Here is a 65,431-nt window from a genome sequence, read left to right as displayed (position 1 = left end):
CAGGAGTGTTGGACAAAGTATATATTGGGCCTCGCCCTGCGCTGGCAACCTTTAGGGCCGCCGATGCGGGCCCCTTTTTTAGCCGGCAACCCCAAAGTCTTTTCGGGGTTCCTTTTCGGGGCTGCCGGTGGAGATGTCCTTACGTACGTACGTGTTGCACTAGTTAGCCAGGCCCAGGGGTGGCAAGAGCATGGTGGAGTCGTCAGACAGGGAGGGGAGGAGGAGGCAGGCCGATGACCTACCATTTGGAAATTAAAATATTTGTCAACATTTCCAACTTATATCAAATATAATATTTAGGAAATGCAGTGTATCAAAGTTCATAAATAAGAGGCATTTGACACCGCCCATTAACATATAGTTTCTTTATTTTGTATTTTTTAAACTCTAAACCATCTAGTAAAATCACTTTAGTGATGAAAACAATATAGACACATGCATGTAAAGTTTTTAGCTCAAGATTTTTTTAAATCTTTTTATTAGTGTAGTATACAGAAACATTTATGTATTTTAAAACATTTATCTTTTTTTTCTCAGATAAGACCAGGTCTTTCAATATTTTGCAGGTTTATTTGGCAACTCATTGGATCCACATGTGGTCCTTTCCAGGCGTACATCAGCTGGTCGCAAGTCATACTTGTTCACTTCCACTTGGTTTACTTTGGTCAGAACTGTAAACCGAATTGAAATTTCGGTCACCCTAACTATTGGTTCCTGTAAATTAGCGGGACAATTTGTTCATCAATTCAGTTAGTGGAAAAACCGAACACCTTTCCCTCCCTTGGAGCATCCCATCCAACCTATAACAACCTCACCCATGAGCATTACTTGCATGACAACACAGAAGCCCAAAAACATAAACATATGCACTAGCATTATGCTACTACAACTGTTTTCTGTCATAAAAAAAAGTACTTGCATGCAATATACTCCATGGAAATTGAAGAGAGGCCTTTTCTGGGCAGATCCGTGGTAATGCGGCCCAGTCGGCCCATTGTCTACCCATCTGTTTGATCCATTTAAGATCAGAAGAAAGGGGGCAAGACCTCCCAGCCGCCGTCGCCGCAGTAACCGATTCGATTCGTCGAGGCCTCCCCTGCTGCAGGGCTAGGTATTGCTGCTCCCAAAACTTAATCTTTCCTGATCGATTTTTCTCCTTCTGTTTGGTTTGTCTCTAGAGATCTTGTTTGTCTCTTACAATGTCAGAAGAAGAAAAAAAAATCTCATCTTTCGGTGACAGGGCAGGTAAATGAGGGCGGCGCGGCAGTTCGTGAACGTGGTGATGCGCACAGGCACCACCTACTCGGTGAGCCGCATCAAGCCTGAGGAGAAGCTCTTCTACGCATCCGTAGAGGAAGCGCGAGCCGCGGCGGCGCCCAAGAAGAAGATTCCGGCCCTGTCGAGGATGCCCGCGCCCAAGCTCAGGCTCGAGGCGTACCGCCTGGACGACATGCGGCTCGATTTCCTGCCCTTGTACGGGCGGGGCGGCGGCGGCGGCGACAGCAGCAGCGAGATCCTCTCCGTCGACTCGGCAGGCCACACCATCCTCTGCGACGCGAGCTCGGGCTGCGTCCAGCCTGCCCCCAGCCTCGGCGAGCCCAAGGGGGACAGCCCCATCTCGTTCACCATCGCTCGCGCCGGCGGCCCCGACCCCCGCGTCGCCGTGGCTCTGTACGTCATGGACAGGTTCCCCACCGGCCGCAGCTCCTGCAGCTTCGAGTCCCTCGCCTACGGCGAGAACAGCTGCTGGGAGTGGAGCCGGCTCCCGCCGCCGCCCTACGTCAACGACCCGGCCTACGACTGCACCGCTATCCACTCCTACACGCTGCTCAATGCAGGCTCCACCATCTGCGTATCCTCCTCCGGGCGCAGCCCCGTCGGGACCTACTGCTTCGACACGGCTAGCCGCCAGTGGAGGAAGGCCGCCCGCTGGGCGCTGCCCTTCTGCGGCAGGGCCGAGCATGTCCCCGAGCTTGGCGACCTCTGGTTCGGCATGGCTGACAGCAGCCCCAACAACCTGTGCGCGTCGCACCTCTCCAGCCTCGACGGCGGGGCTCCCAGGATGCTACGCGAGTGGCAAGTCCTCGACCCGCCTCGGGGCTGGGTGCAAATAAGGGGCTGCCTGCTCTACCTCGGAGCCGGCAGGTTTTGCATCAACAAAGTTTTCGACATTGGGGACGAGGGCAGGACCAAGAGTGACAAGCAGGCTGCTGTCATTACCGGTGTGGAGGTGGTGCATGATGAAACAGCCCAACTCCAGATGATCAAGCACAAGTCCTGTGTCAGCTATGCAGGCATCCAGTGTATCCTTTAGATCAATAGTGCTCCTCCCATATGAGTTGTTTTCTTCTTTCTCTAACCATGTTCTTAGACTGCAGCAGTTCACAGCACCATGTATATTAATTGTGCTCAGTTCCTTCTTATATGTATGATACAGTTTGCTGTTCCAACTTCATATGACTGTAATCTTTAACTTTTACATGCCAACCCCTAAATTCGTGCTTATGCGTCCTAGAGAGACTCGTGGAGCCTGAAGGCCCATTGTCAGCAATGTTGGCAGGATATTCACAGCTTCTCCAGGTGTGCAAGGCATACCATCCTTGACCACTCTTTCCTTCACGATTTTGTAGCAAAGGTTCATCAACAACAGTGGGGTTTGCAGCCCACTTGTGTTATCACCTGTACACTATAGCCAACCATGTTAGACATGAACATTCGAGGGATACTACGTAGTATAGGAGTAAACGGAAAAACATGTGTGTCGAATTACCATTTGTCGATATGTTTGTTACATAAGGGGCAGGGTCAACAGACCCTAGCAAAGAAGATGCTGGTGGTTCATTGACATTAACAGTCAGAGCTGCTGCAGATTTCTTTTGGTGTCGGGATACGCCAGCTTTCTTCTCATCTGATATTCGGGCATACCATCCTTCTTTACCGGTCCCATCGTGAGCAATGTTTGTTAGGTCTTTAAATGGGGAACGTTCCTCCATCGTTAAAAGCCAATTATTTTGCTTGCTGTGGTATATGCAAGGTAGATAGTCCAATACACATTAATAACATGATAGCATGGATTAGCTCAACATAGAGGAGAGAGAGAAAAATACAGCACAAGTGTCAATTTAAAATTAGAGATAAACAAATACCTTTATGTCTGGAAATTCTGTTGTGTGAATATCAGCGCTATTTGAAGAGTCCCTAGCAGCTGGCAGCTTTATCAATGTTCAGCCATACTAGGTTTATTCAATCTCAAATCAACCATGTTTTGAGGGTAAGTATCTCATATTTTCATCACTTCCTTTTCTTGTCCAAGTTTACCATGCATCTGCCAGCTTTAGGTTCTGATGTATGAATGCTTGGCAGCATATTACATTTTTTTTCCTGATAAAGGCACCATATTACAAACGTTGGTACAAATGCCTACTGTTGGTATTATTAATGTTGGTACAAATGCCTACCGTGTTTTGTAACAACTGTTTTATTCAATGGCATGAGAAGCAGCACAACAAGACACTTGTTTAGGCATACTTGTACTGTTTGTATAAAAGCCTACAGTTTTTCGTAACAAATATTTTTCAATGGCATGAGAAGCAGCACACCAAGCCCCTTGGTTGTGCAATTCACCATTAATATCTTTCTTGTCTCAAGTTAATGCCAGTTGCTACTTCACATATTTTTTGATGGTGCAGAGCTGGTTCGAGTAACCTAGCAGCGCTAGCGATGGAGCACTTCCAATTGGAATCCAAGTATGGATGGCTATTCTTCATAGGTTTGTTTTTGTTTGTCGCTATGGTGCAGTACTTGTTATTTGCTGGCATACAGAAATGTTGATTTATCTTTTTAGGCATCGATCTGTAGGCCCCAAGCAGAAACTGAAAGCAGAATCAAGGTGGGGCGCGAGTGTGGAGGCGGAGGACCCCTGACAGTTGCATTGTGCGAGGAGCTCGATATGGATGTGAGTGTTTTTCTTTTTCTTTTCGAGCTTTTTGTTTAGATGGATTGGGTGGGTAAGTTGGGTTGTGCGGGATTTGAATGCATATAGATGGGTAGATCTCAGATGACTTCTGTTTCCAGTCCAATTGAAGCGAGAATTTCAGCTCGTTGGATCAGCTGCTGTTACTCTGTACAAGTTGTTCAAGTGAACTAGTTGTAATAATAATAATACAGGCTATACATCATACGTGTGTAAGTTGCTCGTTATCAATTTTGGGATTGATGAACGCCTTCCTGTAGTTGGAGCAGTAGGAAAAATCCACAGGTTTGAACAAGAGCGGTATTCTGGAAAAAACTGAGTATGCAGCAAACTGGGAGTGAGATGAAAAATGAAAGTCAGAGTGTTATGGATGTATGGTGAAAACTTGGTATTTCTGCTTAATCCCTGTCGTTTTCGATATTTGAATTTTCCAGGTAGCTGGTATGCGTTTTGAGCTCCTCAATTCGAGAAAATCAACTTCAGGATTGTTGATTTTTCCGAACTATATTATTCAGGCTGACAAGGAACAGAAGACGAGGCTCCCTACACATGTTGAGCGGATGCAGGCCAAGGCTTTACATTTTCCACACTAACAAATGTGTCAACATAATTAGCTATAAGACTAAGGAGCTGTTCGGTGATCCACTAGCTCCACCAAATTTGAGGATCTGCATCTCTTCTCCCTTCTTCTCTCTTCTCTTTCTCTTTTTGCATCTGTAGTTTAGTGTAGGGTTTAGTGTAGGACTTGCAAGTACTCCCCTTGTGCCTTCCATTCCCTTCTCTTCTCTGAATGCACTCCCCTCTCCACAAATGGAGTACTTATCACCACAAATGGAGTATCTCACAGCTAAGCTCATTACTGAAGGAGCCTAAACTAAGATAATTATGTCCCGTAAGTACCCCATTATTATCTGAAGAAAAAGATGATCTCACTGTTCTTGGTGATTCATTGACTAGTAGCACTCCAACCATGTTTAAGTTTCAGTGTAGTTCAGCAGCTGTGTGCTTTGTTTTTGCGTTGTGTTGTGTGAGCCCATGGTTACTGAACCTGATTGATATTCAATGTTGATATGGCTAGCAAATTATTCATGCGTCCACTCACTACTATGGGGTTGTAATCTTGTAGCTGCGGTCTGTGTGCTGCTGGGTCCTAACTGATTCCATGTCCATGTCAGTTTTTGCCAAAATGACCATTAGGTAAAATGCAAAAGCAAAATATTCTGCACTTAACCGCGTCTTGACGGTCAATTTCTCACCCACTGCTACACTTTGCATTCATCATTTCTATTGGCTTGTTTTGCAGGTGTTCTTCATGTTGTGATGTGAAACAAATTCGGAATCAACACTATAGTAGTAGCAGGTATCTTCTTGGCTTGTATGGAAGCTTGTGTTATTGCTTACTAAGGTACTGAACTGATCAGAACTTCAGAACAGTGAGGTTTACATACTAATTTCAGTGTGCAGAGGCGTGGCAGAGGACTCACCTACAGCAGCAGCGAGGAGTAGAAGAGTAGCGAGGAGCAGCAGCAGCAGCAGAGATACTCCAACAGCAGCAGCCACCTGGTCGGAGAGTCCCCAGCGACAAGTATTTAGGAACAGAGGGAGTATGAGGTACATTTGGGGCAGCAAACGGAGCAGGAGGAAATTTACATTACAACCAAATCAAATCGCACACAAGTGCTGCTGTACAAGAAACTAGTCAATCCTCACATCACATAGCACTCGTCTAGAAATTGTTTGCTCCCGTGCTAGTACTTGGCATTGGTCTAGAGGATACACTCGATCTCAGCCCTGGTAAACTTGTAGAACTTGGACTTGTGCTTGACCATCACGAGTTTGGATGGCTCGCCGCGGCGCACCACCTCCAAGCCAGAGATGACAGCGCCCATCCCCAACCGGTCATCGCCGACGCGGAACTCAAAGATTTTGGCGACGCAGAACCTGCCGCCGCCCAGGTACACCATGCTGCAGTCCATCATCACCCAGTCGTCCGGCAGGCTAAGGTCTCCCCAGCTGTACGCCAGCCCCGGAGCCTCGGCGCCGGCGCCGGCGCGGAGGGAGTAGAGGTCCATCGCGCACAGGTCGTAGGGCCAGCCGGCGCCGATGCCAAACCAGAGGTTGTCGAGCTCGCTGACGCGCTCGGCGCGGCCGACGAACGGCAGCGTCCAGCGTCCGGCCTTGAACCACCTGTTGGTGGAGGTGTTGAAGCAGTGGGTGCCAACGCCGCTCGTCTTGGCGGACGAGACGACGAGGACGGGGTCGCCTTCGTCGTGGATGAGCGCGTAGCACCTGACGGCGGAGGCGGCGGCGGGAGCTGATGCCACCGCCAGCCTTTGCTGCCGCTGGAGGGGCCGCAGTACATGAGGGCCTCGAAGTCAAAGTAGTCGCAGCACCTGCCCATGACGTACAAGGCGTCCGCCCGCCCGGGGTCCCGGGGCTCCCTGTCCAGGATGGAGAAGGAGACAGGGTTGGGCCCCTTGGGGGTGCCGAGGCAGGGCATCGAGTGGAGGAGGCCGGCGTCGGTGTCGTACAGGACGGTGCGTCGACGCAGAGGATCTTGCTGTGCCCGCCGCTGCCGCTGCCGCGCTCGTAGAAAGGCAGGAAATCCAGCCTCTTGTCCTCCCTGGAGACGGGGAGCTCCAGCCTCAGGCTGGGCGCGGGCATCCTGGAGATGGAGATGGCCTCCATCTCCCCCGTGCCGGATGCTTGCGCCTCCTTGGTACTCCCTCCGTTCCAAATTACTCGTCACAGAAATGGATGTATCTAAAAGTAAAATACATCTAGATACATCTATACATGCGACAAGTAATTCGGAACCGCATCACCACATTCACCAGCTGCCGCGCCCTCATCTGTCCGAACTTGCTCCTCCTCTTCTCTCTTCCGGATCCGGACGAACTATAGACAAAAAGACGGAAAATCAATCAGAACGTGCCACTTGGTTCCCCAAGAACGAGCAACTCCAGGAAACTGGACGAATCGAACGGGAAAGATTAAGCAGCGGGACTCGACGAACCGAAGCAGGCGCTGCGGCGGCGGCGAGACGCTCCGTTCTTCTCGTCTTATATGGTAAACCATGGGCCGATTGGGCCATATTACCAAGCATCAGCCCACGCCAAGCCTTGTCTTCCCTGGACTCTTTTGGGTATGTGTTTTGAGTATATATAGAGGAGTGTTGGGGAGTGCAGCAGTTTATGGTTCAGTTGTTCGAGAGACTTTAGACCTTTTTTTTTGCGAGGAAGAGAGACTTTAGACCACTCCAGTTTATTTATTACTACCTATCTTTATCTTTATTTTTATCTTTATCTTTACCTAATATTAACGGAAATGTTAACGCCCACACATCTCGACCACACGCATCCATCACCGTCCAGTAATTTCTGCACGAATCTTAGCACGAATTAGCTGATTTTGTATGCCACATAGGACAACTCGTGTGTGTGGTGTGTGAGAGAGGTCGCCCACACATCCGTTTTACCACACGGAGGGGCCGGTGTGTGGGCGTTTAGCAGTTCGCCCACACACCAGTTTTCAGTCACGCGCAAGGGCTGGTGTGTGGGCGTTTGCCATCTCGCCCACACGCCCGCCTCCTCTCCCACACCCAAGCTGCCAGTTGCCATGCGTTTTGCAGTGTACATGGCAACTGCCCTAGTGTGATTGCAAGCAGATGGCAACTCTCTTTTTTTTTATTCGAACATGTCAGTTGCCATATGTTTTGCATGGTGCATGGCAAACTGCCCTAGCGTGCACGTAAGCATATGACAACTCTTTCTTTTTAAATGGCAACTACCCTAGCGTGCTTGTGAGCACATGTCAACTCTCTCTTTTACCTGAACATGTTTTTTGCCATGCCTTTTTTGTAGCGCTACATGGCAACTGCCTAGTGTTAGTAGGTGGCAACTCCTAAAGTTTTGAAATTATGGCAACTGCAGTAGACCAGACCACACATGGCAACAGCTGTAGTTGTCCAAAAATGGCAATTTGGAACTTTGACCTGAGATGGCAACTGCAGTTGAGCAAACATGGCAATTGTAGTTGTCCGACATGGCAATCGTAGTTCAACGACATGGAAACTGCACTTAAACGAACATGGACGAGGGTTCGGCCCATGGCAACTGCGGGGCGCGCGGTAAAGTGTCACGTGAGGTGTGCGGGACCATGAGGTACGAGGCCTGACGTACCGGGCGTGTGGGCGTTATCTATTTTGTCCACACACACGCGTGTAAGAGGGACCAAGAGGGAGAAAAAGAGGCGTGTGGGCGCTAGTTGTTTTGCCCACACACAGACATGTGGGCGGGTCCTCTTAGGCACCATACAGAACGTGTGGGCAGATTTCTTAACGCCCACACGTGTGGCAGTTATCGGCGTCCAATATTAAAGGAAGGATTGTTTCTCCAGTTTTTTTGGTTTAGAGTGGGACCTAGATAATTTTCATACGTCAAAAAGCAAATCACAGGACGCACAGGCCGCAATGGGCCGGCCCATTGGCGTACGAACAGAAACAAAAATTCCAAAAAAAATAATACCGCAATGCTAGGAATCGAACACAGCAGCTCACGCTGGAGCGTTTAGAATGCTATACCACTAGACTAAAAAGACTTGGTGATTAATTGGCCGCACGAAAATTTAAATTAAACTCACACTCATGCCTGTTACTAAGAGAAAAAGTTGTTTTTAAGTGAATATATTTTATAACGTGAATTTTTACAAAGTTTGTAACAATTTTTTTAAAAATCGAACATTTTTATAAAAATGAACAATATTTTTATTTATTTTTTCGAAACCTGAAACTAGGAGGTACTGTTCTGATTATTTTTCAAATTGGCAAACATTTTAAAAGATATTTTATTTAAATTTAAAAAGGAAAATATTTTTTAAAACATGATTTTTTTAATCTAACTTATTAGTAAGACTTGGGGAATTTTTGAAATGTGTCCACCTGATGCATTGTTTTAGACTAGGATATGAAAGGAATCTTTTTATCTGTTGCGTCTTCATGTACGACCAGTCTCAGTCGGCCCAGTGACTCCCGTCAAAATGCATGAGGAGTCCAGCTAGGTTTCATGGTCTATCTAACACAAACTACTCAATTTTCATGATGACAATGACATATATTATGTGTGCTTTTTCCTATTATATTAGCCAGATTATTAAAAAAATGTTGTTCAACGCTCTTGATCTTTGCCAGACACGAAGGCGGCTCAACAATCCAGCTGTTGGACCTGGCCAACCTTGGTTAGTGACAACTGATACTGCGACCACATGCGACGAGGATAGCAAAGATGACAAGCGGAAAACATGTGTCTCATGTTATATTGAAATGGAGGATGTGGACTTGAGGATGAGGTACTAGTCATGTTTATTATGTTATGGGCATGAGAGTAAGGTCTTTAGCCATATTCAGCGGGTAAGGACGTGTGAGGACTGTTTTCTCCCATTGCAACGCACGGGCATGTTGGCTAGTGTATCATAATACTCCCTCCGCTTTTGTTTTGAACCCGTGTAATCAGTTAGTCTGAACAACAGGAAAAATAACATTTAGTCAGATATGCACCCCTAAATCATGTGCCAAAAGAAGAAGGAAAAAAGTCCTAATACATGTTTGTGAGAAAACAAAAAAAAACAAATGCACATAGTGTTGGGGCCTGCAACGAGCGGATGATGCATGGTACTGTAGGCGACATCGTCTGAGAGCAACGAGTGGATGGAGTCAGGCGGGGTGGTGGCACGTTGGGCAGGAGGAGCGGTGGGGTGTCCGCTCGGTTTTGGAGCACGGGCGGACACGGTGGACATCACATGAGCCCAGACAATGGGCCTGGCTGCCTCTAATTATTTATCAAACCGGCTAACCCTCTTTGTGTGTTTTGTTCAACAGATCACCCCAAATAGTGGTGTTTTGTCGTCTAAAAAAATAGTGGTGTTTTGTGAAGAAAAAAACAATTTGTACTTTTACACGAAGAAATGAGTGGCAATAAGATTCGATCCACATGTGTGGGTACATATATACACCCATATTCAAATAGCAGTGTCCATAGTTTATAGACGACTCAATGAACCGTAGCGTTGGATTAGATAACTACTGCAACCTTAACAATTGCTAAGGTTGGAACAAGGGAGAATTCCTGGGATTCTTGTTGGGGTTAAGTTGAAAGGATTGATGGTACTCAAAGTTGTCGCTACCTCACCCTTATTATAAAACTTTTTCGTGGTCGGTTTACATCTGTTTAAAGCAATTGTAGCTAGATAAAATTACCTTTCTTCCACACAAAAAAGCCATGTTGATACCCGATGCATTCTTGAGTTCAACAGCACTGCACGAATGTAGCAAAGATATCATCGGACCACATAAATACACAGACATCAAGCATAAAGCATACATGTCACAAATATAATCAAAGAAACGCAAACTGCCTAGAGGCATATGATAGGAGGTTAGCTTGAATTAAAATAGTGAGTTTTCTGAGGGTCTTGGGAGGGTCATAAACAATTTGCAGTTAGGGTACCTGCAACACCGACTCCACGGAATCGAATGCAACATATAAATAAATACATAACTAAAATATTTATAATTTTAGAAAATTCTGAAACCAGCACCAATGGATAGCAATCTCCAAATAATGAATTAAAAACTTATAATTACTCAATTTGGAGCTAAAGATGATTCAAGCTCAGTAGCAGTAAAGATGATTCAAGCCGACGACGTTGATAGGTCGATGTATTCTTCCTTGGTGAAGAAGATAAAGTATCTTGTGAGTCTTTGTAGAACTAGTATTACTCATATTAGTCGGTCTCAGAATAAAGTTAGTAATTCGTTGGCGAACTTTGCTCGTTTAGAAGGTAGGACTATGACCTGGCTAGGGTGCGGGCCACCTGAAGCTATTGAGCTGAACAACATTGATTGTAATTTTCTGTGATGTGAGTAGTACAAGTTTTACCCGCAAAACAAAAAAGCATCATCACCAAGTTGTTCATGTGCGACCGTTAGTTATCGTCCGCTCACCCGCAGGATAGATATCTCGGCTCGCGCTGAACTGGCGATGATAGCGTACTCCACCGAATACGCCTTCGCCCATGGTCACGTCGGCAGCGTTGGACAGACGGCCTCCGGCGACGGTTCCGGACGACTGGGACCTCCATTTGCGCCTCCGAGAACGCGTACGTGCTCCGGAGAGCGGCGCGAATCTCTGGGTATACCCCTCGGTGGCCGGTTGAAGGCGGAGCTCCGGCGAGCTTCTTCCTGGTGGTCGAGCAACGGCGAGCTCCTCAGCCTGGGTTCGACAACGTATCCCGCGTAAGATTTGGAGATTTGGATGTCGGGCTCTAAGTAGCAGAGGGCGTTGCCGTACGTGGTTAGTTCGGCAGATTATTGTGGCGAACTAGGGCACCAAGAACAGCTGCGAGAAGGCCGACGGCGAGGCAGGGCTGAGCTGATTCATGCTCTGGCCATGCGAGACACGCACAAAGCCATGCCGCTCGCATTCCCGCTGACCCAGAGCTCCCAATGCTCGCCACCGGGGGCGTCTTTTAGTAAAACCAGCTACATGGTGGGTGTAGGGAACTGATGGCCGGCGTGTGTGTGCGCTCCGGTCGATGGCGTCTGCCTTCGTGTGCTTTGTTCCTTGTTGCATGTTGGTGCGTCGGCTCCATGGACATCTACTCCCTCCATTCCCAAATATTTGTCTTTGTAGACATTTTACATGAACTACAACATACGAACGTATGTAGACATATTTTAGAGTGTAGATTCACTCACTTTGCTTTGTATGTACTAGTCACTTGTTGAAATCTTTAGAAAGACAGATACCGTACTATTTAGGAACAGGGGGGTAGCAGATAAGACTTGTCATTGGAATCCCTTCAAATCTTCACCTGCAAATAAGTACTAAAGGAGCGTCCATGGGCACCCGGAGTAACACAAAAGAGCTGTAGCCAAACTTATCAAACCACATGGACCAGCCACCCGGAGTAACCACAAGAGAGCTGTAGCCACACTCATCAAACCACCTGGAGCAGGTTGCGCACAACTCAGCAGAGTCTCATAGACACAAGAATGATGACCCTAGACAACAGTCTCCAAGAAACCTGACAAAATGGAGCACCACCGCACTTTGTGCTCCTCGCCTTCCTGTTACAATAGGTCGAAGATACAACGCAACAGATAACATCTCAACTCCAGTAAGATACCACACAAAGACACAACGCAGCAACCACAATGTGCCCCGGTTATCAGAGAACTCAGAGGAACACATGCAGGTAACCAGCCCACAAACAGCTACAGCAGGAGCACTACAACGACAACAAAGTGGCACTATCCCAAACATTTCGATGACAAAGCAAACCAGCAGTATGACATTCCAGCCACTTGCGACAGGAGACCCATTCATTTGCCTGATTAGCCGCTTTGGGTGTTGATGCCTATGTCAGCAGCACCAAATTCTTCTCTTTTAGTTCCCGCACTGCCTGAATATCCTTCTCGAGTGCTTCAATGGCAGTCCTCCAGGTCTCTGGGGTCTCGAAGAATATCCCTTCGATGCTGAGGAGCTCCCGCAGCTCATTATACTCGTCGCACAGATCAATGTATGTCTGGTCCAGCTCATCAAACTCCACATGTAGCAGCTGCGATATGTTTTGTGCAGTGAGCATAAATCGTTTGATCTCTTTGAGGTGTTTCGCCTTGGTCTTTGTCCCATGTGTCAAACCGTCGCGGTTGACACAGACCAGCCATCTCCCCAAGTCTCTTTTCCTGGCCTTCTCAGTGCTCAAATAGTTAGGACCAGTAACCCTATTTTGTGCATCCTTCCTTGACTCAGCGGGCGTAGCACGGATGAATTCCTCATTTACTGACAGCCATTTCAGCGAGCCCTCCTCCTCCACTCCTCCTTGATAAGGTAGCTCTCCAAAGAACTTTTGCATCTTATGCTTCATGTCTCTGGAGAGGGATTCGAAGTCTTCTCGGGACATCTGATTAACATAGACTCTTAGCCAATAGCGGGCTTCTGGGGATAAAAACAATGAATTGTACAGAAGACGCCAAAGTTTAGGTTCCGCTGACCGCATATTGTTGATGTATTTCTCAAGGTCCTTGGGGTAAGGGGTACCCACACCCAAAACTCTCCTAGCAATCGTATCAAGGACATCTCCACCCAGGTTCCAGTCCTGTATGAAGATTCCCTTCTTCTCAGTGGGACCAATTTCTTCAGTGTCTATAAGAACAAACCTCCCTGAAGACCGAGAAATCTTTAAGTTCTCTAACCGGAGACGGTTGCCCAGTGTACATCCATGCAATTGATATGCTGCAATCAGCTCTGGCAGACTTCTGATGGTTTTCCCCGCTTTCCATGCAACCAGTGTCTTTCCTCTGGGTCCTCCAACGGTCTTCAAGAGAATATTGCCGTCTAAGGGTTCAAGCAGTGGAACTTCCTCCGTGAAATACTTGACCGGGCAAACTAAATCATTCACAAGCATCCTGTATAGAACAGAAAAATAAAGAAGTTATACACAAATTATAATCCTTTAGCAAAGGAAGTGAGTCAGCAATGCACAGTTCTAGTAACAAGCAGTGCACAGTTCTAGTACAATGACTAATTCTTGGTAATCTATGAGATTGCATAGAGGTAAAAAGGCATGCATTATGGAAACGTTGTTATATTCAAGCAGGACTGAACTGCATATATTACAATTGATGCCAAAACAGACTTGTACAAACTAATGTAGAATGAAATTTATTCCATTAAAAAGTGGAGACCGTGGGCAAGGAAAAGAAAAGTTGCTATGATTTCTTATTGCACGACCCATGTCATATATCGATAACTCTTCCAGTTAGCAGTCCGTACACATGTGAAAAAAAAAATCAGTACCCTCTAATGCCACACCCATTTTTGTAACTTGATCTTTGATACTCTCTTATAACACATCTAAAGTGAAATACGTTTTGAATTTTGGACAGAGATGGGACATACTTAGGGCCTACATACAGTGATTTGTAGCAAAGGAAGTGAGTCTGCAATTAGCATGGACTTGTTAGTTCCTTCCCTACTATTTTAGCCATTTCAAGAGTGATAATATTCTGTATTTTAGAACTAGCAAACATAATTCTAGGCATTTATTAGCTTCGTAAGCAGAGCTTTCCATGCTCTCTGCTTTGTTCAGCTCTATGTCTCCATAGTGGTTACAGATTTGTTGAAACTGCAAAATGCATATTTATAGAACTAATCTGCTATTGCAGGTTTGTTTCATGCTATTATCAGCTGCTGTAAACGCACTTTTACAATATTAAGAACTAAGAATCATGTCTAGATGAACTCTAAACACAACTTCCTAACTGCTTTACAAGGAAATTACAAGAGGTGAAAGAATTACAAATAATCATTGGTCAGGAACTTACATCTTTTCACCGGGTAAACCATCGGATGTAGCAATCCATCTTTTGGACCGCCCAAACCTCTGAGCAGCCAGTGGAGATGACCTGTGAAATCCACTGGACTTGGGTGGGTGGCCCTGGGAAATCCTCCGAAATGAAGAGTATAAGATGCTGCCTCTCATGGTTACAAGACAGGTATCTGAAAAAGACATATGCAAATTATTAAAATCCTTGGACAGAACATGCTGTTGAAAAATAAACCATAGGTGCAAGTTGAATGAAAAACAAGATTTACTTTGCTGAGAGAATAATGATCAGGATATCACTAATCGTTAACTTATCAGCCAGCCTCAAAATAGAGATCAATCGCTTATCGGTCGACCATTTATCCGCCAGCTTTTTTGTAAATCCAAGATTCTAGCACTAGTATTGTAAACTACTTCCTCCGTAAAGAAATATAAGAGCGTTTAGATCACTACTGGTTTAGATAACTAAAGTAGTGATCTAAACGCTCTTATATTTCTCTACATAGGGAGTCGTATTCTAGTAAAATATGTTATGCAAAAACAATACAGGAGTAATGGACAGAAGCGATTAATCCTTGAAGATGCAGAGGGAGGGGTGGCGGCCGAGCTGCTGCTACTGATGGGGAACGGGGGAGGCTGGTCGAGGAAGGGGTGCCGGAGGAGAGCTGCTTATGGAGGAAAGGGCCGTCGTGCTGCTGCCTCCTGGACCTGGACGACCTGGGAGCTGCGTCGCTCGGTGCTCTAGCTGCTGGGAAGACCTGCTGGGGATTGCTGGGGAAAAAATTGCACCCATCGGATAAGGCGGGTGCAAGTACGGGAAGATCCCATACCCGCGAACCCGCAAACCCATAAACTACTACATCATGTCAAGTAGATCCCATGGGTCATTGACTATTTGAGAAAAAACCCTAAGCTATCAAGCGCTAACTACATCCTATCAAGTAGATTTTCTGGCATCCGTCTCTTGCATGCGACCCCACTCGGGCGGTTGGAGCACATCCTCCTAGCCATCCTCCATGGAGACCGGCCAAGAGAACATGCGCAACACTCTGACACCGACGAGCTCCTTCATGCAACTCAAGTGGATGGAACCGGCAAGAGTGGTTATCATAGGACGACATGGATGTTAAAGTGTAGCTCTTTGCCTCCCTCCTCATGCCTCCAGCCAGCTTCAAAAGGGCAGATGTCTAGGCGCCAGGCGACTACATGGTCGTGGCTGCCCTGCACAATGTCCGGCTGCTCCTATAAGGAACACATGTGCTCCGCAAATGAAAAGGACGAAGCATACCAAGCGTCTAGTTTGGTGAATAATTTTGCACTCCACACATATAACCTTTTTTTTATTTCTAAGATGCATGGGTGTGGTTATGATTGGTCTATGAATGTTTATGATGTATGCATGGATTATTTGAATGTCTTGATGGTTGTTTAGTCAACTTTGAAAATGCTGGAATATAAATGATCAGATGATTATTTTTACCCGCAGGTATTACCCGTACTGTCGGTTTTCTAAGAACCTGCATATGAGTTGTGAGCAACAACTCTTTGAGAGTTTGGCGAGGGACTGAACACGTCCATTGCCCCAAGTAGCCCAGAACTGAAGCAACAACTTTTATTGGACCACGTCGGGCTGTTCAAGTAGCCCAGCATTCTCATGGTTACCTTCCATTGCCCCAAGCTCATTCACACACGACTTCAGTTTCTTATTGCCCTCTTCATCGATCATCTCCGCCTCCATCCGCTGACCCGACACAACGACCTTCTGATTCTCTCCCTCTGCCTTCCTCCCTTTCAGCCTCTTGAAACTACCAGACCTGTTTTTGTCACCCTCAACTTTGTTCTGCATACCCACACCCTCATCCCCTTTTGTCACCATTGCAACATCTACGTCGATCACCAAAGATCCCTGCATGGCCTCGGTTCCCCCGCCCTTGGCCTCATTTTGTTGTACCCGATAACCACAACCCAGTACAACTGCCGTTTGCATGGCCTTGGGGTTAGCGCTAATTTGTTGGGGAACGTTGCAGAAAACAAAAATTTTCCTACGGTTTCACCAAGATCCATCTAGGAGTTCATCTAGCAACGAGTGATTAGATGCATCTACGTACCTTGTAGATCGCGAGCGGAAGCGTTCAAAGAACGGGGATGAGGGAGTCGTACTCGACGTGATTCGAATCACCGAAGATCCTAGCACCGAACGGACGGCACCTCCGCGTTCAACACACGTACGGAACAGCCACGTCTCCTCCTTCTTGATCCAGCAAGGGGGAAGGAGAGGTTGAGGGAGATGGCTCCAGCAGCAGCACGACGGCGTGGTGATGGTGGAGCTGCAGTACTCCGGCAGGGCTTCGCCAAGCACTATGGAGGAGGAGGAGGTGTTGGAGAGGGAGAGGGAGGCACCAAAGATCAAGGTAAGAAGTCCTCCATCTCCCCACTATATATAGGAGGGCCAAGGGGGGGCGCCGGCCCTAGGAGATCCAATCTCCTAGGGGGGTGCGGCCAAGGGGAGGAATCCCTCCTCCCCAAGGCACCTAGGAGGTGCCTTCCCCTCCTAGCACTCTTCCTTTTAGGGTTTCCCCCACCCTAGGCGCATGGGCCCTAGGGGGAAGTGGCGCCCCAGCCCACTTTGGGTTGGATCCCTTCCCACTTCAGCCCATGGGGCCCTCTGGGATAGGTGGCCCCACCCGGTGGACCCCCGGGACCCTTCCGATGGTCCCGGTACAATACCGGTGACCCCGAAACTTGTCCCGATGCCCAAAATAGCACTTCCTATATATAATTCTTTACCTTCGGACCATTCCGGAACTCCTCGTGACGTCCAGGATCTCATCCGGGACTCCGAACAACATTCGGGTTACTGCATATACATATCCCTACAACCCTAGCGTCACCGAACCTTAAGTGTGTAGACCCTACGGGTTCGGGAGACATGTGGACATGACCGAGATCGCTCTCCGGTCAATAACCAACAGCAGGACCTGGATACCCATGTTGGCTCCCACATGCTCCTCGATGATCTCATCGGATGAACCACGATGTCGAGGATTCAAGCAACCCCGTATACAATTCCCTTTGTCAATCGGTATGTTACTTGCCCGAGATCCAATCGTCGGTATCCCAATACCTTGTTCAATCTCGTTACCGGCAAGTCACTTTACTGGTACCGTAATGCATGATCCCGTGACCAGACACTTGGTCACTTTGAGCTCATTATGATGATGCATTACCGAGTGGGCCCAGTGATACCTCTCCGTCATACAGAGTGACAAATCCCAGTCTTGATCCGTGTCAACCCAACAGACACTTTCGGAGATACCCGTAGTATACCTTTATAGTCACCCAGTTACGTTGTGACATTTGGTACACCCAAAGCACTCCTACGGTATCCGGGAGTTACACGATCTCATGGTCTAAGGAAAGGATACTTGACATTGGAAAAACTCTAGCAAACGAACTATACGGTCTTGTGCTATGTTTAGGATAGGGTTTTGTCCATCACATTATTCTCCTAATGATGTGATCTCGTTATCAATGACATCCAATGTCCATAGTCAGGAAACCATGACTATCTGTTGATCAACGAGCTAGTCAACTAGAGGCTTACTAGGGACATGTTGGTGTTTGTTATTCACACATGTATTACGATTTCCGGATAACACAATTATAGCATGAATAAAGACAATTATCATGAACAAGGAAATATAATAATAATGCTTTTATTATTGCCTCTAGGGCATATTTCCAACAGTCTCCCACTTGCACTAGAGTCAATAATCTAGTTACATTGTGATGAATCGAACACCCATGGAATTCTGGTGTTGATCATGTTTTGCTCTAGGGAGAGGTTTAGTCAACGGATCTGCTACATTCAGGTCTGTATGTACTTTACAAATATCTATGTCTCCATCTTGAACATTTTCACGAATGGAGTTGAAGCGACGCTCGATGTGCCTTGTCTTCTTGTGAAACCTGGGCTCCTTGGCAAGTGCAATAGCTCCAGTGTTGTCACAGAAGAGTTTGATTGGCCCCGACGCATTGGGTATGACTCCTAGGTCGGTGATGAACTCCTTCACCCAAATTGCTTCATGTGCTGCCTCCGAGGCTGCCATGTACTCCGCTTCACATGTAGATCCCGCCACGACGCTCTGCTTGCAACTGCACCAGCTTACTGCCCCACCATTCAAAATATACACGTATCCGGTTTGTGACTTAGAGTCATCCAGATCTGTGTCGAAGCTAGCGTCGACGTAACCCTTTACGACGAGCTCTTCGTCACCTCCATAAACGAGAAACATTTCCTTAGTCCTTTTCAGGTACTTCAGGATATTCTTGACCGCTGTCCAGTGTTCCTTGCCGGGATTACTTTGGTACCTTCCTACCAAACTTACGGCAAGGTTTACATCAGGTCTGGTACACAGCATGGCATACATAATAGAACCTATGGCTGAGGCATAGGGGATGACACTCATCTCTTCTATATCTTCTGCCGTGGTCGGACACTGAGCTGAGCTCAATTTCACACCTTGCAACACAGGCAAGAACCCCTTCTTAGACTAATCCATATTGAACTTCTTCAATATCTTATCAAGGTATGTGCTTTGTGAAAGACCTATGAGGCGTCTCGATCTATCTCTATAGATCTTGATTCCTAATATATAAGCAGCTTCTCCAAGGTCCTTTATTGAAAAACTCTTATTCAAGTAGGCCTTAATGCTGTCCAAGAGTTCTATATCATTTCCCATCAAAAGTATGTCATCTACATATAATATGAGAAATGCTACAGTGCGCACACTCACTTTCTTGTAAACGCAGGCTTCTCCATAAGTCTGCGTAAACCCAAACGCTTTGATCATCTCATCAAAGCGAATGTTCCAACTCCGAGATGCTTGCACCAGCCCATAAATCGAGCGTTGGAGCTTGCACACCTTGTCAGCATTCTTAGGATCGACAAAACCTTCCGGCTGCATCATATACAATTCTTCCTTAAGGAAACCATTAAGGAATGCCGTTTTGACGTCCATTTGCCATATCTCATAATCATAGAATGCGGCAATTGCTAACATGATTCGGACGGACTTTAGCTCCGCTACCGGTGAGAATGTCTCATCATAGTCAACCCCTTGAACTTGTCGATAACCCTTAGCGACAAGCCGAGCTTTATAGATGGTCACATTACCATCCGCGTCTGTCTTCTTCTTAGAGATCCATTTATTTTCTATGGCTCGCCGCTCAACAGGCAAGTCAGTCAAAGTCCATACTTCGTTTTCATACATGGATCCTATCTCGGATTTCATGGCTTCCAGCCATTTGTCGGAATCCGGGCCCGCCATCGCTTCTTCATAGTTCGAAGGTTCACTGTTGTCCAACAACATGATTTCCAAGACAGGGTTGCCGTACCACTCTGGTGTGGAACGTGTCCTTGTGGACCTTCGAATTTCAGTAGGAGCTTGATCAGAAGTATCTTGATCATCATCATTAACTTCCTCTCTAGTCGGTGCAGGCACCTCAGGAACATTTTCTTGAGTTGCGCCATTTTCCGGTTCAAGAGGTAATACTTCATCAAGTTCTACTTCCCTCCCACTTACTTCTTTCGAGAGAAACTCTTTCTCTAGAAAGGATCCATTCTTGGCAACAAAGATCTTGCCTTCGGATCTGAGGTAGAAGGTATACCCAATAGTTTCTTTAGGGTATCCTATGAAGACGCATTTTTCCGACTTGGGTTCGAGCTTTTCAGGTTGAAGTTTCTTGACATAAGCATCGCATCCCCAAACTTTTAGAAACGACAGCTTAGGTTTCTTCCCAAACCATAATTCATACGGTGTCGTCTCAACGGATTTCGATGGAGCCCTATTTAAAGTGAATGCGGCAGTCTCTAAAGCATAGCCCCAAAAAGATAGCGGTAAATCGGTAAGAGACATCATAGATCGCACCATATCTAATAGAGTGCGATTACGACGTTCGGACACACCATTACGCTGAGGTGTTCCAGGCGGCGTGAGTTGTGAAACTATTCCACATTTTCTTAAGTGTGTGCCAAATTCCTGACTCAAGTATTCTCCTCCACGATCTGATCGTAGAAACTTGATTTTCCTGTCACGTTGATTCTCAACCTCACTCTGAAATTCCTTGAACTTTTCAAAGGTTTCAGACTTGTGTTTCATTAAGTAGATATACCCATATTTACTCAAGTTATTGGTGAGGGTGAGAACATAACGATAGCCACCGCGAGCCTCAACACTCATTGGACCGCACACATCAGTATGTATGATTTCCAATAAGTTGGTTGCTCGCTCCATTGTTCCTGAGAACGGAGTCTTGGTCATTTTATCCATGAGGCATGGTTCGCACGTGTCAAATGATTCATAATCAAGAGACTCTAAAAGTCCATCTGCATGGAGCTTCTTCATGCGTTTGACACCTATGTGACCAAGGCGACAGTGCCACAAGTATGTGAGACTATCGTTATCAACCTTACATCTTTTGGTTTTCACACTATGAACATGTGTAGCATTACGTTCGAGGAAGAATAAACCATTCACCATCGGAGCATGACCATAAAACATATCTCTCATATAAATAGAACAACCATTATTCTCGGATTTAAATGAGTAGCCATCTCGAATTAAACGAGATCCCGATACAATGTTCATGCTCAAAGCTGGCACTAAATAACAATTGTTGAGGTTTAAATCTAATCCCGTAGGTAAATGTAGAGTAGCGTGCCGACGGCGATCACATTGACCTTGGAACCATTCCCGACGCGCATTGTCACCTCGTCCTTTGCCAGTCTCCGCTTATTCCGCAGCTCCTGCTTTGAGTTACAAATGTGAGCAACTGCACCGGTATCAAATACCCAGGAGCTACTACGAGTACTGGTAAGGTACACATCAATTACATGTATATCACATATACCTTTTGTTTTGCCGGCCTTCTTGTCCGCTAAGTATTTGGGGCAGTTCCGCTTCCAGTGATCATTTTCCTTGCAATAAAAGCACTCAGTCTCAGGCTTGGGTCCATTCTTTGGCTTCTTCCCGGCAGCTTGCTTGCCGGGCGCGGCAACTCCCTTGCCGTCCTTCTTGAAGTTCTTTTTACCCTTGCCCTTCTTGAACTTAGTGGTTTTATTCACCATCAACACTTGATGTTCCTTCTTGACTTCTACCTCTACTGATTTCAGCATTGCAAATGCTTCAGGAATGGTTTTTTCCATCCCCTACATATTGAAGTTCATCACAAAGCTCTTGTAGCTCGGTGGAAGCGACTGGAGGATTCTGTCAATGACCGCGTCATCCGGGAGATTAACTCCCAGCTGAGTCAAGCGGTTATGTAACCCAGACATTGTGAGTATGTGCTCACTGACAGAACTATTTTCCTCCATCTTACAGCTGAAGAATTTGTCGGAGACTTCATATCTCTCGACCCGGGCATGAGCTTGGAAAACCATTTTCAGCTCCTCGAACATCTCATATGCTCCGTGTCTCTCAAAACGCTTTTGGAGCCCCGGTTCTAAGCTGTAAAGCATGCCGCACTGAACGAGGGAGTAGTCATTGGTACGTGCCTGCCAAGCGTTCATAACGTCTTGTTCTGCAGGGAGAACAGGTGCGTCACCCAGCGGTGCTTGTAGGACATAATCTTTCTTGGCAGCTATGAGGATGATCCTCAGGTTCCGAACCCAGTCCCTGTAGTTGCTGCCATCGTCTTTCAGCTTGGTTTTCTCTAGGAACGCATTGAAGTTGAGGACTACGTTGGCCATTTGATCTACAAGACATATTGTAAATATTTTAGACTAAGTTCATGATAATTAAATTCATCTAATCAAATTATTCAATGAACTCCCACTTAGATAGACATCCCTCTTCTAGTCATCTAAGTATAACATGATCCGAGTCAACTAGGCCGTGTCCGATCATCACGTGAGATGGACTAGTCAACATCGGTGAACATCTTCATGTTGATCGTATCTTCTATACGACTCATGCTCGACCTTTCAGTCTTCTGTGTTCCGAGGCCATGTCTGTACATGCTAGGCTCGTCAAGTCAACCTAAGTGTTTGCATGTGTAAATCTGTCTTACATCCGTTGTATGTGAACGTTGGAATCTATCACACCCGATCATCACATGATGCTTAGAAACGAACGAACTGTCGCAACGGTGCACAGTTAGGGGAAACACTTCTTAAAATTATTATGAGGGATCATCTTATTTACTACCGTCGTTCTAAGTAAACAAGATGCAAAAACATGATAAACATCACATGCAATCAAATAATAATAGTGACATGATATGGCCAATATCACATAGCTCCTTTGATCTCCATCTTGGGGCTCCATGATCATCTTGTCACCGGCTTGACACCATGATCTCCATCATCATGATCTCCATCATTGTGTTTCCATGAAGTTGCTCGCCAACTATTACTTCTACTACTATGGCTAACGCGTTTAGCAATAAAGTAAAGTAATTTACATGGCGTTTCTCAATGACACGCAGGTCATACAAAAATAAAGACAACTCCTATGGCTCCTGCCGGTTGTCATACTCATCGACATGCAAGTCGTAATTCCTATTACAATAGCATGAACATCTCATATATCACATATATATCATTCATCATTCATCACAACTTTGGCCATATCATATCACAAAGCACTTGCTGCAAAAACAAGTTAGACGTCCTCTAATTGTTGTTGCAAGTTTTACGTGGCTGAATTAGGGTTCTAGCAAGAACGTTTTCTTACCTACGTGAAAGCCACAACGTGATTTGTCAACTTCTATTTACCCTTCATAAGGACCCTTTTCATCGAATCCGCTCCAACTAAAGTGGGAGAGACAGACACCCGCCAGCCACCTTATGCAACTAGTGCATGTTAGTCGGTGGAACCGGTCTCACGTAAGCGTACGTGTAAGGTTGGTCCGGGCCGCTTCATCCCACAATACCGTTGAAGCAAGATAAGACTAGTAGCGGCAAGAAAGTTGACAACATCTACGCCCACAACAAATTGTGTTCTACTCGCGCAAGAAGAACTACGCATAGACCTAGCTCATGATGCCACTGTTGGGGAACGTTGCAGAAAACAAAAAATTTCCTACGGTTTCACCAAGATCTATCTAGGAGTTCATCTAGCAACGAGTGATTAGATGCATCTACATACCTTGTAGATCGTGAGCGGAAGCGTTCAAAGAACGGGGATGAGGGAGTCGTACTCGACGTGATTCGAATCACCGAAGATCCTAGCACCGAACGGACGGCACCTCCGCGTTCAACACACGTACGGAACAGCCACGTCTCCTCCTTCTTGATCCAGCAAGGGGGAAGGAGAGGTTGAGGGAGATGGCTCCAGCAGCAGCACGACGGCGTGGTGATGGTGGAGCTGCAGTACTCCGGCAGGGCTTCGCCAAGCACTATGGAGGAGGAGGAGGTGTTGGAGAGGGAGAGGGAGGCACCAAAGATCAAGGTAAGAAGTCCTCCATCTCCCCACTATATATAGGAGGGCCAAGGGGGGGCGGCCCTAGGAGATCCAATCTCCTAGGGGGGTGCGGCCAGGGGGAGGAATCCCTCCTCCCCAAGGCACCTAGGAGGTGCCTTCCCCTCCTAGGACTCTTCCTTTTAGGGTTTTCCCCACCCTAGGCGCATGGGCCCTAGGGGGAAGTGGCGCCCCAGCCCACTTTGGGCTGGATCCCTTCCCACTTCAGCCCATGGGGCCCTCCGGGATAGGTGGCCCCACCCGGTGGACCCCCGGGACCCTTCCGATGGTCCCGGTACAATACCGGTGACCCCGAAACTTGTCCCGATGCCCGAAATAGCACTTCCTATATATAATTCTTTACCTCCGGACCATTCCGGAACTCCTCGTGATGTCCGAGATCTCATCCGGGACTCCGAACAACATTCGGGTTACTGCATATACATATCCCTACAACCCTAGCGTCACCGAACCTTAAGTGTGTAGACCCTACGGGTTCGGGAGACATGTGGACATGACCGAGATCGCTCTCCGGTCAATAACCAACAGCGGGATCTGGATACCCATGTTGGCTCCCACATGCTCCTCGATGATCTCATCGGATGAACCACGATCTCGAGGATTCAAGCAACCCCGTATACAATTCCCTTTGTCAATCGGTATGTTACTTGCCCGAGATCCGATCGTCGGTATCCCAATACCTCGTTCAATCTCGTTACCGGCAAGTCACTTTACTCGTACCATAATGCATGATCCCGTGACCAGACACTTGGTCACTTTGAGCTCATTATGATGATGCATTACCGAGTGGGCCCAGTGATACCTCTCCGTCATACGGAGTGACAAATCCCAGTCTTGATCCGTGTCAACCCAACAGACACTTTCGGAGATACCCGTAGTATACCTTTATAGTCACCCAGTTACGTTGTGATGTTTGGTACACGCAAAGCACTCCTACGGTATCCGGGAATTACACGATCTCATGGTCTAAGGAAAGGATACTTGACATTGGAAAAACTCTAGCAAACGAACTATACGATCTTGTGCTATGTTTAGGATTGGGTCTTGTCCATCACATTATTCTCCTAATGATGTGATCTCGTTATCAATGACATCCAATGTCCATAGTCAGGAAACCATGACTATCTGTTGATCAACGAGCTAGTCAACTAGAGGCTTACTAGGGACATGTTGGTGTCTGTTATTCACACATGTATTACGATTTCCGGATAACACAATTATAGCATGAATAAAGACAATTATCATGAACAAGGAAATATAATAATAATGCTTTTATTATTGCCTCTAGGGCATATTTCCAACACTAATCTCCTTTGGTTGTTCTCCTCCCAGACCACCTAGTACAGACCGATTCTACACCCCATCCTATCATTAGTTTTAGACGCCATCTGCACCACTACTAGCCGAGTCTCTGATAGTTGTGTCCTGCCCTCAGGATCGGCACCAACATTATTATCTTCCCCTATGTCCTTTCCGCTAGCCACGACTCCACTGCATTGCTTATTCGAGGCTGTAAAGGTCAAACTTTCATGTACTCCTCCCCGTTTACCATTAATTTGTCTCAGAGGCCTTAAGACTCATTTGTCTCTCTCCTCCTCATCTACCATGTCTGCCCAACTCTTGCCTTTCTTCCTCCACGACGAGTCATCGCTCCTTCCTTTATTTCCTTTCCAAGAGCCAAAACTTCTAGATCCGGTGCTCCGACCTCCTGAGTCCACCCTGCCTGCACCCCACCTTCCTCTGCCCTCCGCACCCCTACTCTTTTTGATGAACGCCTTGAGCCACGGCCCAAATTGCCGGCGACCACTCTTAGCAGGCTTCTCCCCGCACATCTTATCCACATGTCCAATAATGCCACATATATAGCAGAAATCAGGAAGAAACTCATACTCAAAAGGACGCCAGTTTTCCCTCCTCATCTTCACCATTTGAGATCTCCATCCCCTTGCTACCCTGAACTCCTTCATCCTCATCTTCATCAAGTGTTAAACCCCCTCATCAGCGGCACCTTGATGTTTAACCTCACTTTGACCCGCAGGAACTTCCCAAAAGCCCTCCCATCAGAGCGTGTATCCACATCCAACACCTCTCCTATCACTGCACCAATGGCCTCTCCAGCTTTTCTGTTCATCTTCCCCAAAGGCAAACGAAGGATACGAACCCAGATTGGAATGGTGTCAAAAACATAGTCCTCGATCCTCTTCTTAGGCACACAGTCCTCAAAAACAAGTAGGTCATTCCCAAACTCCCACGGTCCTCCCTCCAGCGCCATATTCTTGCCTGATTCCTCACCAAAGGTGAAAAGAAAGGTGTTCTCCCCAACCTCCTCGCAACCTAGACCGTGAATAGGACACCAGATCTGCCCCAACGTTTCTGCCATGGCATCCACAAACACAGGTTTCTCTGAAAGTAACTTGGCTAGGGCTTGCGGTTCAACAACACCAAACTTTCCAGAGCCTGCCCACCCAATCTTGATGCTCTTCTTCTCCTTCTCCGAGAGCCTCAAGTCCTAGAACAATCCTTCCACCTTCTCCATCACCAGATCTACACAAGAAACACGCCCAACTGAATTTGACAGACGATGGACTAGGGACCGGGGTGTTGTACGATCGCACGCCCTAGATCGTGCAAAAGGCTTTTGGTGGATGGGTTGGGGAAGGAAAGAGGGGAGCACAATGGGGAACACACAGGAAGGATTGGCGGCGACAACAAAACCCTAGGTCGCCCACAAGTCGCCCGACGCAAGACCAACCGTCACACACGGGACGGACGCTGAAATTAAAATATGGGAGTGCAGAAGCCGAAGCTAATCGGTCATCATTGGCATAGTTATTGGAGGGTTAGTGGCAATTGAATTCGTATGAGCTTTTCTCTATTATAAATGCATGGGTAGAAATCTAGTTTACATAGATTTCAGTACAACTTACAGGATCTCTCTCGAGTCTATCGGAGAGTGAGACTAGCAAGCTAAGTGAGTTCATAGTGGCCTATCAGATTCACTATTATTGTTTAGATTTGTTGTTATTTTAATGCGATGTAGATTTTCTCTCACAAAATTAAGATTAAATTTTACACATGTGTAATAATCTTTTAACTTAATAGATATAATAGTATAGTGGTTAGTACATTGTGGGGCCTAGAGCGGTCGCCCTCTTTGGCCGGCCCTATCTATAGGTTATGTTGTTATAACAATCCATGCATGTATTTCATCGGCGTGAAACTCTACATCAAATCTACCTGAGACATGAGTTTAGTTTCATTGTGCTAGGATCAATGTCTCTTCTCTTCTACTCCCTCCGTCCCATAATATAAGAGCGTTTTTTTACACTCTTATTATGGGACGGAGGGAGTAGTTGACTTATCTTGTGCTAGTTCTTGCTTCTAATATTTATAGTATTGTAGTTTGTTTAAAGTAGTATAAGGTTTTTAAAATCATTTTTCTCACATGTCCAGCGAACTAATGTTAATCAGAGTATCTAAGGACGTATCCATGCATCCTTCTACCCATGTGACTAGTGAGTCTCCAACCAAAGTGACCTTACGAGTTTTCTGTTTTCCATTCAGTGTGTTTGCCTACCACAAGGTAGACTACAACAAATGCATGGGTAGAATAAACCTTGAAATCACAATAAGAAAAAACACACACACATATATATGATATTAACGCCTCAAAGATGTTGGTTGGAAATAGGAGAATTCTCCAAAAGTAGTCAAGAGGCGTGCAACTGAGCCCAGGGTTTTGCGGAAGCATTCTGATTTAGAGAAATACTTCCACCTGCATCAGAAGCCACCTGCCTAGTTACTTTGCCCAAATCAAATTATATTTGGACTCCCAGGATCTTGATCTTGCTAGAGAGAGAGAGAGAGAGGGAGCGGAAGCGGGAGAGAGAGAGAGAGAGAGAGAGAGAGAGAGAGAGAGAGAGAGAGGGAGAGAGGGAGAGAGATTTTTATGACTAACACGGTAGGAAGCATGTCATACATGCTAATGTCGCCCTGACGCCAGTACAGATTTCAGTGGGCACAACAGCTAGCCTTCGGGCCAGCAAATGTTAAAACGGGCTGTAAGAGGAGCAGCTCTTGCTAAAGCACCAGCTAATTCGTGTCTTCCCCAATTACTAGCTTAAATTTCCCTTGCAGCAGACAAGAATTTAGCCAAATCACATCAATATGACCTACAAAAGCACATGTTTCAAACTGAAATTCATTAGTACCATCTTTGGAAAGCCTCTTCTTTTTTGGGAACAGAAGCCTGGAGCAGCCAGACTTGCCTGAAAGTATTCACTGTGACAATGAGGCCATGGATGCAAAATCACGAGTGCTGCGAGAACAATACCTAACAAGCAGCGCTTGTCGAGAGGAAGTAACACTCAGGCAAGCATTGGACATAAGCACACTGCTTTGTAAAGGCCAATGTAGAGAAGACATATCAGTTAGGAACATGTCTTGTTCAGCAAACATTGAGGAGACCTCTTGTAGTGCCTTTCTCCCCAAGATTATCTGTAGATGTATCTGTTGCTTCAGTGTTTCTTCATGTTATCACCTCCATGCTTCAATGTGAAATACCACTAGAGTTAATTAATTAACTCTATTTTACAAGGAATCAAGACCTACCATTGCCTGGTTTACTCTATGAGTCCCTCTACCATTTCTAGATCACTGCAGCTATTTATATCCTTCATTTGCTCCGATAGTTCATCCAAAACTTCATAGATCTCTGGTGCTAGAGGGTTTGACCTATCTCCAACCAAAAAAGGGGTAAACCCATTACCGAGATCAGCCCATGCCAACCCAGGTGCTTTCATGACACCTGAGTCTCGCATCAGCTTCCTGACTTCTGCTAGCTCATCCCAACAACCTGCAGCTGCATACATGTTGGCAATTAGAACATAGTGACCAGCATTCTCTGTCCTCATCTCCAAGAGTCTCCTTGCTGCCCTTTCACCAATTATTATGTTACCCCTGTCATGACAAGCCCCAACTAACGCTGCCCACATCGCGGGGGTTGGAATGAAAGAGCTCCGATTGAGCATCCCTTCTGCCTTTTCTAATAGGCCAGCACGCGCATATAGATCAACCATGCAAGTATAATGCTCTGTCTGGGGCTTTATACCATATGAACTGGTCATCTTGTCAAAAAGCTCTTCTCCTTGAGTCACAAGTCCAGAGTGGCTGCAAGCAGAGAGGACGGTGACCATGATAATGCTGTCTGGCTCAATCCCACTATCAATCATCTGGTCGAAAAGCCTTAGCGCAACTGATCCTTTCCCTTGCATCCCGTATCCTGCTATCATTGAAGTGTAGGATATCATATCACGGTCCTCCATGGTATCAAAGACATTTTGCGCTACAGAGAGCCTGCCTGACTTGGAGTACATGTCAATAAGAGAGTTCCACAGCAATCGATATCCTTTAAACCCGTGCTTAACAATGTGGGTGTGAAGCTCCCGCCCATGTTGCAGATTTGCAATACGGGCGCAGAGGGCAAGATAGGTGACAACAGTGACATAATTAGGCTGTACGCCAGTAGATACCATTTCACGAAGAAATCTGGAAGCCTCTTCTGCCCCATCTGACAATGCAAAACTAGCTATCATCGTATTCCATGTCACCACACCAGGGCACCCCAGCATTGTAAACAGCCTGTGAGCGCAATCCATATCCTTGCACCTGGCATACATGGTGATCAAGGCATTGCTGACACTCTGTTCCCCGTCACAGCACATGCGTACTGCCAATCCATGGATCTCCTTCCCGAGCCTCAGCCAGCCAACCCGCGAGCACGCGTTCAGCCCAATCACCACTGTCACGAAATCCACCTCTGCTCCACCCCTTACCATCTCCCTGATCAGCGCAACCGCTGCCTTATGGTCGCGCATCTTAATGTACACCCCAGCGATCGTGTTCCACGTGACCGAGTTCACCTCTGCCTCCTCGTCTCGCATCTTCTGAAACAGCTCCACCGCTTCTTCCCATTGCCCGGCCGTAGCATACGCCGAGATCATCGAGTTCCATGACACGACATCCTTGTGCCCCATTCCGTCGAACACCCTTCGCGCAGCAACCAGGTCCCCGCACTTGGCGTACATGGACACCAGCGCGTTCTGGAAGAACAGGTGCCCGTCCATCCCGGCGGCCGCGGCGTGCGTGTGCACCGCCCGGCCCATCGCGAGGTCCCGGGCCTCGGCGCAGGCGTGGAGGACGGAAGGGTAGGTGAAGGCGTCGGGGGTGACCGCGGCGCTGCCGAGCATCTGCTGGTAGGCGGCGAGGGCCTGGCGCGGGAGGCCGTGGGCGAGGCACGAGGACATGAGGATGTTGTAGGGGACGGGGCAGGCGGAGCCGGCGGCGAGGGAGGCGGCGTCCGGCAGCAGGGAGGGGTGGGAGCAGTAGAGCGAGACGAGGCGGCGGAGGAGGAGCGGGTCCCGGGAGAGGCCGAGGGAGAGGGACAGCGCGTGCAGCTGCAGGCCCAGCCGGGGGCTGGAGCCGTGGAGGTGGAGGAGGGAGATGATGGGGCGGAGGAGGAGGTGGGGAGAGGGGAGGAGGCGGCGGAGCTGGGAGAAGGCGAGGACGGGGCAGGGGAGGAGGCGCGCGGCGGAGGGGGTGGAGAGGGAGCCGAGAAGGGAGGTGAGGGAGTCGGGTCCAGTCGGCGCCGGCGGAGGTGGCGGCGGCGGCCATGGCGATGGCGGGTGCGCCGCCGCGGCGGACATGAGAGCTGAGCTGATGCGGCGCGTTGCCTGGTTGGCTCTCGGTGTTGCCTGATCGGCCCGTACCATCACCGCTACTTGCAAGATCCAACGGCGCCGACGATGCGGTGACATTTTTTTTTCTTTTTGCTGCCCTTTCAAAAAAAATGCGGCCGGAAAATTACAGTTAAACAGATGTCTAATACTCCTTACAGCATAAAAAATAAAACATTTTAAAAAAGAATAAAAATATATTGGTGTTTCAACTTTACGACATGAAAAGAGAGAGTATAAATGGAATATTCAAAGCAAGAACCTTTTTCCTACCACTTTGATTGCCTTAGTGCAATCTGATGTAAACCGATTCAGAATTGAATAAAGTGCCTTAGAGGGCGGTTTCTCAAAAAAAAAAAGCAAGAACCTTTTTCAATTAGCCAATAAATTAGCTATGGTCTTTTCAACATAAATTATTGCAATAATACAAAATATTGCAATAATCACGGCCCGGAAAAAAACACATACTTAATCATGGGGACTATTGGAAAAATCAAGGAGGCATTAGTCCGTACATCCAGCCCGTACCATTTATCCCGTGACTATCATTTTTGGTGCATGAACGGGTAGAGAACTAGAGATGGCACCGGAAGGCGTGGCTTGACATGTAGCACTAGCGGCTTCTCCATGAAGAGACCATGCTTGGACTCGCTGAGATGGGTGGCCGAGGTTTGGTCCAGGTGAATCTGTGCAGTAACATGGCAAAGAGCATGACGCTAATGGTTGTTCCAAGATCTACCGCCGGGCGGCCGCCGCAGCTACGTTGACGTCTTCTTCCAGGCGACACGTCTTCTTCTAGACGGCGTTCTGTCCTGAAGCAAAGTGGTTCATCCTAAAATGGTCGGGTTCTGTCCCATGCCGATTCGGGTGAGGTCGGGAGGCATGGCTATCCTTTGTCACGTGGTAGCCAACGACCACGCCACGCCGCCGGCTCCCGCAAGAGACGGCGCGCGTGCTCGGGAAGGGCGGCATCGGCGTCGTCGTCAAGGCGCTAGCTGTTCAATCCGTTCACCCGACGACGGCAGCAGCAAGCAAGAGGAGGCTCCACCGCGGCCTGCTGCGTGAGGCGTGCTGCGTCGCGGCAGGTGGTGAGCCTGCTGGCCCCTCCGGTGTCTGCGTGCGCGCCGGCCGCTACGGGCAGCCGAGCCCTCTGCTCATCAACCTGCCTCGCAGCCGGGAGCCGCTGGACGTCGTGATTTTAACCGTCGACTCAAGAGGTCAGTGCAATCTTGTTTTTTCTTCTTATTTGCTCTTTTTCTGCTTGTTCGCCATTGTTTCAGTCCGGGTGAAATTTCAGGCACTAATTAAGAAGGCAGTAGATGGTCTGAAAATGGACCTTGTTCCGGATAACTTTGTGTTACTCTGCGTTCTTTAATTTCTATATATTACCTATTGTACTTTCCTTTTTGAGGTTTTTTTTTACCACCTGCTGCTATACCCAGATGTGAATGCAGAGGAGATGACAGGGGCAGCACACCAAGACGACGAAGCACTGCTCTGACGATCGACTGCGCTGCAAATCTGCGTCTTCGAAACCACCATATTGCAGATTTTATAGCAATATATAGGAGGAGATTCGGTGTTTCATCTAGGATTGTATACGTAGTTTCCATGCTGTAGAACGGCAGGAATCAATTTTGTCAGGGTTGCCTGTCTTGCACACGTTGACATTGGCTACAGCTTCTTCCGAGTTATGAATGGACCAAATAGTGGTTACACTTACAATCTTCAGAATGATACCACCACACCGGAATAGAACTTCCACTTGCCTGTCTTGTTTTTACCACTTATCACCTGCGATGGGATAAAAGAATTCCCTGATAGCATTAAGGAATTTCTTATTTTACTGTCAAGATTGATGAAGGTAGCTGCCGGTGTCATGGGCTTCCTATTGTCTCAGTGTTTCATCATCAATCTAATGTCAGATATATATGGGTATGAATATTTTTTATTTTGTTTTGGTATTCCTGAGATGATACTCCACATTGCAATCTTCAGAATGATACCACCACATTGGAATAGAACTTCCACTTTCAGTTTGTTTGCCTGTCTTGTTTTTTGTTTTTACCACTTATCACCAGTGCTGGGATAAAAGAATTCCCTGATATTCTACATAGTGTTAAGGAATTTCTTTTTTTACTGTCAAGATTTATGAAGGTAGCAGCCGGTGTCATGGGTTTCCTCTTGTTTTCAGTGATTCATCGATCTAATGTCAGATATGGGTATGAATATTTTTTTCGGCATCCCTGAAATGATATGAAACACCCTCCATGTGAATGTCACGGTAGAATGGAGGTCTGAATTCAGCTGTTCATTTCGCATTGCTGACGTAAATTTGTTGAATGCTAACGGTTAAACCCGGGCATGGGCAGCCCGGCCCGACGACCCGGCCCGAGCCCGGCCCGAAAAACCCGGGCCGGGCCGGGCCGGGCTTGACACTCGGGCCGGGCTCGGACTTTGTTTTGCAGCCCGAAAGGTAGTTCGGGCCGGGCTCGGGCTTGTCTTTTTCTATTTTTCGGGCCGGGCTTTCGGGCTTCGGGCCGGGCTTGCACGTACACGTACTAAAAAACAGCGTTCGGGCCGGGCTTTCGGGCTTCGGGCTTGATTTCGGGCCGGGCTCGGGCTTGATTTCAGGGAGTATTTCGGGCTTCGGGCTGGGCTCGGGCTTGAGAAATGAAGGTCGGGCTTTTACAAGCCCGGCCCGAAACCCGGCCCGGCCCGACGTTTGCCCAGGTTTACTAACGGTCCCCAACTGTTTTTTTTGTTTTGTTTTAACAACAGATAGAAAAACAGAATTTATGTTGTTTGCCTCATCCCTTGCTCTGCTCCATCCGTCTCCTCTCCCCTCTCCACTCACAAAATCCTCTCTCCAAAACTTCAGTGAAGAGGAGCAACTCTCACCTTGTTCGTTGCCATGCCACCATCATCATCATAAGGAAGATCTATGGGGGTGTTTGGTTGCTTGGGTGGCTCTAGCCTGCATCGCATGAGGGATCCTGGGTGAGTCTAGCCTGGTTGAGCTGATGCAAAGATGAGTCGAGATGTGTGTTTGGTGGATTGTATGATATAGGCGCACGAGAGATGCAATATATAGCAGACATTGTTTGGTAGGCTGCATTTGACCTTAATTATGTGAATTTTTTCTCTTCCAATAAAAGATGCGTTTAATGAGATGGATTTACACGGACTGCAGGTACTTACAGATCAAGGCTACGGCATGAGCTTACATTAGTTATCAAAAAAATTAAAGACGGCCAAAGACATGCATCCGCCCATAGATGAACATGCGGCTAGATCTACTAGAGCATCCTACAAACTACAGACGAAATCGACATGCATCACCGCAAAAAGAGCTAAACCTGGATCTAGTCGCAGACTGCTACTATGGCGGGTGGCGTGGAGAGCTTGTCTGCACGGCCGGATGCGCTAGGCTATGGCAGAGCTCGCCAGCGTTGGGGCGGTGGTGAAACCCGACAAATCTAGGAGGGGAGGCGAGCCGCCAGTTGAAACACTGGGTTTAGGGTTTTACGTGAGTGGCTAACATCCAGCCTCACGTCTCAATATATAGATGATCAGAATACAATTACATACGTATACAAATACGTGTACATGTACAATACGCTAGACCCTATTTTACATGCCCCCTCAATCTGAACTACATACAAAATTCAGATTGGTTCTAAAACGGTCTAGCATCTGTCGAGTAGCGGGTTTAGTAAATACATCTGCTAACTGATCATCAGTTGATATAAACCTGACTTCCAGTTTACCAACAGCTACCCGTTCCCTCACAAAATGGAAATCAATCTCAATGTGTTTGGTACGAGCATGAAACACTGGATTCGCCGTCAGGTAAGTTGCCCCTAAGTTATCACACCACAATATGGGTGTGCGCTGCCGTGTGACTCCAAGTGGCTTCAGCCTGCCCAAGTCTTTGATGCTTCCAATCTAAGTGGCTTCAGCAGGCTTTGAGAACTGTGTATATCCAAATGGCTTCAGCCGCGCCATTTGCGAATGCCTTATACTCTGCCTCGGTGCTAGACCTCGAGACCGTAGGTTGCTTCTTGGAACTCCAAGATATAAGATTGGGTCCAACAAATACAGCAAAGCCACTAGTAGAACGCCGGTCATCAACACAAACTGCCCAGTCTGCGTCGGTGAATATACTGACTACAGTAAATCTGGACTTACGAATCCGTAGTCCCGTGTCTAGCGTACCTTTGATATATCTCAGAATACGCTTAATTGCTTCCCAATGAACCTGGGTAGGCTGAGACAGGAACTGGCACACTTTGTTCACGGCAAAGGAGATATCTGGACGGGTGAGTGTCAGATACTGCAGTGCTCCAACTACACTGCGGTACCTGAAAGAGTCATCGATACTCAGCAATGCTCCACTGTGACGCGAGAGGCTCTCGGATGTAGCAAGCTGAGTGGAAGTGGACTTGCAGTTCTCCATGTTGACGCAATGAAGAAGATCAAGTGCATACTTCTTCTGTGTCAATGTCATGCCCCCTGAATGAAAGTATGCTTCCAATCCAAGAAGTACTCCAGCCTGCCCAAGTCTTTGATGGGAAAACTCGCAGACAAGGACTGCACAAGGCGATCCACCACATGAGGTGTAGAACCGGCAATCACAATATCATCAACATACACCAGCATGTAGATCTGAATAGCACCATGTGAAATTATGAACAAGGACGCATCCGCCTTGGAAGGAACAAAGCCAAGCTGTGAGAGATGCTGACTCAACCGAGCATACCAGGCACGCGGCGACTGTTTGAGCCCGTAGATGGACCTCTGGAGTTTGCAGACATGAGAGGGATGATAAGCATCCTCAAAGCCAGGGGGCTGCTGCATGTAGACATCTTCGGCCAAAAATCCGTGAAGAAAAGCATTACTCGCATCAATCTGGCGAAGACACCACCCGCGGGAAACGGCAAGAGAGAGGACCAGACGAACCGTGGTAGGCTTCACCACGGGGCTGAAAGTATCTCCATAGTCTATCCCTTGCTGTTGAGTAAAACCGCGAGCAACGAGGCGAGCTTTGTGCTTGTCAACAGAACCATCCAGACGATGTTTGGTCTTAAAGATCCACTTGCAACCCACAATATTAACACCAGGAGGCCGAGGCACCAACACCCATGTGTTTGTGTGACGAAGGGCAGCAAATTCCTCAGACATGGCGGCACGCCAAGCCGGTTCATCAAGAGCATCACGATGAGAGGTGGGTGCGGCGAAGAATGCACGCCGACGAGTGTCGTACCGCACCGTACCATCCGTGTATGTCTTGGCCTTATGCGTATGATCGCGGTGACGGTGACCATAGTGTGCCCGGTAGCTGCATCACCGGTAGAAGGTGGCGGCAACGAAGGAGACCCGGCCGGTGGTGTCGCGGTTGAACGATCATCAGCAACAGGCGACACGGGCCGGGGGGACACGTCGGACTGGGCCGAAACAGGCGACGAGGGAGATCCAGGTGGAGACGGCAGCCCAGAGGATGCGGCTGGCGACTCGACGACAACCGAAGTAGGCGAGGCAGGCTGGGCCGACCCAGGCGAGGCGGGGAACGCAACGGGCAACCCAGTCGTGCCTGCGGTCGCGCCAGCGGGCGAGGCAGACGGGACCGCGGACGCGCCAGTGGGCGAAGCCGACAAGGCTGCCTCGCGAGGCGTGACATGCACGTCGGGGCCATGCACGTCGATCGCGCCGGTGGATACAGGTGTGATGACGGGTTCCTGGGAAGAAATTAGAGCAGCATCTGCAGAAAACAAGTCAGGTGACAAATAGGACAGGTCGTATTTCCGCACATGGACATCCAAAACCGGTTCATTAGATGGAAACGTGAGAGCATGCTCAATGGAGGCAATGTCAACCGAGACACCCGGGCTGGAGTAAGGGAAAACTGACTCGTCAAAAACAACATCACGGGAGATGTAGATCCTACCCGAGGTGCGATCAAGACACTTATAGCCCTTATGCAGAGGGCTATAGCCAAGGAAGACACACATCTTCGAATGGAACTCCAGCTTGTGAGCATTATACTTGCGGAGACTAGGCCAGCAAGCACACCCAAAAATCCTGAGAGAGGGATAATTGGGTTGAACATGAAACAGGCGGAACAGAGGCGTGTCTTTGTTGAGAACCGGAGTGGGCATACGATTGATGAGATAACACGCCGTAAGAAAGGCCTCATCCCAAAACCGGAGTGGGAGAGACGAGTGTGCCAGTAAGGCAAGACCGGTCTCAACCAAATGACGGTGTTTGCGCTCGGCAATACCGTTCTGCTGAGATGTATGTGGACACGACACACGATGAGAGATGCCCGTGCGTTGAAAATAGTGATGGAGCTTGTGGTATTCACCACCCCAGTCGGACTGAAAAGCCTTGATTTTGCAATCCAAGAGGCGTTCGACATGAGCCTGAAAGTTATAGAAGACTTGCTCAACATCAGACTTATGTTTAAGCAAATAAATCCAAGTGAAGCGCGTGTAATCATCAACAAAACTGACATAATACTTGTAGCCCCCCGAAGACGCAATAGCGGGACCCCAAACATCTGAATGTATTAATTCAAGAGGTACAGTAGTGACATGATAAGACGTGGAATACGGTAGTTGATGACTCTTAGCACGCTGACATGCAACACACACTAATGGTGAAGTATTTGAACTAGAGCAGGGAAGATCATGACTCCGAACAATGGAGGTGACCACATTATTTGTAGGGTGACCTAGACATTGATGCCATTGCAACGACGAAACACGGACACTGGATGAAGCATGGCGAGATAACGAAGCACGAGTAAAGGGAATCGGATAGACCCCCCCTTGACTGCTACCTTGAAGAATGACGCGCATGGTTGCTTTGTCCTTAACAAAGAAAAAACAACGGTGAAATTCAACAAACACGTCATTATCACAAACAAGGCGATAGACAGAAAGAAGATGCTCTCTGATGTGTGGAACATGAAGGATGTTGCGCAGTTTGAGAGATGAACCGGGTAAACGGGAATGACCAATGTGTGAAATAGACAAACCTGCACCATTGGCCACCTGAACCTGGTCCTTTCCATCATAGCGCTCATGAACCTGGAGGCGTTCAAGATCACTCGTCAGGTGATCCATAGCCCCGGTGTCCAGCACCCAAGGATAGTCGACAGTGTTGGTGGAGGCCGAGTTGGTGGAGCGAGAGTTGTGGTCCTGGTCATAACGCTTGCGGCAATCATCGGCCTCATGCCCCCAGTTTTTGCAAATTTGACACCGGGGGCGCCAGCGGTTGTTGCGACGGCTGTTGGGGAACGTTGCAGAAAATAAAAAAATTATACGGTTTCACCAAGATCTATCTATGAGTTCATCTAGCAACTAATGATCTGAGTGCATCTACATACCCTTGTAGATCGCGAGCGGAAGCGTTCAAGAGAACGGGGATGATGGAGTCGTACTCGCCGTGATCCAAATCACCGATGACCAAGTGCCGAACGGACGGCACCTCCGCGTTCAACACACGTACGGAGTGGATGACGTCTCTTCCTTCTTGATCCAGCAAGGGGGAAGGAGAAGTTGATGAAGATCCAGCAGCACGACAGCGTGGTGGTGGATGCAGCAATGATCGCAGCAGGGCTTCGCCGAGCTTCTGCGAGAGGGAGAGGTGTAGCAGGGGAGAGGCAGGCGCCAAGACTTGAGGTGCGACTGCCCTTCCTCCCCCCCCCCCTTTATATAGGCCCCCTAGGGGGGTGCGCCGGCCCTAGGAGATGGGATCTCCTAGGGGGGCGGCGGCCAAGGGGGAGGAGTGCCCCCCAAGGCAAGTGGAGGCGCCCCCTCCCCTAGGGTTCCCAACCCTAGGCGCATGGGGGGCCCAAGGGGGGGCGCACCAGCCCACTATGGGCTGGTTCCCTCCCCACTTCAGCCCATGGGGCCCTCCGGGATGGGTGGCCCCACCCGGTGGACCCCCGGGACCCTTCCGATGGTCCCGGTACAATACCGGTGACCCCCGAAACTCTCCCGATGGCCGAAACTGCACTTCCTATATATAATTCTTCACCTCCGGACCATTCAGGAGCTCCTCGTGACGTCCGGGATCTCATCCGGGACTCCGAACAACTTTCGGGTTACTGCATACTCATATCTCTACAACCCTAGCGTCACCGAACCTTAAGTGTGTAGACCCTACGGGTTCGGAAGACATGCAGACATGACCGAGACGGCTCTCCGGTCAATAACCAACAACAAGATCTGGATACCCATGTTGGCTCCCACATGCTCCTCGATGATCTCATCGAATGAACCACGATGTCGAGGATTCAAGCAACCCCGTATACAATTCCCTTTGTCAATCGGTATGTTACTTGCCCGAGACTCGATCATCGGTATCCCAATACCTTGTTCAGTCTCGTTACCGGCAAGTCACTTTACTCGTACCGTAATGCATGATCCCGTGATCAACCACTTGATCACATTGAGCTCATTATGATGATGCATTACCGAGTGGGCCCAGAGACACCTCTCCGTCATACGGAGTGACAAATCCCAGTCTTGATCCGTGTCAACCCAACAGACACTTTTGGAGATACCCATAGTATACCTTTATTGTCACCCAGTTACGTTGTGACGTTTGGTACACCCAAAGCACTCCTACGGTATCCGGGAGTTACACGATCTCATGGTCTAAGGAAAAAGATACTTGACATTGGAAAAACTCTAGCAAACGAACTATACGATCTTGTGCTATGTTTAGGATTGGGTCTTGTCCATCACATCATTCTCCTAATGATGTGATCTCATTATCAATGACATCCAATGTCCATAGTCAGGAAACCATGACTATCTGTTGATCAACGAGCTAGTCAACTAGAGGCTTACTAGGGACATGTTGGTGTCTATGTATTCACACATGTATTAAGATTTCCGGATAACACAATTATAGTATGAATAAAATACAATTATCATGAACAAGGAAATATAATAATAATCCTTTTATTATTGCCTCTAGGGCATATTTCCAACAGTCTCCCACTTGCACTAGAGTCAATAATCTAGTTACATTGTGATGAATCGAACACCCATAGAGTTCTGGTGTTGATCATGTTTTGCCCTAGGGAGAGGTTTAGTCAACGGATCTGCGACATTCAAATCCGTATGTACTTTACAAATACCTATGTCTCCATCTTGAACATTTTCATGAATGGAGTTGAAGCGACGCTTGATGTGCCTGGTCTTCTTGTGAAACCTGGGCTCCTTGGCAAGTGCAATAGCTCCAGTGTTGTCACAGAAGAGTTTGATCGGCCCCGACGCATTGGGTATGACTCCTAGATCGGTGATGAACTGAAGGAAATATGCCCTAGAGGCAATAATAAAGTTATTATTTATTTCTTTATATCATGATAAATGTTTATTATTCATGCTAGAATTGTATTAACCGGAAACATAATACATGTGTGAATACATAGACAAACAGAGTGTCACTAGTATGCCTCTACTTGACTAGCTCGTTAATCAAAGATGGTTATGTTTCCTAACCATGGACAAAGAGTTATTATTTGATTAACGGGATCACATCATTAGGTGAATGATCTGATTGACATGACCCATTCCATTAGCTTAGCACCCGATCGTTTAGTATGTTGCTATTGCTTTCTTCATGACTTATACATGTTCCTATGACTATGAGATTATGAAACTCCCGTTTGCCGGAGGAACACTTTGTGTGCTACCAAACGTCACAACGTAACTGGGTGATTATAAAGGAGCTCTACAGGTGTCTCCAAAGGTACATGTTGGGTTGGCGTATTTCGAGATTAGGATTTGTCACTCCGATTGTCGGAGAGGTATCTCTGGGCCCTCTCGGTAATGCACATCACATAAGCCTTGCAAGCATTGCAACTAATGAGTTAGTTGTGAGATGATGTATTACGGAACGAGTAAAGAGACTTGCCGGTAACGAGACTGAACTAGGTATTGGATACCGGCGATCGAATCTCGGGCAAGTAACATACCGATGACAAAGGGAACAACGTATGTTGTTATGCGGTCTAACCGATAAAGATCTTCGTAGAATATGTAGGAGCCAATATGGGCATCTAGGTCCCGCTATTGGTTATTGACCGGAGATTTGTTTCAATCATGTCTACATTGTTCTCGAACCGTAGGGTCCGCACGCTTAACGTTACGATGACAATTATTATGAGTTTATGCATTTTGATGTACCGAAGTTAGTTCGGAGTCCCGGATGTGATCACGGACATGACGAGGAGTCTCTAAATGGTAGAGACATAAAGATTGATATATTGGACGACTATATTCGAACACCGAAAGGGTTCCGAGGAACTTTCGGATAAAACCGGAGTATCGGGGGGTTACCGGAACCCCCCGGGGGGTTAATGGGCCTTATGGGCCTAATGTGGAGAAGAGGAAGGGGCTGCCAGGGCAGGCCGCACGCCCCCTCTCCCCCTAGTATGAATTGGACAAGGAGGGAGGGGCGGCGCCCCCCCCCTTTCCTTCTGTCCCTCCACCTCTCCTAGTTGGACAAGGAACGGGAGGGGAGTCCTACTCCCGGTAGGAGTAGGACTCCTCCTGTGCGCCTCCTCTAGGCCGGCCGCACCCCCCCCTTGGATCCTTTATATACGGAGGCAGGGGGCACCCTAGAACACACAAGTTGATCCACGTGATCTATTCCTTAGCCGTGTGCGGCGCCCGCAGCCACCATAGTCCTCGATAATATTATAGTGGTGCTTAGGCGAAGCCCTGCGACAGTAGTACATCAAGATCGTCACCACGCCGTCGTGCTGACGGAACTCTTCCCCGACACTTTGCTGGATCAGAGTCCGGGGATCGTCATCGAGCTGAACGTGTGCTAAAACTCGGAGGTGTCGTAGTTTCGGTGCTTGATCGGTCAGGCCGTGAAGACGTACGACTACATCAACCAAACGCTTCCGTTATCAATCTACCAAGGGTACATAGATCACACTCTCCCCTCGTTGCTATGCATCACATAATCTTGCGTGTGCGTAGGAAATTTTTTGAAATTACCACGTTACCCAAAAGTGGTATCAGAGCCTAGGTTTTATGGTTTGATGTTATATGCACGAGTAGAACACAAGTGAGTTGTGGGCGATATAAGTCATACTACCTACCAGCATGTCATACTTTGGTTCGGCGGTATTGTTGGACGAGACGACCCGGACCAACATTACGCGTACGCTTACGCGAGACCGGTTCTCCCGACGTGCTTTGCACATAGGTGGCTTGCGGGCGACTGTCTCTCCAACTTTAGTTGAACCAAGTGTGGCTACGCCCGGTCCTTGCGAAGGTTAAAACGGAGTCAAATTGACAAACTATCGTTGTGGTTTTGATGCGTAGGTGAGATTGGTTCTTGCTTAAGCCCGTAGCAGCCACGTAAAAACTTGTAAAAACAAAGTAGAGGACGTCTAACTTGTTTTTGCAGGGCATGTTGTGATGTGATATGGTCAAGACATGATGCTAAATTTTATTGTATAAGATGATCATGTTTTGTAACCGAGTTATCGGCAACTGGCAGGAGCCATATGGTTGTCGCTTTATTGTATGCAATGCAATCGCACTGTAATGCTTTACTTTATTACTAAACGGTAGTGATAGTCGTGGAAGCACAAGCTCGGCGAGACGACAACGATGCTACGATGGAGATCAAGGTGTCGCGTCGGTGACGATGGTGATCACAACGGTGCTTCGGAGATGGAGATCACAAGCACAAGATGATGATGGCCATATCATATCACTTATATTGATTGCATGTGATGTTTATCTTTTATGCATCTTATCTTGCTTTGATTGACGGTAGCATTATAAGATGATCTCTCACTAATTATCAAGAAGTGTTCTCCCTGAGTATGCACCGTTGCGAAAGTTCTTCGTGCTGAGACACCACGTGATGATCGGGTGTGATAGGCTCTACGTTCAAATACAACGGGTGCAAAACAGTTGCACACGCGGAATACTCAGGTTATACTTGACGAGCCAAGCATATACAGATATGGCCTTGGAACACGGAGACCGAAAGGTCGAGCGTGAATCATATAGTAGATATGATCAACATAGTAATGTTCACCAATGAAACTACTCCATCTCACGTGATGATCGGACATGGTTTAGTTGTTTTGGATCACGTGATCACTTAGAGGATTAGAGGGATGTCTATCTAAGTGGGAGTTCTTAAGTAATATGATTAACATGAACTTAAATTTATCATGAACTTAGTCCTAGTAGTATTTTGCAAATCATGTTGTAGATCAATAGCTCGCGTTGTTGCTTCCCTGTGTTTATTTTGATATGTTCCTAGAGAAAATTGTGTTGAAAGATGTTAGTAGCAAAGATGCGGATTGGATCCGTGATCTGAGGTTTATCCTCATTGCTGCACAGAAGAATTATGTCCTTGATGCACCGCTAGGTGACAGACCTATTGCAGAAGCAGATGCAGACATTATGAACGTTTGGCTAGCTCAATATGATGACTACTTGATAGTTTAGTGCACCATGCTTAATGGCTTAGAATCGGGAATTCAAAGACGTTTTGAACGTCACGGACCATATGAGATATTCCAGGAGTTGAAGTTAATATTTCAAGCAAACACCCGAGTTGAGAGATATGAAGTCTCCAACAAGTTCTATAGCTAAAAGATGGAGGAGAATCGCTCAACTAGTGAGCATGTGCTCAGATTGTCTGGGTACTACAATCGCTTGAATCAAGTGGGAGTTAATCTTCCAGATAATATAGTGATTGACAGAATTCTCTAGTCACCATCACCAAGTTAGTAGAACTTTGTGATGAACTATAGTATGCAAGGGATGACGAAAACGAATCCCGAGCTTTTCATGATGATGAAATCGATGAAGGTAGAAATCAAGAAAGAGCATCAAGTGTTGATGGTTGACAAGATCACTAGTTTCAAGAAAAGGGCAAAGGGACTAAGTGCTTCTACTACAAAGGGACTGGTCACTGGAAGCGGAACTGCCCCAAGTATTTGGCGGATAAGAAGGATGGCAAAGTGAACAAAAGTATATTTGATATACATGTTATTGATGTGTACTTTACTAGTGTTTATAGCAACCCCTCAGTATTTGATACTGGATCAGTTGCTAAGATTAGTAACTTGAAACGGGAGTTGCAGAATAAACAGAGACTAGTTAAGGGTGAAGTGATGATGTGTATTGGAAGTGGTTCCAAGATTGATATAATCATCACCGCACACTCCCTATACTTTCGGGATTAGTGTTGAACCTGAATAAGTGTTATTTGGTGTTTGCGTTAAGCATGAATATGATTTGATCATGTTTATTGTAGTACGGTTATTCATTTAAGTAAGAGAATAAATTGTTGTTCTGTTTACATGAATAAAACCTTCGATGGTCATACACCCAAGGAAACAAGTTCATTGGATCTCGATCATAGTGATACACATATTCATAATATTGAAACCAAAAGATGCAAAGTTAATAATGATAGTGCAACTTATTTGTGGCACTGCCGTTTAGGTCATATTGGTGTAAAGCGCATGAAGAAACTCCATGCTGATGGGATTTTGGAATCACTTGATTATGAATCACTTGATGCTTGCGAACCATGCCTTATGGGCAAGATGACTAAAACGCCATTCTCCGGAACAATGAAGCAAGCAACAGATTTGTTGGAAATCATACATACTGATGTATGTGGTCCAATGAGTATTAAGGCTTGTAGCAGGTATCATTATTTTCTGACCTTCACAAATGATTTGAGCAGATATGGGGATATCTACTTGATGAAACATAAGTCTGAAACATTTGAACAGTTCAAAGAATTTCAGAGTGAAGTGGAAAATCATCATGACAAGAAAATAAAAGTTTCTACGATATGATCGCAGAGGTAAAATATTTGAGTTACGAGTTTGGCCTTCAATTAAAACAATGTGAAATAGTTTCACTACTCACGCCACCTGGAACACCATAGTGTAATGGTGTGTCCGAACGTCATAACCGTACTTTATTAGATATAGTGCAATCTATGATGTCTCTTACCGATCTACCACTATCGTTTTGGGTTATGCATTAGAGACAGCTGCATTCACGTTAAATAGGGCACCATCTAAGTCCGTTGAGACGACATAATCTGAACTGTGGTTTGGCAAGAAACCAAAGTTGTCGTTTCTTAAAGTTTGGGGTTGTGATGCTTATATGAAAAGTTTCATCCTAGTAAGCTCAAACCCAAATCGGAGAAAAATGTCTTCATAGGATACCCAAAGGAGACTGTTGGGTACACCTTCTATCACAAATCCGAAGGCAAGACTTTTGTTGCTAAATTCGGAGTTTTTCTAGAGAAGGAGTTTCTCTCGAAAGAAATGAGTGGGATGAAAGTAGAACTTGATAAGGTAATTGTACCTTCTCCCTTATTGGAAAGTAGTTCATCACAGAAATCTGTTCCTGTGACTACTACACCAATTAGTGAGGAAGCTAATGATGATGATCATGTAACTTCAGATCAAGTTACTACCGAATCTCGTAGGTAAACCAGAGTGAGATCCACACCAGAGTGGTACGGTAATCTTGTTCTGGAAGTTATGTTACTAGACCATAACGAACCTACGAACTATGAGGAAGCGATGATGAGCCCAGATTCCGCAAAGTGGCTTGAAGCCATGAAATCCGAGATGGGATCCATGTATGAGAACAAAGTATGGACTTTGGTTGACTTGCCCGATGATCGGCAAGCAATTGAGAATAAATGGATCTTCAAGAAGAAGACTGACGCTGACGGTAATATTACTGTCTACAAAGCTCGACTTGTCGCAAAAGGTTTTCGGCAAGTTCAAGGGATTGACTACGATGAGACCTTCTCACCCGTAGCGATGCTTAAGTCTGTCCGAATCATGTTAGCAATTGCCGCATTTTATGATTATGAAATTTGGCAGATGGATGTCAAAACTGCATTCCTGAATGGATTTCTGGAAGAAGAGTTGTATATGATGCAACCAGAAGGTTTTGTCGATCCAAAAGGAGCTAACAAAGTGTGCAAGCTCCAGCGATCCATTTATGGACTGGTGCAAGCCTCTCGGAGTTGGAATAAACGCCTTGATAAGTTGATCAAAGCATATAGTTTTATACAGACTTGCGGTGAAGCCTGTATTTACAAGAAAGTGAGTGGGAGCACTACAGCATTTCTGATAAGTATATGTGAATGACATATTGTTGATTGGAAATAATGTAGAATTATTCTGCAAAGCATAAAGGAGTGTTTGAAAGGAATTTTCAAAGAAAGACCTCGGTGAAGTTGCTTACATATTGAGCATAAAGATCTATAGAGATAGATCAAGACGCTTGATAAGTTTTTTCAATAAATACATACCTTGACAAGATTTTGAAGTAATTCAAAATGGAACAGTCAAAGAAAGAGTTCTTGCCTGTGTTGCAAGGTGTGAAATTGAGTAAGACTCAAAGCCTGACCATGACAGAAGATAGAAATAGAATGAAAGTCATTCCCTATGCCTCAGTCATAGGTTCTACAAAGTATGCCATGCTGTATACCAGATCTATTGTATGCCCTACCACTGAGTTTGGCAAGGGAGTACGATAGTGATCTAGGAGTAGATCACTGGACAGCGGTCAAAATTATCCTTATTGGAATAAGGATATGTTTCTCGATTATGGAAGTGAAAAAAGGTTCGTCGTAAAGGGTTACGCCGATGCAAGTTTTGACACTAATCTAGATGACTCTAAGTCTCGGTCTAGATACATATTGAAAGTGGGAGCAATTAGCTAGAGTAGCTCCATGCAGAGCATTGTTGACATAGAAATTTGCAAAATACATGCGGATCTAAATGTGGCAGACCCGTTGACTAAGATTCTCTCACAAGCAAAACATGATCACACCTTAGTACTCTTTGGGTGTTAATCACATAGCGATGTGAACTAGATTATTGAATCTAGTAAACCCTTTGGGTGTTGGTCACATGGCGATGTGAACTATGGGTGTTAATCACATGATGATGTGAACTATCGATGTTAATCACCTGGTGATGTGATCTAGATTATTGACTCTAGTGCAAGTGGGAGACTGAAGGAAATATGCCCTAGAGGCAATAATAAAGTTATTATTTATTTCCTTATATCATGATAAATGTTTATTATTCATGCTAGAATTGTATTAACCGGAAACATAATACATGTGTGAATACATAGACAAACAGAGTGTCACTAGTATGCCTCTACTTGACTAGCTCGTTAATCAAAGATGGTTATGTTTCCTAACCATGGACAAAGAGTTGTTATTTGATTAACGGGATCACATCATTAGGTGAATGATCTGATTGACATGACCCATTCCATTAGCTTAGCACCCGATCGTTTAGTATGTTGCTATTGCTTTCTTCATGACTTATACATGTTCCTATGACTATGAGATTATGAAACTCCCGTTTGCCGGAGGAACACTTTGTGTGCTACCAAACGTCACAACGTAACTGGGTGATTATAAAGGAGCTCTACAGGTGTCTCCAAAGGTACATGTTGGGTTGGCGTATTTCGAGATTAGGATTTGTCACTCCGATTGTCGGAGAGGTATCTCTGGGCCCTCTCGGTAATGCACATCACATAAGCCTTGCAAGCATTGCAACTAATGAGTTAGTTGTGAGATGATGTATTACGGAACGAGTAAAGAGACTTGCCGGTAACGATATTGAACTAGGTATTGGATACCGACGATCGAATCTCGGGCAAGTAACATACCGATGACAAAGGGAACAACGTATGTTGTTATGCGGTCTAACCGGTAAAGATCTTCGTAGAATATGTAGGAGCCAATATGGGCATCCAGGTCCCGCTATTGGTTATTGACCGAAGATTTGTCTCAGTCATGTCTACATTGTTCTCGAACCGTAGGGTCCGCACGCTTAACGTTACGATGACAGTTATTATGAGTTTATGCATTTTGATGTACCGAAGTTAGTTCGGAGTCCCGGATGTGATCACGGACATGACGATGAGTCTCTAAATGGTTGAGACATAAAGATTGATATATTGGACGACTATATTCGGACACCGGAAGGGTTCCGAGGAAGTTTCGGATAAAACCGGAGCACCGGGGGGTTACCGGAACCCCCCGGGGGGTTAATGGGCCTTATGGGCCTAATGTGGAGAATAGGAAGGGGCTGCCAGGGCAGGCCGCACGCCCCCTCTCCCCCTAGTCCGAATTGGACAAGGAGGGAGGGGCGGCGCCCCCCTCCCCCCTTCCTTCTCTCCCTCCACCTCTCCTAGTTGGACAAGGAACGGGAGGGGAGTCCTACTCCCGGTAGGAGTAGGAATCCTCCTGTGCGCCTCCTCTAGGCCGGCCGCACCCCCCCCTTGGATCCTTTATATACGGAGGCAGGGGGCACCCTAGAACACACAAGTTGATCCACGTGATCTATTCCTTAGCCGTGTGCGGCGCCCCCAGCCACCATAGTCCTCGATAATATTATAGTGGTGCTTAGGCGAAGCCCTGCGACAGTAGTACGTCAAGATCGTCACCACGCCGTTGTGCTGACGGAACTCTTCCCCGACACTTTGCTGGATCGGAGTCCGGGGATCGTCATCGAGCTGAACATGTGCTAAAACTCGGAGGTGTCGTAGTTTCGGTGCTTGATCGGTGTTCTTAGTCCTTTTCAGGTACTTCAGGATATTCTTGACCGTTGTCCAGTGTTCCTTGCCAGGATTACTTTGGTACCTTCCTACCAAACTTACGGCAAGGTTTACATCAGGTCTGGTACACAACATGGCATACATAATAGACCCTATGGCTGAGGCATAGGGGATGACACTCATCTCTTCTATATCTTCTGCTGTGGTCGGACATTGAGCTGAGCTCAATTTCACACCTTGCGACACAGGCAAGAACCCCTTCTTAGACTGATCCATATTGAACTTCTTCAATATCTTATCAAGGTATGTGCTTTGTGAAAGACCTATGAGGCGTCTCGATCTATCTCTATAGATCTTGATTCCTAATATATAAGCAGCTTCTCCAAGGTCCTTTATTGAAAAACTCTTATTCAAGTAGGCCTTAATGCTGTCCAAGAGTTCTATATCATTTCCCATCAAAAGTATGTCATCTACATATAATATGAGAAATGCTACAGTGCGCACACTCACTTTCTTGTAAACGCAGGCTTCTCCATAAGTCTGCGTAAACCCAAACGCTTTGATCATCTCATCAAAGCGAATGTTCCAACTCCGAGATGCTTGCACCAGCCCATAAATCGAGCGTTGGAGCTTGCACACCTTGTCAGCATTCTTAGGATCGACAAAACCTTCCGGCTGCATCATATACAATTCTTCCTTAAGGAAACCATTAAGGAATGCCGTTTTGACGTCCATTTGCCATATCTCATAATCATAGAATGCGGCAATTGCTAACATGATTCGGACGGACTTTAGCTCCGCTACCGGTGAGAATGTCTCATCATAGTCAACCCCTTGAACTTGTCGATAACCCTTAGCGACAAGCCGAGCTTTATAGATGGTCACATTACCATCCGCGTCTGTCTTCTTCTTAGAGATCCATTTATTTTCTATGGCTCGCCGCTCAACAGGCAAGTCAGTCAAAGTCCATACTTCGTTTTCATACATGGATCCTATCTCGGATTTCATGGCTTCCAGCCATTTGTCGGATTTCATGGCTTCCAGCCTCGGTGTCGATGAGAACCTAAATGATGTACGCTTAGGCTTTTAGGGTGCCTCGGCGTCGACAAACCCTAAATGATGAAAGCTTAGGCTTTTAGGGTGCCTCGGTGTCGACAAACCCTAAATGATGAGACCATGATCTTGTTCCTTGACAATAACCAACTTTTTGACCAAACTTTTTTCCTATTTAGAGCGAAACATGGCCCACAACGATGAGGCCGGTGATTCGGGCGGCAAGCAATTCTGGGAGCTGTCCCAGGATATGTCGTCATCATCATCGGACGACGAAAGTCTCCCGGCGGAGTGCGACTGGTGCCATGACAATCGAGGTCTGTGCGACATGCCTCACCTGGACGATGATCGACACTTTAGCATTAATCTCGAGGAGACCTTCGAAGTTGAAACGGTACACAACGACGACAAGTGTTATTTTCATAATTAAGCATGACTTCAACTATTTCAACGTGTAATTTTCATCTTTTACAATTCGAGTATAGCTTATCTCATGCCATGCAAGACGCTATGTCTTGGAGAGGATGGATTTTGAAGACCATGAAATTTCTGAAACAAAGAAAATTCACCTAAGGACTCATCACGATGTGGACTTTGAAGTAAATCTATATAATTCTGAGAGCGTAACCCATTTTGGTTGCAAAAATTGGGAAGCATTTTGCAAGATGTATGGTTTTGATGAGGGTATGCTTATCACCATGGATCTTGGTAATCCTGACATCAACCAAGACAATATGGACATTTGGGTCCTTGTTGATACGCCTCCAGTTCTACCGCTATGTGAGTTTCTCAAACATAGTTATTAGCTAATTTATATTTTTTATTTCAAAATAGTTGACAGCTTATTTCCATTGACAACTTTTTTTTATTGTTCAAAGAATGTGCGGGAGATGGTAGACAAAACCCACTACACCGATGGCTCCGAATTAACAACTTACAAGGAGAAAAATCATTTGGTCGGATTTTGTACTGACATTGAGAATTACAATATCCACAAACAAACTCCTCAACATTATGGTAAATACGTGCCACTAGTGCATGTGTTCAACTACGGTAACTACTATGAAGATACCCTGGTAAGATTTTTACTATTACGACATCCATGCATCTTTTGCATACTTCTAAAACTAGTATATCATTGCTAACTATGAAGTTATTACTATGTTTTTCAACAGATAATCCCAGAGAATTGTGTGCCTCATTTGATGTATCAGAAAGGTAGTCTTAATGTTTTGAACATACAGCCAAGTCATCCTATGAATCTCAACTGTCCATATGAGATTTCTAAAAAAAGTGGAGACATGAAAATCAAAGGATGGAAAAAAGGCATGGACAGTCGTAAGGAGCTTCTTGGAAGCAAAAGGAAGCGAAGCGCAAGAATTGGAGACAAGATGTTCTCCATTCTCCATAATGGAGAGTCAGAGTCTATATTGTTTTATGCTATTTTAGCTTAAATAGGGTATTTAGGTCCTGCCTAATACTGATGATCATGTGCTGATGAACAATTAAGTAGGGTTGGTTCAAAGACTATCAAGATGATGATCGTATGACTTGTTATGAATAACGAGTAGAAGTTGTATGATGATGATTAGGGACTTGTTAGGATTAGTATTACTTCCGACAAACTCGATACCCGCGGTCTTGAGACTTGTAATGTTTTATATTTGTTTGGTCTTTTGAATTCGGAGACTAATATGATGAATTGTATTCAGAAACTAATCTTCTATTGTATTTGATGAATCTGATGTTGCTATGTGCTGCTGTCTATATTCTGTCTAATAATATATTTTATATTCTGTCTAATAATATATTTTGTAACCTGCGCAAAAATCAGAAAAAGAAAAAAAAACAAATATTCATACTAATGGCGCATCACCACCAGGTGCGCCATTAGTATGCCAAAGGATACTAATGGCGCATCAACAGAGAATGCGCCATTAGTATGACAAAGTCATGCTTACGTATGGCCCCCCGGAGGGCACACTAATGACGCATGCTGTTACATACTAATGGCGCACTAGTTGGTGCGCCATTAGTATACCAGATACTAATGGCGCACCTGTGGTGCGCCATTAGTAAGATATACTAGTGGCGTGCTACTAATGGCGCACTGGTAATGCGCCATTAGTAGGCAAAACCAGTGCGCCATTAGTAGGCCTTTTCCTAGTAGTGAGAGACGGATAATGCAAGATTTACCATGTGATAGTTTCCTAACTGGAAAAAAGCAATAGGAAACACACATAAAAACTAACGACAGTATTTAAAATGGAAATGTTACACGTGCAAGTGTATATGCTTTCAAGGGAAGCCTAAGTATACAAAGATATTGCGACTATTTTTTCTAATCAAATTAGCAGTTTCCACGAAATAACCCATCTTATCCCTCCTGGAGTGATTCCTAATGGTAGTTACACTGCATCATAGGCAACTTGAGGGCAAGGATCTACCGGGGATATTGGTCTAAACCTCATTTTCACAGCTGATAGTTAAAGTAATTTTCTGCTGTGAGGTAATATATAAAGACAGATTGAGTTTATAGTATTGTAGCTCATCCCTTTAAAAAAAGTCTTGTAGCTCATAAACCCCCTGAAATTGGCGAAAAACAGCAAACAAAAAACTGAAAGCACATAGATGGCAATCAATATCACCTTCAGGAAATGCATGTTACATGAAGCACATGTAACCAATATGTCAAAACAGATATGCACCGGCATTTGTCCCCGAGTCCTTAACACTGAATGGGATACCATGTCTTAAGCTTCAGAATACATGTTTGGATACTTGTTCCGACCAATGAATGCATAAATGAATCGCAAATGGACCATGGAAGTCAAGTAGTACAGAACCTGCAGTATTCCACACTCTGGAAGTTAGGATTATATTCCAAACTTTAATTAAACATTACAATCGCCTAATAGTATGTAACACGACAAAAATAGTCTGACATACCTCCTTTTTTTACTTGATATTACAAACAAAGGATTGATGAAAAACAAACACCACGTGGTGTGTATCACCTACAAATTCAAGATGTTCCTGCGAGAAGGAACATCATAATCAGAACATTATTATTTTATAGAAATATACTCCCTCCGTTCCAAAATAGATGATCCAACTTTATACTAACTTTGTACTAAAGTTAGTACAAAGTTGAGTCATCTATTTTGGAACGGAGGGAGTAGTTCGCAACATTGGAATGCTCTGTACAAAGATTGTCTCTTACCTCCTTTTATGTTTGATACTGCTGCAACATTGGAATTGTTAGATGAACTACCAACAAAAGCATTGTCTCTCTTCAGATGAGGCACAGTTTGTAGAATGTAATCATGCTACCAACAGAAAGATTTAACCTGCTGTCAAATGCTCCAACTATTCGACTCTGCTGAAAGTTCTGGAAAAAAAGATTGCAGAATGAATTGCCATAATATTCCAGCTAGCAAATCCCTACTTGATAAAATTGCCCAAAAGCGAAACCTTGCAGGTGCCACATCCAAACTGTAACATGTCATTGCAGAAATAAGTGTGCTGTAATAAGGAAGAAGAAAAATCAGCAAAACATTATAAGAAATCAATAGTCCAGCTTGCAAAAAAGAAAAATTGTGTTCCTGTGAGTTACAATGTGCAAACACAGACGCATGTGAATGGGCTACAGATTTCGTGTGTAAACTAATGGCTACATGCAGTGTGAATGGAAAACTGAATAAAGGAGCAGAAGTTGAATTTTGGTGCTCACCGGCAGATTGACTTGAATGAGTGATCCTAATTTATCCACAACGTTGACCACTCTACAATTTTAAAATATAGCCCATCGGGTCTCAGAAGCTAGGCAAAGGGGGGGTGGCATCGCCTCAAATTAATACTGGGAAGACAGGCAGGGATGGTAAGACGACGCACACAGGGAAGACGGGCAGGGCAACAGTACGTGTTTTCCCATCGAGGTCCAGATCCGGATTGCGGAGGATGAAAAGAGGTGCGACCACGAAGGATGGGGGAGGCGTCCAGCCGCGGCCTCTGCTCCTGTGCTCCTCTGGTTCGCTATGGCGGCGGCCCCTAACCACGCAACGGTACCTGCCGTCGCTGATCGGTGCCTGGTGCCCCGGCAGTACGGGGGCGGTGCAAGCGGTTGGGAACACCCCGCCCGCGATAGTTTTCTCACGGGTAAGAGATCCAATGGCGTTTATGGCTTCAGGGTCGGGTGTGCCCGATCTGGAGACCATGATGGAAGAGCTCGGATTGAATGAAGAGAATATTCAAGATGATGATTGTTTAGGATGACGATCTGCCGGAAGAATTTGTCAGATGGATGGCGATTGCTCCGGTACACACGGATAAAACTTACAGTTAGTACTGGTTCTACCGCAATATGAGGGCCGCGTGGGATCTTGCTCGAGAAGTTAAGATCCGCCCGCTGGAAGATAATCTATATACCATGCAGTTCATGTGCCTCGGTGACTGGGAGAGAGTCATGGAGGAGGGACCCTGGCAATACAAAGGAAAAGCAGTGGTGATCGAGCCCTATGATGGATTCACTAGGCCGTCGATGGTCGCGTTGGATAAGATGGAAATCTGGGCCCAAATTCATGATTTTCTTTATGGCTATTTCCCCCCTGATCAAATCACTTGCAGCAACCATTGGTGAATACATCTACCATGAACCGAGGTCTCAAGACTTCGAGGGGAATTTCGTGCGAGTTAGAGTAAAGATAAATGTTACCGAGCCTCTGAAGAATGCAGTCTCGATCGTCAAGAAGAAGAAACAGGAGATCTTCCGAGTCAAATACGAGAGATTACCGGACTGGTGCGCGGTCTGCGGTCACCTAGGTCACATACACAAAGAATGTGGGGATGGTGTCCATGCCCCCAAAGCCCTGGTTTTCAAACAATCGCGTGACTCTTGGTTCTTTGGTCCTGGCCAGGGTCCGGGTGAGGGCAAAGCTGGACGTGGAGGCAGAGGTGCAGGTGACAAAGGAGGCCGTTCAGGTGGCCGATCGAGTGGTCACTCCGAAGGAGGCCGAGGCAACATGACAGACTCTCTTGGCGCATACCATGTTCAAGTGGACCCGAGCAGGATGGCTAGAGATGCAGACATGGATGAGGTGAATATAAAGAGGAATGCGGGAGCCGAGCTGGGTGCTAAGGGTGCAATGCCTCAACAAATTTCTGAAACAACAGAGACCAACACGAGCTCACTTGCAATTGTTCCGATGGGCTTGACGGCTGCGAGTCCACCATCGCGAAGGGACCTGAAGAGAACCAAGAAGACGGGTGAGGACTCCGAGGATGTAATCTCAGCAGTGAAGAATTTGGCGGGCTCCTTCGAGGAGCACCGCCGGGCCCAATGAGTGCGTTGTGTTGGAACTGTCGGGGCATGGGCAGTGCCGCGACAGTTCGAGAGGTTCGCGAGTTTGCGAACAAATTTGCCCCTACCCTCTTATGTATTGTCGAAACTCAGCTAGAAGGCACGAGGGTAGAAGCGCTTGTAGGTGAACGTAGCAGAAATTCAAAATTTTCCTACGTAACACCAAGATCTATCTATGGAGAGACCAGCAACGAGTAGAAAGGGGAGTGCATCTACATACCCTTGTAGATCGCTAAGCGGAAGCGTTCAAGTGAACGGGGTTGATGGAGTCGTACTCGTCGTGATTCAGATCACCGATGATCCTAGTGCCGAACGGACGGCACCTCCGCGTTCAACACACGTACAGCTCGACGATGTCTCCCACGCCTTGATCCAGCAAGGAGAGAGGGAGAGGTTGAGGAAGACTCCATCCAGCAGCAGCACAACGGCATGGTGGTGATGGAGGAGCGTGGCAATCCTGCAGGGCTTCGCCAAGCACCTACGGGAGAGGAGGAGGTGTCACGGGAGGGAGGGAGGCGCCAAGGGCTCAGGTATGGATGCCCTCCCTCCCCTCTACTATATATAGGGGAGAGGGGGGAGGCGCAGCCTTGCCCCTTCCTCCAAGGAAGGGGTGCGGCTAAGAGGGGGGAGGAGTCCATCCTCCCCAAGGCACCTCGGAGGTGCCTTCCCCCTTTAGGACTCTCCCCTTTTTCCTATATCTTGGCGCATGGGCCTCTAGGGGCTGGTGCCCTTGGCCCATGTAGGCCAAGGCGCACCCCCTACAGCCCATGTGGCCCCCCGGGGCAGGTGGCTCCACCGGGTGGGCCCCCGGGACCCTTCCGGTGGTCCCGGTACAATACCGATGACCCCGAAACTTGTCCCGATGGCCGAAACAGGACTTCCTATATATAAATCTTTACCTCCGTACCATTCCGGAACTCCTCGTGACGTCCGAGATCTCATCCGGGACTCCGAACAACATTCGGTAACCACATACAAACTTCCTTTATAACCCTAGCGTCATCGAACCTTAAGTGTGTAGACCCTACGGGTTCGGGAGACATGTAGTCATGACCGAGATGTTCTCCGGTCAATAACCAACAGCGGGATCTGGATACCCATGTTGGCTCCCACATGTTCCACGATGATCTCATCGGATGAACCACGATGTCAAGGACTCAATCAATCCCGTATACAATTCCCTTTGTCTAGCGGTATGGTACTTGCCCGAGATCCGATCGTCGGTATACCGATACCTTGTTCAATCTCGTTACCGACAAGTCTCTTTACTCGTTCCGTAACACATCATCCCGTGATCAACCCCTTGGTCACATTGTGCACATTATGATGATGTCCTACCGAGTGGGCCCAGAGATACCTCTCCGTTTACACGGAGTGACAAAATCCCAATCTCGATTCGTGCCAACCCAACAGACACTTTCAGAGATACCCGTAGTGTACCTTTATAGCCACCCAGTTACGTTGTGACGTTTGGCACACCCAAAGCACTCCTACGGTATCCGGGAGTTGCACAATCTCATGGTCTAAGGAAATGATACTTGACATTAGAAAAGCTTTAGCATACGAACTACATGATCTTGTGCTAGGCTTAGGATTGGGTCTTGTCCATCACATCATTCTCCTAATGATGTGATCCCGTTATCAACGACATCCAATGTCCATGGTCAGGAAACCGTAACCATCTATTGATCAACGAGCTAGTCAACTAGAGGCTTACTGGGGACATGGTGTTGTCTATGTATCCACACATGTATCTGAGTTTCCTATCAATACAATTCTAGCATGGATAATAAACGATTATCATGAACAAGGAAATATAATAATAATCAATTTATTATTGCCTCTAGGGCATATTTCCAACAGTCTCCCACTTGCACTAGAGTCAATAATCTAGTTCACATCGATATGTGATTAACACTCAAGGTCACATCCCCATGTGACTAACACCCAAAGAGTTTACTAGAGTCAATAATCTAGTTCACATTTACCATGTGATTAACACTCGATGAGTTCTGGGTTTGATCATGTTATGCTTGTGAGAGAGGTTATAGTCAACGGGTCTGAACCTTTCAGATCCGTGTGTGCTTTACAAATCTCTATGTCATCTCCTAGATGCAGCTACCACGTTCTATTTGGAGCTATTCCAAATAACTGTTCTACTTGGAGCTATTCTAAATTGTTGCTCCATTATACGTATCCGGTATCTCTACTCAGAGCTATCCGGGCAGGTGTTAAGCTTGCATCGACGTAACCCTTTACGACGAACTCTTTTACCACCTCCATAATTGAGAAAATTCCTTAGTCCACTAGTTACTAAGGATAACTTTGACCGCTGTCCTGTGATCCATTCTTGGATCACTCTTGTACCCCTTGACTGACTCATGGTAAAGCACACTTCAGGTGCGGTACACAGCATAGCATACTGTAGAGCCTATGTCTTAAGCATAGGGGACGACCTTCGTTCCTTTCTCTCTATTCTGCCATGGTCGAGCTTTAAGTCTTAACTTCATACCTTACAACTCAGGCAAGAACTCCTTCTTTGACTGATCCATCTTGAACACCTTCAAGATCACGTCAAGGCATGTGCTCATTTGAAAGTACTATTAAGCGTTTTGATCTATCCTTATAGATCTTGATGCTCAATGTTCAAGTAGCTTAATCCAGGTTTTCCATTGAAAACACTTTCCAAATAACCCTATATGCTTTCCAGAAACTCTACGTCATTTCTGATCATTAATATGTCAACAACATATACTCATCAGAAATTCTATAGTGCTCCCACTCACTTCTTTGGAAATACAAGTTTCTCATAAACTTTGTATACACCCAAAATCTTTGATCATCATCAAAGCATACATTCCAACTCCGAGATGCTCACTCCAGTCCTCAGAAGGATTGCTGGAGCTTTGCATACTTATTAGCATATTTCAGGATAGACAAAACCTTCCGGTTGTATCACATACAACCTTTCCTCAAGAATCGTCCAGGAAACAATGTTTTGACATCCTATCTGCAAGATTTCATAAATAATGCAGTAATTGCTAATATAATTCCAACAGACTCTTAGCATCGCTACGAGTGAGAAAGTCTCATCGTAGTCAACTCCTTGAACTTGTCGAAAAACATCTCAACGACAAGTCGAGCTTTCTCAATGGTGACACTTACCATCATTGTCTGTCTTCCTTTCAAAATCCATATGTACCTAATAGCCTTACGACCATCAAGTAGTTCTTCCAAAGTCTACACTTTGTTTTCATACATGGATCCTCTCTCGGGTTTTATGGCCTTGAGCCATTTATCGGAATCCGGGCCCACCATCGCTTCTCCATAGCTCGTAGGTTCATTGTTGTCTAGCAACATGACTTCCAAGACAGGATTACGTACCACTCTGAAGTAGTACGCATCCTTGTCATCCCACGAGGTTTGGTAGTGACTCGATCCGAAGTTTCATGATCACTATCATAAGCTTCCACTTCAGTTGGTGTACGTGCCACAGGAACAACTTCCTGTGCCCTGCTACACACTTGTTGAAGTGACGGTTCAATAACCTCATCAAGTCTCCACCATCCTCCCACTCAACTTTTCGAGAGAAACCTTTCCTCGAAAAAGGACCCGATTCAAGAAACAATCCCTATTGCTTTCGGATCTGAATTAGGAGGTATACTCAACTGTTTTTGGGTGTCCTATGAAGATGCATTTTATCTGCTTTGGGTTCGAGCTTATCAACCTGAAACCATTTCACATAAGCGTCGCAGCCCCAAACTTTCAAGAAACGGCAACTTAGGTTTCTCCAAACCATAGTTCATACGGTGTCGTCTCAACGAAATTATGTGGTGCCCTATTTAAAGTGAATGTGGTTGTCTCTAATGCCTAACCCATAAACTATCGTGGTAATTCGATAAGAGACATCATGGTATGCATCATATCCAATAAGGTGCAGTTATGATGTTCGGACACACCATCACACTATGGTGTTCCAGGCTGTATTAGTTGTGAAACAATTTCCACAATGTCTTAATTCTGTGCCAAACTCGTAATTCAGATATTCATCTCTATGATCATATCATAGATCTTTTATCCTCTTGTCACGACGATCTTTCAACTTCACACTGAAATTACTTGAACCTTTCAATAATTCAGACTCATGATTCATCAAGTAAATATACTCAACATCTACTCAAATCATCTGTGAAGTAAGAACATAACAATATTCACTGCATGCCTCAGCACTCATTGGACTGCACACATCAAAATGTGTTACTTCCAACAAGTTGCTATCTTGTTCCATCTTACTGAAAACGAGGCTTTTCAGTCATCTTGCCCATGTGGTATGATTTGCATGTCCCAAGTGATTCAAAATCAAGTGAGTCAAAACGGTCCATTTGCATGGAGTTTCTTCATGCATATACACCAATAGACATGGTTCGCATGTCTCAAACTTTTCAAAAACGAGTGAGCCCAAAGATCCATCAATATGGAGCTTCTTCATGCGTTTTAAACCAATATGACTTACATGGCAGTGCCACCAGTAAGTGGTACTATCATTACTATCTTTTGGCATGAAAATGTGTATCACTACGATCGAGATTCAATCAACCATTCAGGTTTAATGCTAATCTTGATGGTAGAGGGAGCGTGCGATGTTTGATTACATCAAACTTGGAAACACTTCCAACATATATCGTCAGCTCACTTTTAGCTAGCCTCCGTTTATTCCGTAGCCTTCTGTTTCGAGTTACTAACACTTAGCAACCGAACCGGTATCTAATACCCTGGTGCTACTAGGAGTACTAGCAAAGTACACATTAACACAATGTATATCCAATATACTTCTATCGACCTTGCCAGCCTTCTTATCTACCAAGTATCTAGGGTAATTCTGCTCTAGTGGTTGTTCCCCTTATTACAGAAGCACTTAGTCTCGGGTTTGGGTTTTACCTTGGGTTTCTTCACTAGAGCAGCAGCTGATTTGCCGTTTCATGAAGTATCCCTTCTTGCCCTTGCCCTTCTTGAAACTAGTGGTTTCACCAACCATCAACAATTGATGCTCCTTCTTGATTTCTACTTTTGCGGTGTCAAACATTGCGAATATCTCAAGGATCATCATATATGTCCCTGATATATCATAGTTCATCACGAAGCTCTAGCAGCTTGGTGGTAATGACTTCGGAGAACCATCACTATTTCATCTGGAAGATCAACTCCCACTCGATTCAAATGATTGTTGTACTCAGACAATCTGAGCACAAGCTCAACAATTGAGCTTTTCTCCTTAGTTTGCAGGTTAAGAAAGTCATCGGAGGTCTTATACCTCTTGACATGGGCACGAGCCTGAAATCCCAATTTCAGCCCTCAAAACATCTCATATGTTTCGCGATGTTTCAAAAACATCTTTGGTGCCTCAACTCTAAACCGTTTAACTGAACTATCACGTAGTTATCAAAACGTGTATGTCAGATGTTCGCAACAACCACAGACAACGTTCGAGGTTCAGCACACTGAGCGGTGCATTAAGGACATAAGCCTTCTATGAAGCAATGAGGACAATCCTCAGTTTACGGACCTAGTCCGCATAATTGCTACTATCAACTTTCAACTAATTTTTCTCTAGGAACATATCTAAACAGTAGAACTATAGCGTGAGCTACGACATAATTTGCAAAAACCTTTTGACTATATTCAGGATAATTAAGTTCATCTTATGAACTCCCACTCAGATAGACATCCCTCTAGTCATCTAAGTGATTACATGATCCGAGTCAAACTAGGCCGTGTCCGATCATCACGTGAGACGGACTAGTCATCATCGGTGAACATCTTCATGTTGATCGTATCTTCTATACGACTCATGTTCGACCGTTCGGTCTCCGTGTTCCGAGGCCATGTCTGTACATGCTAGGCTCGTCAAGTTAACCCTAAGTGTTTCGCGTGTGTAAATCTGTCTTACACCCGTTGTATGTGAACGTTAGAATCTAACACCCGATCATCACGTGGTGCTTCGAAACACGAACTGTCGCAACGGTGCACAGTTAGGGGAGAACACTTCTTGAAATTGTTGTAAGGGATCATCTTATTTACTACCGTCGTTCTAAGCAAATAAGATGTATAAACATGATAAACATCACATGCAATCAAATAGTGACATGATATGGCCATCATCACTTTGCTCCTTTTGATCTCCATCTTCGGGGCTCCATGATCATCATCGTCACCGGCATGACACCATGATCTCCATCATCATGATCTCCATCATCGTGTCTTCATGAAGTTGCCTCGCCAACTATTACTTCTACTACTATGGCTAACGGTTAGCAATAAAGTAAAGTAATTACATGACGTTTAAGTTGACACGCAGGTCACAAATAAATAAAGACAACTCCTATGGCTCCTGCCGGTTGTCATACTCATCGACATGCAAGTCGTGATTCCTATTACAAGAACATGATCAATCTCATACATCACATATCATTCATCACATTCTTGTTGGCCATATCACATCACATAGCATACCCTGCAAAAACAAGTTAGACGTCCTCTAATTGTTGTTTGCATGTTTTACGTGGCTGCTATGGGTTTCTAGCAAGAACATTTCTTACCTACGCATGAACCACAACGTGATATGCCAATTGATATTTACCCTTCATAAGGACCCTTTTCATCGAATCCGATCCGACTAAAGTGGGAGAGACAGACACCCGCCAGCCACCTTATGCAACTAGTGCATGTTTGTCGGTGGAACCGGTCTCACGTAAGCGTACGTGTAAGGTTGGTCCGGGCCGCTTCATCCCACGATGCCGCCGAATCAAGATAAGACTAGTAACGGCAAGCATATTGAACAATATCGACGCCCACAACTACTTTGTGTTCTACTCGTGCAAAGAATCTATGCAATAGACCTAGCTCATGATGCCACTGTAGGGGAACGTAGCAGAAATTCAAAATTTTCCTACGTAACACCAAGATCTATCTATGGAGAGACCAGCAACGAGTAGAAAGGGGAGTGCATCTACATACCCTTGTAGATCGCTAAGCGGAAGCGTTCAAGTGAACGGGGTTGATGGAGTCGTACTCGTCGTGATTCAGATCACCGATGATCCTAGTGCCGAACGGACGGCACCTCCGCGTTCAACACACGTACAGCTCGACGATGTCTCCCACGCCTTGATCCAGCAAGGAGAGAGGGAGAGGTTGAGGAAGACTCCATCCAGCAGCAGCACAACGGCGTGGTGGTGATGGAGGAGCGTGGCAATCCTGCAGGGCTTCGCCAAGCACCTACGAGAGAGGAGGAGGTGTCACGGGAGGGAGGGAGGCGCCAAGGGCTCAGGTATGGATGCCCTCCCTCCCCTCTACTATATATAGGGGAGAGGGGGGAGGCGCAGCCTTCCCCCTTCCTCCAAGGAAGGGGTGCGGCTAAGAGGGGGGGAGGAGTCCATCCTCCCCAAGGCACCTCGGAGGTGCCTTCCCCCTTTAGGACTCTCCCCTTTTTCCTATATCTTGGCGCATGGGCCTCTAGGGGCTGGTGCCCTTGGCCCATGTAGGCCAAGGCGCACCCCCTACAGCCCATGTGGCCCCCCGGGGCAGGTGGCTCCACCCGGTGGGCCCCCGGGACCCTTCCGGTGGTCCCGGTACAATACCGATGACCCCGAAACTTGTCCCGATGGCCGAAACAGGACTTCCTATATATAAATCTTTACCTCCGGACCATTCCGGAACTCCTCGTGACGTCCGAGATCTCATCCGGGACTCCGAACAACATTCGGTAACCACATACAAACTTCCTTTATAACCCTAGCGTCATCGAACCTTAAGTGTGTAGACCCTACGGGTTCGGGAGAGATGTAGTCATGACTGAGATGTTCTCCGGTCAATAACCAACAGCGGGATCTGGATACCCATGTTGGCTCCCACATGTTCCACGATGATCTCATCGGATGAACCACGATGTCAAGGACTCAATCAATCCCGTATACAATTCCCTTTGTCTAGCGGTATGGTACTTGCCCGAGATCCGATCGTCGGTATACCGATACCTTGTTCAATCTCGTTACCGGCAAGTCTCTTTACTCGTTCCGTAACACATCATCCCGTGATCAACCCCTTGGTCACATTGTGCACATTATGATGATGTCCTACCGAGTGGGCCCAGAGATACCTCTCCGTTTACACGGAGTGACAAAATCCCAATCTCGATTCGTGCCAACCCAACAGACACTTTCAGAGATACCCGTAGTGTACCTTTATAGCCACCCAGTTACGTTGTGACGTTTGGCACACCCAAAGCACTCCTACGGTATCCGGGAGTTGCACAATCTCATGGTCTAAGGAAATGATACTTGACATTAGAAAAGCTTTAGCATACGAACTACATGATCTTGTGCTAGGCTTAGGATTGAGTCTTGTCCATCACATCATTCTCCTAATGATGTGATCCCGTTATCAATGACATCCAATGTCCATGGTCAGGAAACCATAACCATCTATTGATTAACGAGCTAGTCAACTAGAGGCTTACTAGGGACATGGTGTTGTCTATGTATCCACACATGTATCTGAGTTTCCTATCAATACAATTCTAGCATGGATAATAAACGATTATCATGAACAAGGAAATATAATAATAATCAATTTATTATTGCCTCTAGGGCATATTTCCAACAGTCTCCCACTTGCACTAGAGTCAATAATCTAGTTCACATCGATATGTGATTAACACTCAAGGTCACATCCCCATGTGACTAACACCCAAAGAGTTTACTAGAGTCAATAATCTAGTTCACATTTACCATGTGATTAACACTCGATGAGTTCTGGGTTTGATCATGTTATGCTTGTGAGAGAGGTTATAGTCAACGGGTCTGAGCCTTTCAGATCCGTGTGTGCTTTACAAATCTCTATGTCATCTCCTAGATGCAGCTACCACGTTCTATTTGGAGCTATTCCAAATAACTGTTCTACTTGGAGCTATTCTAAATTGTTGCTCCATTATACGTATCCGGTATCTCTACTCAGAGCTATCCGGATAGGTGTTAAGCTTGCATCGACGTAACCCTTTACGACGAACTCTTTTACCACCTCCATAATTGAGAAAATTCCTTAGTCCACTAGTTACTAAGGATAACTTTGACCGCTGTCCTGTGATCCATTCTTGGATCACTCTTGTACCCCTTGACTGACTCATGGTAAAGCACACTTCAGGTGCGGTACACAGCATAGCATACTGTAGAGCCTATGTCTTAAGCATAGGGGACGACCTTCGTTCCTTTCTCTCTATTCTGCCATGGTCGAGCTTTAAGTCTTAACTTCATACCTTACAACTCAGGCAAGAACTCCTTCTTTGACTGATCCATCTTGAACACCTTCAAGATCACGTCAAGGCATGTGCTCACGTCAAGATCACGTCGGTATACCGATACCTTGTTCAATCTCGTTACCGGCAAGTCTCTTTACTCGTTCCGTAACACATCATCCCGTGATCAACCCCTTGGTCACATTGTGCACATTATGATGATGTCCTACCGAGTGGGCCCAGAGATACCTCTCCGTTTACACGGAGTGACAAAATCCCAATCTCGATTCGTGCCAACCCAACAGACACTTTCAGAGATACCCGTAGTGTACCTTTATAGCCACCCAGTTACGTTGTGACGTTTGGCACACCCAAAGCACTCCTACGGTATCCGGGAGTTGCACAATCTCATGGTCTAAGGAAATGATACTTGACATTAGAAAAGCTTTAGCATACGAACTACATGATCTTGTGCTAGGCTTAGGATTGGGTCTTGTCCATCACATCATTCTCCTAATGATGTGATCCCGTTATCAACGACATCCAATGTCCATGGTCAGGAAACCGTAACCATCTATTGATTAACGAGCTAGTCAACTAGAGGCTTACTAGGGACATGGTGTTGTCTATGTATCCACACATGTATCTGAGTTTCCTATCAATACAATTCTAGCATGGATAATAAACGATTATCATGAACAAGGAAATATAATAATAATCAATGTATTATTGCCTCTAGGGCATATTTCCAACAGCGCTAGCAGGCACCTTTGGGTATGATAATAGTTTTGCGATTGACAGTCGTGGTAGAAGTGGAGGTATTGGAATTTTTTGAAACAATGAAATAAAATTGGAAATTCTTGGTTATTCGGATTACCATGTTGATTGCTCGGTTGGGGAGGTAGGCCATGATCCATGGAGAGTTACAGTAGTTTATGGTGAGGCGCAAACACATCTTCGATATAAAATGTTGGATACCTTGAAAAATATTAATACTTTGAGTAGCCTCCCTTGGCTCTGCATTAGTGATTTTAACGAAGTATTGCATCCCGATGAACATGAGGGGGTGGGAGAAAGGAGCAACACACAGATACAACACTTTCGTGACACGGTTGACGTCTGCATGTTGCTAGACATAGGCTATTCGGGCCGTTTTTGGACTTTTGAAAAGAAAGTAAGGGGATGATCATATACTAAGGTCCGGCTGGATCGTGCACTTGCCAATGCGGACTGGAGAGCAAGGTTTCCTCTTGCTGACTTGACACACCTCACAGCAGCATCTTCTGACCACAGTCCCATTCTGATGCGATTGAACAAAGAGCAGCCCAGTGGCCGACAGCCCAAACCCTTCCGATATGAGGTAATGTGGGAAGGGCATGAGTCGTGGAGCGACACCATTAATTCAGCATGGACAGACGGGGGGATCAGCAATAGAGTGGAGGAGTTGCGGGCTAAACTGCAAGCAATACCTCATGATTTGGGGCGCTGGAACAAGGAGACCTTCGGGAACGTTCGGAAAGAGATTAAAAGGCTG

The 65,431-nt window shown here is 46.2% G+C and overlaps 3 protein-coding genes across 4 annotated transcripts; all 3 read right to left on the bottom strand.

The window, feature by feature from the left end:
* Nucleotides 1-5,605: 5,605 nt before the first annotated feature.
* On the bottom strand, nucleotides 5,606-6,661 carry LOC119333845. The gene is made up of 3 exons (XM_037606597.1): nucleotides 6,505-6,661; nucleotides 5,763-6,341; nucleotides 5,606-5,729 (listed from the first exon to the last, which is right to left on the bottom strand). The coding sequence occupies exons 1-3, from the start codon at nucleotides 6,659-6,661 to the stop codon at nucleotides 5,722-5,724; spliced, it is 744 nt and encodes a 247-aa protein (XP_037462494.1). The 3' UTR covers nucleotides 5,606-5,721.
* Nucleotides 6,662-12,051: 5,390 nt separating this feature from the next.
* Nucleotides 12,052-14,800, bottom strand: LOC119331268. Its single transcript, XM_037604438.1, has 2 exons — nucleotides 14,358-14,800; nucleotides 12,052-13,439 (listed from the first exon to the last, which is right to left on the bottom strand). The coding sequence occupies exons 1-2, from the start codon at nucleotides 14,543-14,545 to the stop codon at nucleotides 12,389-12,391; spliced, it is 1,239 nt and encodes a 412-aa protein (XP_037460335.1). The 5' UTR covers nucleotides 14,546-14,800; the 3' UTR covers nucleotides 12,052-12,388.
* A 12,649-nt stretch (nucleotides 14,801-27,449) lies between these two features.
* On the bottom strand, nucleotides 27,450-30,581 carry LOC119331840 (pentatricopeptide repeat-containing protein At1g71490-like). 2 transcript variants are annotated; one of them, XR_005160662.1, is made up of 2 exons: nucleotides 28,175-30,581; nucleotides 27,450-28,013 (listed from the first exon to the last, which is right to left on the bottom strand). XR_005160662.1 is itself a non-coding variant. In XM_037605014.1 (1 exon), exon 1 carries the CDS (start codon nucleotides 30,543-30,545, stop codon nucleotides 28,464-28,466), a length of 2,082 nt encoding a protein of 693 aa, XP_037460911.1. In that variant the 5' UTR covers nucleotides 30,546-30,581; the 3' UTR covers nucleotides 28,027-28,463. The 2 variants fall into 2 exon arrangements, 1 of the variants encoding a protein (XP_037460911.1); XM_037605014.1 differs by lacking the exon at nucleotides 27,450-28,013 and having other exon boundaries at nucleotides 28,027-30,581.
* Nucleotides 30,582-65,431: the final 34,850 nt, after the last annotated feature.

This window comes from Triticum dicoccoides, chromosome 7A, assembly GCF_002162155.2.
Source record: "Triticum dicoccoides isolate Atlit2015 ecotype Zavitan chromosome 7A, WEW_v2.0, whole genome shotgun sequence".
Classification (NCBI taxonomy): domain Eukaryota; kingdom Viridiplantae; phylum Streptophyta; class Magnoliopsida; order Poales; family Poaceae; genus Triticum; species Triticum dicoccoides.
This window is presented reverse-complemented; position numbering and strand designations above follow the sequence as displayed.

Bases quoted from the DNA above. Each gene is read 5' to 3' on its own strand.
- LOC119333845 (XM_037606597.1), bottom strand. From the start codon at position 6,661: ATGGAGGCCATCTCCATCTCCAGGATGCCCGCGCCCAGCCTGAGGCTG. The intron at 6,342-6,504 runs GTACGACACCGA...TTTGACTTCGAG, and splicing joins CTGCGTCGACGCACCGTCCT to GCCCTCATGTACTGCGGCCC.
- LOC119331268 (XM_037604438.1), bottom strand. From the start codon at position 14,545: ATGTCTTTTTCAGATACCTGTCTTGTAACCATGAGAGGCAGCATCTTA. The intron at 13,440-14,357 runs GTAAGTTCCTGA...TGTTCTATACAG, and splicing joins GGTTTACCCGGTGAAAAGAT to GATGCTTGTGAATGATTTAG.
- LOC119331840 (XM_037605014.1), bottom strand. From the start codon at position 30,545: ATGTCCGCCGCGGCGGCGCACCCGCCATCGCCATGGCCGCCGCCGCCA.